Source organism: Cantharellus anzutake (genome assembly GCF_015039405.1).
Source record: "Cantharellus anzutake strain C23 chromosome Unknown EI90scaffold_180, whole genome shotgun sequence".
NCBI classification, from domain to species: Eukaryota; Fungi; Basidiomycota; class Agaricomycetes; order Cantharellales; family Hydnaceae; genus Cantharellus; species Cantharellus anzutake.
The window spans coordinates 1-68543 of NW_024067130.1; the positions used below are offsets into that span (position 1 = coordinate 1).

General features: G+C 49.0%; 14 protein-coding genes across 14 annotated transcripts; 5 read left to right on the forward strand and 9 right to left on the reverse strand.

Annotated features, from left to right (window-relative positions):
- Positions 1-532: 532 nt before the first annotated feature.
- EI90DRAFT_3092891 (uncharacterized protein) lies at positions 533-1274 on the reverse strand. The gene is made up of 3 exons (XM_039062452.1): positions 1000-1274; positions 730-878; positions 533-668 (listed from the first exon to the last, which is right to left on the reverse strand). Exons 1-3 carry the CDS (start codon positions 1119-1121, stop codon positions 604-606), a joined length of 336 nt encoding a protein of 111 aa, XP_038908131.1. The 5' UTR covers positions 1122-1274; the 3' UTR covers positions 533-603.
- Positions 1275-4551: 3277 nt separating this feature from the next.
- Positions 4552-6556, reverse strand: EI90DRAFT_3159864 (uncharacterized protein). Its single transcript, XM_039066251.1, has 3 exons — positions 6444-6556; positions 5885-6370; positions 4552-5827 (listed from the first exon to the last, which is right to left on the reverse strand). Exons 2-3 carry the CDS (start codon positions 6216-6218, stop codon positions 5031-5033), a joined length of 1131 nt encoding a protein of 376 aa, XP_038908132.1. The 5' UTR covers positions 6219-6370; positions 6444-6556; the 3' UTR covers positions 4552-5030.
- Positions 6557-7859: 1303 nt separating this feature from the next.
- On the reverse strand, positions 7860-9226 carry EI90DRAFT_3092902 (uncharacterized protein). Its single transcript, XM_039062453.1, has 2 exons — positions 8752-9226; positions 7860-8694 (listed from the first exon to the last, which is right to left on the reverse strand). The coding sequence occupies exons 1-2, from the start codon at positions 9059-9061 to the stop codon at positions 7910-7912; spliced, it is 1095 nt and encodes a 364-aa protein (XP_038908133.1). The 5' UTR covers positions 9062-9226; the 3' UTR covers positions 7860-7909.
- Positions 9227-9899: 673 nt separating this feature from the next.
- EI90DRAFT_3022875 (uncharacterized protein) lies at positions 9900-12812 on the reverse strand (the record flags this gene model as incomplete). The annotated part of the gene is made up of 12 exons (XM_039057823.1): positions 9900-9976; positions 10041-10152; positions 10332-10410; positions 10440-10518; positions 10578-10796; positions 11000-11119; positions 11189-11239; positions 11536-11560; positions 11750-11855; positions 11995-12037; positions 12172-12272; positions 12700-12812. The coding sequence occupies 12 exons, from the start codon at positions 12810-12812 to the stop codon at positions 9900-9902; spliced, it is 1125 nt and encodes a 374-aa protein (XP_038908134.1).
- Positions 12813-13020: 208 nt separating this feature from the next.
- Positions 13021-13490, forward strand: EI90DRAFT_3137108 (uncharacterized protein; the record flags this gene model as incomplete). The annotated part of the gene is made up of 3 exons (XM_039064828.1): positions 13021-13170; positions 13227-13344; positions 13408-13490. 3 exons carry the CDS (start codon positions 13021-13023, stop codon positions 13488-13490), a joined length of 351 nt encoding a protein of 116 aa, XP_038908135.1.
- Positions 13491-18352: 4862 nt separating this feature from the next.
- Positions 18353-20541, reverse strand: EI90DRAFT_2862878 (uncharacterized protein; the record flags this gene model as incomplete). The annotated part of the gene is made up of 3 exons (XM_039053814.1): positions 18353-18404; positions 20009-20237; positions 20310-20541. Coding segments are annotated over 3 exons (513 nt in total), but the record flags the coding sequence as incomplete, so codon positions are not given.
- A 2271-nt stretch (positions 20542-22812) lies between these two features.
- Positions 22813-23596, reverse strand: EI90DRAFT_3092909 (uncharacterized protein). The gene is made up of 2 exons (XM_039062454.1): positions 23270-23596; positions 22813-23206 (listed from the first exon to the last, which is right to left on the reverse strand). Exons 1-2 carry the CDS (start codon positions 23532-23534, stop codon positions 22854-22856), a joined length of 618 nt encoding a protein of 205 aa, XP_038908137.1. The 5' UTR covers positions 23535-23596; the 3' UTR covers positions 22813-22853.
- Positions 23597-24612: 1016 nt separating this feature from the next.
- Positions 24613-25053, reverse strand: EI90DRAFT_2866182 (uncharacterized protein; the record flags this gene model as incomplete). Its single annotated transcript, XM_039053830.1, has 1 exon — positions 24613-25053. A coding segment is annotated over one exon (441 nt), but the record flags the coding sequence as incomplete, so codon positions are not given.
- Positions 25054-25252: 199 nt separating this feature from the next.
- EI90DRAFT_2857439 (uncharacterized protein) lies at positions 25253-25604 on the reverse strand (the record flags this gene model as incomplete). The annotated part of the gene is made up of 2 exons (XM_039053779.1): positions 25253-25444; positions 25500-25604. Coding segments are annotated over 2 exons (297 nt in total), but the record flags the coding sequence as incomplete, so codon positions are not given.
- An 866-nt stretch (positions 25605-26470) lies between these two features.
- EI90DRAFT_3137110 (uncharacterized protein) lies at positions 26471-28585 on the forward strand (the record flags this gene model as incomplete). Its single annotated transcript, XM_039064829.1, has 8 exons — positions 26471-26654; positions 26714-26944; positions 27000-27297; positions 27356-27776; positions 27837-27998; positions 28049-28207; positions 28261-28421; positions 28480-28585. 8 exons carry the CDS (start codon positions 26471-26473, stop codon positions 28583-28585), a joined length of 1722 nt encoding a protein of 573 aa, XP_038908140.1.
- Positions 28586-31935: 3350 nt separating this feature from the next.
- EI90DRAFT_3294657 (uncharacterized protein) lies at positions 31936-33186 on the reverse strand (the record flags this gene model as incomplete). The annotated part of the gene is made up of 5 exons (XM_039067441.1): positions 31936-32326; positions 32360-32594; positions 32800-32869; positions 32926-33025; positions 33171-33186. The coding sequence occupies 5 exons, from the start codon at positions 33184-33186 to the stop codon at positions 32289-32291; spliced, it is 459 nt and encodes a 152-aa protein (XP_038908141.1). The 3' UTR covers positions 31936-32288.
- Positions 33187-33507: 321 nt separating this feature from the next.
- On the forward strand, positions 33508-33753 carry EI90DRAFT_2950861 (uncharacterized protein; the record flags this gene model as incomplete). Its single annotated transcript, XM_039055399.1, has 1 exon — positions 33508-33753. The coding sequence occupies one exon, from the start codon at positions 33508-33510 to the stop codon at positions 33751-33753; it is 246 nt and encodes an 81-aa protein (XP_038908142.1).
- A 6851-nt stretch (positions 33754-40604) lies between these two features.
- EI90DRAFT_3022881 (uncharacterized protein) lies at positions 40605-42095 on the forward strand (the record flags this gene model as incomplete). Its single annotated transcript, XM_039057824.1, has 6 exons — positions 40605-40618; positions 40657-40819; positions 40881-41025; positions 41068-41536; positions 41663-41878; positions 42065-42095. The coding sequence occupies 6 exons, from the start codon at positions 40605-40607 to the stop codon at positions 42093-42095; spliced, it is 1038 nt and encodes a 345-aa protein (XP_038908143.1).
- A 13333-nt stretch (positions 42096-55428) lies between these two features.
- Positions 55429-58610, forward strand: EI90DRAFT_3137116 (uncharacterized protein; the record flags this gene model as incomplete). The annotated part of the gene is made up of 13 exons (XM_039064830.1): positions 55429-55667; positions 55752-55909; positions 55961-56169; positions 56258-56299; positions 56356-56373; positions 56423-56605; positions 56650-56828; positions 56881-57017; positions 57083-57247; positions 57296-57521; positions 57573-57856; positions 57883-57904; positions 57959-58610. The coding sequence occupies 13 exons, from the start codon at positions 55429-55431 to the stop codon at positions 58608-58610; spliced, it is 2514 nt and encodes an 837-aa protein (XP_038908144.1).
- Positions 58611-68543: the final 9933 nt, after the last annotated feature.

Here is a 68543-nt window from a genome sequence, read left to right on the forward strand (position 1 = left end):
TGTGGAAGATAACGCCATCATAGTAACCTTGAAGATGTAGCGGCAGGCGACATGAGACATGAATAAACATCATGCAGCAAATCGTCATTCATGCCTTCCATAGCTAATGCAACAAAGTTCCTGCACGCCTTAGGAGTCTCCTGATACATTGCCCAAAGTTTCAGTGCGGCGCGCACCAGAACTTGATGAACAGACCTTTGACCATAATTCGATCTGTCCAAAGAAAAGCTGTATCAACTGACCACTTCTGTATCTGTAACTCCCCTCTCTACTCGCCTCTATCTCTCCAACAGATGTCTCAAGAATGACGCGGCCTTTGGTAGGAAGAGCCATCGGTGATTGAACAGTTGGCTAGTACAAAAGGTGTCGAAGTCCTTTTACTTGAGGGCTTTCAAATCGAAAGGGCGGAAGGTGGACAGAAACTATACGATACTCAATGCACCTTCTGAATCCGTCGAGAACAAGTTAAAATCCCGGCGCCTAATAGTTCAATGAATTCGCACGTGCGATACCGGATCCACTGAATTGAGTGCTTGAACAGCATTCATCTAGCAAAGCAGCGATCTTCGTTAACATTGGGTTGTCCTGTAATAAAACACAACTTTAACCAGAAGCTCGGTACATACACAACGGGGGATGAATGACGACGACGACCAAGAAGGGGTCTGGTATGGACGAATATTACACCCACACCAATTGTCTCACCGATTTGATCGGCGACCCATCCAGAAAACATTACAACGACAGGAGCCACTATTGCTGAAACCCGCCATAGAATCATCTCTGTGTGTGTCGGAAAGGGAAACGACCATACAAAGCAATGGATTCCCCCGAAGGCCATCCCAGCGGCTGCAAACATGAGTAGGACTTCCGTCTCCATCACGAAAATCGGACTGGCGCTCCCACATGGTCCAGATGCTCCCAGGTGCTCTGGAGCCTCCGGAGTGCTCTGGACCAGGGGACCTTGCTCTAGTTGCCTGTCCGATTTTCGTGATGTCCTTGGGCTCAGACAGCTGCACGAGAGACATCGGGTCTGCGTCAAGCTCCGTTTTAGGTGTTGGTTGATCGACATTTGTCTCGGAAGTCGGAGGAACGGAACGGGACTCTTTCGTTACTTGCATTGCGCATTGAACGTTAACGGGTTTGTTCCACCACAGCACATAAACAAAGACACTTAATGCTGCATACGCGAGCGTCAGTTGAAGGAATGTCCTTGTTGTTATGATGAGCCTGATTCGGATATAGCGCCCAGCAGTTACGCTTGAGTGGCGTTAGCACAGCACTATGACTTGAGTCCTGCTAGTGACACTAGTGCTGCGAACACGTTGTTGCTATTCGACTGATAATTGATGTCTGGAACCTCTGCCACAATGCGACATGTGCAGGAAGGACCCAGGCGTTGAGAGCTCGGCAGATCTGACAGATCTCAGTTGCCAATGCTTTCGGCACGCACAAGATACGGGAGGGACCTTCCGATCTATATAACAGAAACTCACCAAGGAGTTATCGCACCAGCCTCTATGCGAGGCGATGGTATTCCTGGATCTCCTTCGAACAGCCCACGCTACTGTCATGCAGCAATCTGGCCCCCCGTCACTTTCTCGAGAAGCAGCGCGGCCCATAATGACACCGACATAAGGCCTTCCACAAACGATAGCTCCACGAACCGGGTCCTTCCGCCCGTCAAATTCGTTGATATCGAAAGAGTTCCAGCACACACTCCCCCATTCGTGTACGGGTGCAAAGCATGAAACATAATCGAAGAAAGTTCACGTTCGAGTAACAGGCTCCGAAGCGGAGGTCTGGTCCCAATTTCAGCGGACATTGCCAGAATTGGATCAACGGTGAACGAGTTGTTTCCAGTTTTGGTATACGTGCCCAAAGGGATGGGGATATTTTGCATGCGTCTGACTGGGGCAGCTCCCTGCTCCAGCCTGCTGGCCATGTCTATGCACTTCGCAAGCAAGAGCGGACGGTACGGCTGGAGGAGTAGCTTCAGGTAGCCGTATCAATAGGGCTAAGTGACCTTGGAACCTTTTCACAGGCTTTTTTGCCAAAGGGGGGCAAGACGAAGTGATGGCTCAGTACGAGTCAGGCCTCTTCACAAATCCCCCGTGTGCGTCGCCTGCGGGACGCGGGAAGCAAACCCTCAAGCAGTCGCCCCCTGTCATCACGGACCTGTTTCTGAAAGATAATACGAAGAGAACATCGGGGGTTACAGTGTTCAATTTTCCAGGCGCCGCCCCCTTGTACTCTTTGCATTCTGTCAGAAGAGGCTCGGAAGTATCACACGCTGAGGCAGGGAGGATGAAGGGATGTGCAGGTTGCAGACTACAACGGCGGCAAGTTGAGCACTGAGGAACCCCGTCTTAGTCTTCAAGTATCCTTACGGCGACGTTCTGACGTGGTGGTGGAAACCCTTGGTTATCGGACTGGTACCGCTTGTACGGGCGGTATATTATGGAATGTTTCTTTTGTGTAGTTGAAGCTCTTGCGGCCCGGGCCACGCGTGTCTCGCCTCTAGCATGGGTTCTGGTTCAAGAGAGGACCGTAGGACAGCACAATATAACGATATCTGCTGGTTTCATGGCCATGCCTTGAAATGGCTCGGCTTGGCGTATGTCATTTCGGAAGCACTTGTGCTTTTGTTGAGTCGCACTCTTGGGATCCTGCAAAGCTAAGGAAAGCCAGTGCATGTAACACGTTCCAGAATACTTAAGAGATACCTGCTGATTTTTGCACATTGATCTGGTGTGGGGAAAAACTTTGACGAATCACATTTGACAAAGTTAGTTCCACCCGACTCACACTGGCAGTTCGCAGATACTGGTCATTGCAATCGCGGCCCAGCCTGCAAGTAAAAGTCTCCTCTGCCACATCCGGCCAGCAAAGACTCTAGCATTAGGACTGAAGCGTATAAGAAGGGGAATCATAAGCAAGCAATTAGATTGTTTACACGTGCACCGGTTGGAACGGGTGTCGAGCGCATCTCCCTGCATAGCAATCGGGCACATGCTTATCGCAAAGTATGCTGTCAATTTTTGTCTGGTAGAACGTCATTCAATCTTCGACCCCCACGTAGCTTTATGAAACGGAACGCAACAAGAAATACCTCGGCATCATCCAGCGGGATTGCGTTAAAGGCAATCGAACTTTCGGGGATGACAGGACATTTCAAATGGTGGGCTCGAATGCGTACCTTTGCTTACAGGGACTCGTCGACCGCAATAACACGCAGTCTGACTCTTATCGTCATACCCGCCGACACTGATCAGTAATTGAGAGCGTAGTAGAGGAGTCCGCACAAGAGTCAAACAAGTTGTAAGTAGAAGAAATGTCAATCCCCTTGTTCATTCCACCACCCGAGCCCTTGCTTGGGACCTACACTGAATGTGCCCCGACAGTCTGCCGTAACCATCAAAGACCGCACCATGGGAGCAGAAATTTCGCCCTTTGATCCACTGCTGGTCAATGTTACTCGTAAGATGCTACATCCGTACTCCGATACTCTTGCAGAAGCCCGTCTACGTCTCCTTGGCCGAAAGTTTTCAGATCCAAGGACGCACTGTAGTGCTCGTTCGGTCTCCCGCGTTTCGTGATCCAGGCGCCAAGTTGCTGGACAATGATAACAACGATAAACCCTCTGCCACGGAGCCTCGCACGACCCACTCGGCTGTTGCGCACGGGGCATTGCTCCTAGTGCTTCATCATGTTTAGGTGGGGGAGTTTGTTCGGGCCGGTCCGGTGAAATATGATCAGTCACCCGCAAAGAACCGCCCCAGCGAAGGGCTCAAGAAGTTCATTCAATCACCGGATGCCTGTGAGAACCTGAGGGATCAGCCGCGGATGGCGCATCTTTCGAGCGGGCGAGGGCGAAGCTTTGGGGTGCCAGGCACGAAAGTTCGTGTCCTACTATGCTACCCTTCTGATGAACCCTTAGGAGTTGTTCTGTTCCATTTCAAGTCCCCACCCCTACGGCCGGCATGACCCTATGTTCAGCGCTTTATGAGCCGCGCAGGTCCTTGTTCTTGGAAATTAAAGAACGTGCGTATCTTCATTCACTTGAAACAAATTTGACTTTACGTAGACTCGGTTTGGTCCAATTTGCAGTCCTGGCACATTCTTCATATCATCTTTTATCCACTGACGTACAGAACGCCGGCCACTCTAGGCTGTACTGGGAGTCTCGCACCGCGCCAACGATCATCTTCTAGTTGTTCTAAATAGCTTCGTATACTATTGGCACTTTGGCCGTGCTTCTATATATCTTTACATCGGCAACACTATCGACAACCTTCCTTCGACACTGGCCATCTGTCGCTCCTTCAATCCTCGCCGTCTACTTCTGCCACCACAATGATTACCGGGTCGAGCTCGCGGACTGTCGTGTCCGGGACGCACAGTTCCCTCTCACTCATCTCAACTAGGACGGTGACAGAATACGTTCCCGGGCTCGTACTAGCTTCGGTTCACGACTGGCACCAGATGCTAAAGATATTTGACCATAATTCCATCTGTCCCAAGTTGCATTAATTGACCACTCTTGTGTCTGGAACACCCCTCTCTATCTCTCCGACAGAGGTTTCAAGAATGACGCGGCCTTTTCATCGGTGATGGAACTAATTGGCCAGTACCAGGGCGTCGAAGTAGTCGAAGCAGACGAACTTGCTCCCGTAAAGACCTCGAAAACGAAAGGGCGGAAAGGCGGACAGCGAGTCCAAATCCGTTTAAGATCCGGGTACTCTGACCAGCTGGGGCATCCAAAAATGCTCCCGACAACTAGCGCAAGCGCAACACCCAGTTTGATAACGATGTGACATAATCTTCCAGGAGGTCCTAGCCCGAGTTCCTAGTTCACATGCAGTACGAGGAGGCAAAGAATATGGGGTGAGGTGGGGAAAGGAATGATGTATTCAGAGATGTAAAGAGCAGACGGAATGCAAGAGGCGTTTGTTCACGCATAACTTGTGCTGTCTCCTGGATCATGTAAAACACGATTTTAACCGGGAGCGCGGCTGGTACATACACAGCTATCCAAGATGCGGGAGAAAAGACGACCAAGACGGGGTCTGGTACAGATCAGGTGGAGGCGAACGCAAAGAACTGAAGGTGAGAACAAAGAGGATGACCCGTGCACAGGCGTAAACAACTGAAATAGGTACCAATATCACACCTGCACCGATTGCCTCACCGACTTGATCGGCGACCCATCCGACAAACATCCCAACGACAGGAGCCACTGTAATATATATCGCTGAAACCCGCCATAGAATCATCTCTGTGTGTGTCGGAAAGGGAAACGACCATGCAAAGCAATGGATCCCCCCAAAGATCATCCCAGTGACTGCAAATATGAATAGGACTTCCGTCTCCTGGGGCCCAGACAGCTGCACGAGATCTGCGTCAACTTGAAGCTCCGTTTTAGGTGTTGGTTGATCGAGATTCGTGTCGGACGTCTCTTTTGTTACATGGATTGCGCATTGAATGTTAACGGGTTTATTCCACCACAGCACATAAACAAAGACACTCAATGCTGCATACGCGAGCGTCATCGTCTCGAGTTGCGATCTGTTCAAGTGGGTTCCCCATCGTCCGACGTATTGAACGATAAACCATAGTAATTGGAGGACGACGAGACATTTGGAAATCGCATCGCCTTTGCTTCTGTCGAGAATTTCCTTCCTTGTGATTGCGGCCTTTCTAGTATTCCCCGTCTTCTCAATTATGCCAGGATATTTCTGCAACTTCTCCGGGACCACCACCTTTCCTTTTGATGGGTCGAAGAAACCATCCATGACGACAAAGTATGAATGGGTCAAGGTCCATCCTTGTGACAATTGCGAGTCAGTGCCTCGCCCCTTACTGTTACAAATTCAGGACACACCTTCAACCATCTTGTATTTTTTTGACACTCTGCGAGACAACATGAATTGGCGCCATGCAGTCCCCAGAATCCACTCCGGCGAAACCAGTGAAGCCATCATCAAACCAACATGCGATGAAAACGACCAGATATCACCGTCGTGCTGTGGTACGTTTGGGTGTACCGCCGTCCAAACGCAAGCAAAGACGGTAAGGAGACAGCCATAGACGAGGCCCCACATCGTTCGGCAATTCCGGAGATCGTTGCAACCATCAGATACATTTTGCGGGATGGGCGCTGAGTAAACACTGTAGGCAAGAAGAAAAAAGGTGAAAAGAGCCAGAGCGGTTGCCATTGGGTTGATAGAGTGCGAGTGCAGACACACAGAGCATAAACGAGCATGGGCCTTATAGGCCCATGGACAGGGGTATGCATCTTTACATACAACGCTGCATGCGGAATTTCACTTTGTCGAATTTGCAGCGGCGCGGAGCACGAAGACCGGTTCTATTTATATATAGAGTCACGAGAAGTGTAGGTGAGCTTAGTCATCGCCAAGAAAGCAACGGAGTTGAGGTACCTATGACGAAATGTCATCGATCACGTGTTGTGGTGACATATACTTCTCCCCACAATCTTCTTCCCCTTTCGTGCCTGAAACTCGCCGCGGTCGGTGCAACTGGCAGGGTGGGGACTTGAATGACATCGAGATTGAACGGAACAACTCCTATTCGGTTCCGGGTGTCAAGTCAGTCGTGGGAACAATCTGATTCTGAATCTACTGCCTCCCCATGCCTCAAATGATAACTTTCGCCTTGCAGCCTCCTCCTGCTCCTTTTGCGCCTCTCTGGCTAGGTGATGCGCTCGCTTCTTCGCTGCCGTTACAATATTATCGAATGGATTATCAACAATCCGAATAAATTTTATCTTGGCTGGATACCCGCTTGCCCAAACGCCGGCTTAGAAAGTATCGTTGGATGGATTGTGAGTTTGAACACCCACCGTACTCCCAATTTTGAGAGAGCGTCTTGATGAGATAAATTTTCAATCGGCAGTGCTGCTTCGAAGGAAACACCTTCCACCTACTGAAGACTGTGTTTCTGACAACTCTTCCGAATAATGTGTGTTGCTCCTGGAGTTCATCCACACGATCATAACCAAAGCCAGGGTGTTAGCACGGTCTTCTTTGTCTTTCGGCATCATCCTCACCCACGGTGGGCATAGCGCAGTCTAGGGTGTATTTCGTCCTCGAACCAATGGCCATAGAATGATTCTCCCTCGCCTATCTCCAGTCTGGACAAGGAATCTAGGGACTACTCTGTGGAAGATAACGCCATTGTAGTAACCTTGAAGATGTAGCGGGAGACATCATGCAGCAAATCGTCATCCACGCCTTCCATAGCTATTCTTGCACGCCTTGGGAGTCTCCTAGTACATTGCCCAAGGTTTCAGTCCGGGCGCCTGCCAAAACGTGATGGAAAACCTCTGACCATAATTCGATCTGTCCCATAGAAAAGCTGCATCAACTGACCGCCTCTGTATCTCTGTATCTCTCCGACAGAGGTCTTGAGAATAACGCGGCCTTTGGTAGGAAGAGCCATCGGTGATAGAACTAGTTGGCTAGTACTCAAGGTGTAGAAGTGGTCGAAGTAAGTAGACGAACATTGCTCCCGAAAAGACCCCAAAAACGAAAGGGCGGAAAGGTGGACAGTAATTATATGATGCTCATCCGAATCCGTTTGAGAACAAGTTAAGATCCTGGTACCCCGACTAAATGGGGCATCCAAAAGTGCTCCCGACAACTAGCGCTAGCACAACACCCGATTTGATAACGAGGTGACACAATCTTCCGAGGAGGTCCTAGCCCGAGTTTCTAGTTCACATGCAGTACGGGGAGGCAAAGAATATAGGGTGAGGTGGGGAAAGGAACGATTGGGAGATGTAAAGAGCAGACGGAATGCTAGAGGCGTTTGTTCATGCGTAACTTGTGCTGTCTCCTGTATCATGTAAAACAAAATTTTAGCCGGAAGCGCGGTACATGCACAGCTATCCAAAATGCGGGAGAAACGACAACCAAGACGGGATCTGGAATAGATCAGGCGGAGGTGAACGCAAAGAACTGAAAGTGAGAACAAGCAAGATAACCCGCGCAGCGCAATAAACAAGTAATGTGCGTAATATGATTAGTGACCCAAAGCTACCAAGATTCCTCGGAGCCCATACAGACAACATAATTGGAAAGACAGGAGCCACTGTAATATATATTGCTGAAACCAGCCATAAAATCATCTCTGTGTGGGTCGGAAAGGGAAATGAACATCCAAGGCAATGAATTCCACCAAAGATCATCCCAGTGGCTATAAATATGATGGTGAGTTCCATATCCTTGGGCCGCACCTGCACGAGGGGCATCGGATCTGCATCAGTCTCTGTTTTAGGTGTCGGTTGATCGACATTTGTTACGTGGATTGGGAATTGAATGTTAACGGGTTTATGCCACCAAAACACGTAAACAAAGAGACTTAATGCCGCATACGCGAGCGTCATTGTCTCGAGTTGCGATCTGTGCAAATGGCTTGCCCATCGTCCGACGTATTGAGTGATAAACCACAGTAGTTGAAGGGCAATCATAAATTTCGAAAACGAATTGCCTTTGCTGCTATTAAGAATTTCCTTCTTTGTTATTGCGACCTTTCTAGTATTCCCGGTCTTCTTGATTATCCCGGGGTATCGCTGCAAGTCGTCTGGGTCCACCGCTTTTCCTTGTCCTCCTTTCGATGGGTCGAAGAAACCATCCATGGCGACAAAGTATGAATGCGTCAAGGTCCACCCTGGTGACAACTACAAGTCAGTGCCTCGTCCCTTTACTGTAAAAATTCAGGGCACACCTTCGACCATCTTATATTTTTTTGATATTCTCCAAGACAACAAGAATTGGTAACATGCAGTTGCCAGAATGGCCTCCGGTGAAACCAGTGAAATCCCCATCAAGCCAATGCGTGATTTGCGCGGCGGCCAGATACTATTAGAGGGCTCTGGTATATCTGGATGCGCCGCCGTCCAAACGCAAGCAAAGACGGTAAGGAGACAGCCATAGACAATGCTCCACATCGTTCGGCAATTCTGGAGATCGTTACAACCATCGGGCGCTGAATAACCATTGGCAAGAAGGACGTTGAGAACTAGAGCGGTTGCCATCGGATCCGGTCGAGCGCAGGCAAACAAAGGTCGAGTATAAGCTTTATACTCTCAGCTGGATTGCGGCACAGCCCTATGTTCAGCGCTTCCACTACACGCAGCCGCACAGGTTCTTGGAAATTAAGGAACTTCATTCACTTGAATCACTTTAGATTCAGTTTGGTCCGATTTGCAGCGGCGTGCGAAAAATGGCGTTGATCTGAATGTACATATCGGAAGCGCAGATTGTTCACATCCTTCATGTCATCTTTTTGTCCACTAACTTGCAGAGCGCCCGCCACTCTAGGCTGTACTGGGAGTTCCACACCTCGCTAATGATCATCTCCTAGATGTCCTAAATAGCTTCGTATACTATCACCTTGGCCGTGTTTCTATATAGTATCTTTACATCGGCAATGCCATCGACAACCTTTCCTTCGACACTGACCATCTATTGCATGCTCCTTCATACATCATGGCTCAACTTCAATTCTCGCCGTCTACCTCTGCCACCACTCAACGACTACCGGGTCGAGCTCGCGGACTGCCAGGCACAGTTCCCTCTCACTCATCTCAACTAGGACAGTCGTGCTCGTACTAGTTTCGATTCACGACAATTGTTCTGGCACCGGATGATATAGATTGACTATTTCATGGTTGACTATTGTCGTAAGCGCGGCTTCGGAGATTCTGTGCAAGCGCTTGTACAACGAAATGGGAATCCTTCCCGAAGAGGCCACTCCCTATTAATGCACCTCAGGGATCATTCTCTGAGGTGTGCGAATTCACCTAATCCCAGCTGATATGTGCTTTTTTCAGACGGTGGACAGTGTTCTGGGACAACATGCTCCATGACATTCTACTTATCACAAACACCCGGCGTTGAGACAACTCGTTGATGAGTACGGGTCAAAGCCAAATTCTCCTCGACGAATCCTGCAGGAACAATTTCGTCTGCTTCGACTCTAGGAGTGAGCGCCAACGTATCCCCTCAGCACACCCACAAAAGTCAACCTCCAAACCTCCAAACCAGCAAAACCCCTCCCAGTCCCAACAATGCTATCCACAGGCACTTCCCCGACCTCCCCAGCAGCAACAATCGGGACCCAATGCTAGCGAATGACCCAAATCGTTAAGCACCTCAAGGGCTTGACACTGATCCCCCTACGCTAGCTGCAATGCTGGGAAGCCCATTGACCGGGGAGCTGAGGGTTGGCAAGCCGGTTGGCAGTGGTGGGTTCCGTCCGTCAACTCCTGCTATAGAAGATAATGACGCTGCCTCCTCACATACAAGGGACTCCGGAGGCTCCATCGGGCGTGTCGAAGGACAAAAGGAAGGGAGAAGACGGGCTAATGGTGCTTCATCGTCGCTTTCATTGAGCCGACCATTCTTACTCACCCTGGGTGATTTTTTAAGCCTTCCATCCCTCTAGAAGCACCGAGCACAGCCATTGCACCTTCACCCACGATCAAAGAATCTGGACGGACAAAAGCCTTCAACGCCACCCCCATTGACCACTTTATCTTTATCGCATACTTCCATCCCTCCCCGTGGCGATAGGCATGTCAAATGCACCCGCTCCGACAGTTAACACGACCATCGACACAGCAGGCCCGAGTGCTTCGCGCGGCCACAGAGTAATCACTTTACTCGAACCCGATTTCCCAACCATATGCTTATTGTTTACGGATGACCTCTCGATCTCGCTTCGCTGATTACACATACCGATATTGAGCGATCTATCTAATATAGAGGCTGAATTGGGTGAAAATTTCGGTGTGGGGTTCTAGGATTATCTGCACGAGGTGACATGGACGATTTAATATTTAATCTGGACACTGGTACCCTCTGCCATGTCTCCGTACTATCCCAATGCCAGGGCCACCCTGCCCCCCCCTTGGGGAAAGAGGTTTAAAAAGGGGTAAGCATGTCAATGAGAATTAAAAACGACGCATCACCTTTCGGACGTTGTTCTGTGACGCGCTTCTCATATCTTGATCGGTCTTCTTTGGCTCCTTTGAGCTTGTTAGATGACTTTTCATGAGATGACGACGCTTCGATGTCCTGAGGGCCTGGACCTTGAGTGGGAACGCGTGCAGATCCGAGAGACTAATTATAATGACGCATGATCGGGGCGGCTGATATACTTGTTCTGGATTCTTCCTCTGCAGCTGCATCTCCGACCGAAAGTAGCTTTACTACAAGACACAATTGCAAGAACGATGATCAAATGAGCTCATTCGGAGTACAGCAGAATAGATCAACTTGCCTTTTTGCGCTCTTTCCACCTCGCAGCCTCCTCCCGCTCTTTTTGTGCATCCTCTCTAGCCAGCCGCTAGCTGCGTTCACTTCTCCACTGCCGCTATGCAGGGTACAATGTCACCAAATCCATATCTTGGGTGGACATATTGATCACTTGTTCTTGTCAAGCTCTTCGCTTGCCCAAATGCCGGGTTAGAAGGTCGTTGGATCCATTGTGAATGTGAACACTCACCACGCTCCCCAATTTTGATAACGTCCTGATGAGATAGATTTCAATCAGCAGTGGAAACGCTTTCCACATACTGAAGATCGCATTTCCGACAACTCAATTCAAAATAAATCGCAACCAGAATCAAAATGGTCTTCTTTGTCTGTCGACATCTTCACCTAGGGTAATGAAGAACTGGCTATATTTGAATTCTTCTGGCCGTTGTTGTTGGCCATACCAAGAAGTCCATGGTGGGCAAAACGCAATCTAGGATATACTTCGTCCTCGAACCAATGGCCATAGAATGATTCTCCTCCGCCTCCCATCCCTGTTCTGTCTCCAGTCTGGACAAGAAACCCAGGGAACAAGTAATCTCAAATGTAACTGCACTCGTGGGTCATGTTCAATTGTAAATATGTAGCAATCATCAGGCTGTCGGATCCTGTAATAAAACGCAATTTTAACCAGAAGCGGGGTACATACACAGCTATCCAAAACGCGGGAGAAATGACAACCAGGACGGGGTCTGGTATAGATCAGGTGGAGGTGAACACAAAGAACTGAAGGTGAGAACAAGGAGGATGACCCGCACAGCGGAATAAACAAGAAATATGAGAAATATGAGTATTGACCCAATACTACCGAGGTCCCTGATCTTACCCACGACCAACATTACAAAGACAGGAACCACGGTACAGCCATTTGCAGAAAAATCTGCCGTTTTGAATTTATCGGGTATGTGATCCTGGTCATTCGCCTTCCTAAAAAAGTTGGAAGGATCAGGTTCAACGAAATAGGATTTCCTTATGCGGATAGTCGGCTTAGCGCCGGGGTCCAACCTCAGTTTGGGCACCACAATATATACAAAATCACGTGGCCATCACGCAATGACTTGCGAAGTGAGGCTTGCTGTCAAAACCAATGTACTTACTCCATACTCTGCTGAGTGGCACTATTGCTCCTCCACTGCTCACGGCCTATCCTTGGAACATACTGTACTAACACAACCAACAACCGGTCACGCGTCACATGAAGGTCTTGGATTGAATTAAAAATCAACACAACTGAATTGATTGGGTGCCTCCGGCAATTCCCGGAGGCCGTGGGAACCGGTTGTTGGTCGTGTGAGTACAGTACACCTGCCAGCATAGCATAGTCAAAGTCTGCGGATCTATTGTACCCACTCACCGGATGCACAGAACATGCTGCTGACGCAATTCTGACCCAACTGTAACCAAATCGTGACTCAACAAGCCATCTGACAGGTCATGGGCAAGGTACGCCAACTTCAGGGATGGCATTCTTGTTGGGTCAAGTGCTCATTGTTTGTTTGTTGGCATACCAAATGAGCGCCTGTGATTTGGCTGCATGGTACAGCGATGACAGCAGCAGGGGTTGCCTGTTGATTGGTCATTCTTTATATTGGGCACCTAGCGCCATATATAGGACACCTGGAACAGGGGGAAGGACTGAAACGTTGCGCACTTTACTCAAACTATCTGGCTTGATATGTCGTTCAACCCCGGTGAGAATTTATATGTCAACAATGATGATAAGCATGATGGGCAACCTCCCTATTCCTCTCAACCCCAACCCACTCTGAACCCATTGCCTCTGCCTCTGCCTGTGCAAATGCTGTCGACCCAAAGTGATCTTCCTGTCTATCCTGGTCAATTGGGCCCTATCGCGGTGTTCAACCCTGTGCCACCATATAGGAACCATATCCCCATGTCGGCCCCCCAGCAGTGTCATCCCAGGTGCCACGAGTTGCCACTGAGCATAGCAAGCTAAATGGGAAGGAGAAGGAAAAGCCAAATGAGAAGGGAACAAAAGGTATGTTTCAGCATCTTACTATGTCTTTCTTAATCTTACTTTGGGCAACTTTATACTGCATAGATTTTGAGTACCAGTTCACTCTGAACACAATGGATCCCAAGAAGGAGGATGAGACTGTATTCTTTGTTGATTCAAAATCTTGACCACCCGAAGAAGTTCTTCACCAGATTTTAAGTAGGATGGAGGTGGACCTTGCTGCCCATTGCATTGGTTATTGTCTCTCTGATGAAAAGGAACTGATCTGGACATGTATTAACAATATAGAGGATTTTACCTGCGCGATTGAGGCTCAATGTGAAATTCAGTCCCAAGCATACAAGACCAAAAAATTACGCATTATCAATAAGGTTTGTGTTTCATTGCACTATGATAACAATAACAACAACTTTGTGAATCCAGGATGCAGTCAGGAAGGAAGTTCGAGTTGTTGCAATCAAAAAACGGAGCACAGCCACAGCTGCCACAACTGCTTCTGCACGTCATGTAATATATGAGGAACTTTGCAAGAAGCTCTGGTGCAATGGATGCTTTAAACATTGCTATTGCCACCCTGATGTGGAATTCTGTCATTTGCATTTGGACAAGGAGGCAATTGCTGTCTGGGCAAAGGTGATGGTATGCTTGTTTAGTTCTTCACTCACGCTTCCTCTCACTTGGCCTGAATGGTGTCATAGACTGATGGTGTCAAGGGAGTCTCATTCACCCAACCACCCAATAGTCATTTGTTTAGTGCCTTGCTTCTCAAACGCCAAAAAAATGACCATCACACCCAGAAGTGCTTGCACTCAGCCAACACTCCCCCTCTGTCCCCAATCCCAGCTAAGTGCTGGAAGCCTCTTGTCCCATGCACTCTGGAGAAGACACAACCATTTATTTTGGACCTTTCTCCGACTCCTGTCAAGCAAGTCTCAACCTCAAAAGTACCTGTAGTTCTTGTCCTGCGCACTCCAGAGAAGATACAACCTTTGTTTTTGGACTGTTCTCTGACTCCAATCAAGCATGCTTCAACCTTGGCTGCCTTGACCTCGCAGTTTAGAAGTCCTCAAACACCAAAAAACTTGTGGATCCAAAAGTGGTGACTTGCCACCTGTGTAAACTTGCCGACCTCTATTTCAGTCATCGAAATATCCTCAGATTCTGGCTCTTTGGATGTACAGGTTGATTCTGAATCTAGATTGGGATTTGATGACATACATAGTGAAGAGTGAAGTTTGAAACAGCAGTCTCTTTTTTTTGAACCCAATCACTCCGTACCATTTAAGTTTCTACTCAGACTATAGTGCTGTATATACAAAGTCCCCCTTCGTGGCAAACTTCCCTGTACATATTGATTCAACAGAAAACAAAACAAGGTTGCCCCAACACTAGAGGTAGCCAGCATGCCTGAACCATCCGTGTGCTTGGTGACTTGTTACAGAGAACACTGCTCTCAAGAGCAGGTCTGTTGCTCGGTAATGTTCACTGGAAGAAAATTCATTATCAACATATTCTTGATTCCTCTGGAGCCATTGCTTAATGGATGAAAATCCTAATTCTATTGGGTTGAAGTCAGGGGAGTATGGGGGAGAAACTCGAGTCTAATGCCTCTGCAATACCATTAGTATCAAACCTATCCAGACTGAATGGACACACCGCTCATGGCACATTTCCACTAGGACTTTGGATTTATGAATGGAGGCATTGTCCATGACAAGAACAGATAGGGGCTGGGGGTATGGGTTCATGTGAATGAGGACTGAGGCAATGAAGTTATTGAATGATTCTGCAGTATATGCATCTTTCTGAATATCTGTCAAAAACCCCGGATCGTGGGGGGAAAATGCATGAGTCTGAATGCAGGCAGGGGCTCAACTAGATGGGATCCGGGAGCTCTGGTAGTGGACTGAAGCTTCCCCAGGAAGCCCGGTTCTGCTGGATGGTACAAGAGGCTCTAAGGAGGACGCAGCCTCAGCGACTCGGAGGGAGCGCTGTGCCTCCGTTACGTCTCAGTTAGTCCTTGTATTTATGTCTGAGGTATCTTGTAGGAAGGGGTCGGGATTCACTCAGAGGGACTTGGGGTAGCATTTTAGTCAAGATTAGAACTGAGGAAAACTACAGGTTCTAATCTACAGGTATTTATAAGGGGGAATGGGAAAGGACTTAGTCAAAGTCCGAATGACAATAAAGAACACCGAAAGGTGCCGAATGATACCGAGAGGTACTGAAAGGTCCCAAACGATATTGTTACAGGAATGGGTTCTGGGGAACCCAACCTGAGCCGTTCGGCTCACTAATGGAGGTGGCTGCATAGCCATCGGAGGGAGAGCGGAATGGGATGAGTGTCTGGCAGTGTAACCTGTGGGTTGGCCAACGGTAACTTGGCGCTCCTGGGAGCGTACCAGTAGCGAGTATGACATGGGCTCCTTGAGGGAGCCACCTGGCTGTCTGCTAACGGGGACTTGGCACTCCTGGGAGCGTGCCGGTAGCGGGTGTGCTGGGAGCAGTTGGCTAGTGGTGACTTGGCACTCAATGGAGCGTACCGGTAGCGTGGGATACTGGGACTCCCAAAGGGAGTCACCCAGTTGGTGGCTATCGGTGACTTGGCGCTCATGGGAGCGTACCAGTAGCGGGAGTTGTTGGGGAAAGTGGGCTGGTGGACCAGTGCACGGTAGTGAGTGACTGTGGGAAGTGGGACCCGCGGGTGCATGGCCAGACATTCTGGAGCTGCCTGGACTATATCCCTCTCCTAAGGAGGTGGGATAGGCTACAGTTCCTGATAGGGAACTTCTGGTTGGATGGGAGTGACCGGTGGACTGGTGGGAGCAGGCAGCAGGAGGTTGGGCGTGGGAATGCCCTCCTCGCTGCGGTTTTGTCATGGAGAGGATGAATAGGGAGGTGGACATGGTTCCAAGGTTACAGGTTGAGTTTACAGTGGTGGCACAATGGTGAGGATGTTACAATTGCAGTACAAGGTTTGTGGGTTATGTATTCGATAATGAGAAAACATCTCGGCATTTGCCATACATGTCATATGACTTGTATCTATCTAATACAAAGGTTGTAATGGCCAAGGGAAGTCCCTTGGAAATCAACAAATCCCCCAGCCAGCACCAAAACCCAGTGGGAAAGCTTGGCATGGGGTTTGACAATGAAATAAAGGTGAAAGGTTTGAATGTTCAGTCATGGACCATAAGATTCTAGGTCCATTCCTATAACAGATATCTTTAATGGGAAACCAGGGTGTTGGGTCGAGGAGGGCGGAGTAAGAGACCGGAGAATGAATGGGAACAAGAAATGGGTAAGAGGGGGTTAGCTGACTGAATGGTAAGAAGAAGATAGTCGTGCTAAGAATGGAAGGTGACTAATAAGAGATGATGAGAGGGGGGTCACCGAAGGATGTGGGTAGCTCCAAAAGCGGAGTTGCATATCTGAAGGATGTTGGGTGACTCCAATAAATGAAATGGGTGGAGGAATGGTTTAGGGGTATGTCACAGGATGTCGGAGGTCTGTCGGGATATCGGAGCAATCCGGAGTCTCTGAATGTTCCGACTTGGGGCCAAGCTTCCGGGATGGGAGTAGCCAAGGTTTGGTGTGCCGCAACCAGGCCGGAGCTGAGACAGTCAGGAAGGAAGGTGACTTAGGGAGTGGGGAGGCATGGTGTAGGGGATGGTGAAGTTGTTAGGAAGGTGTGGTGTGGTGGGAGTGCGTGGGGTCAGGATTCCGGGATATGACAATATCAACGTGAACAATTCCATCCATTGACATCGCAGGAAGAACAGAATATATAAGGAATAGAAGTTTAGTACCAAAGTTGCTGAATAGATTCTGGTACAAACTTGGTGCCACGGACAAAGAAGTTGCATCACCAAGCCCTCTCTCCAGATGGTGCCCAGCCATATGCATGTGAGGATGTTTTGCAGTTAACCCCTGTCTCATCCACAAAGATCAGTTGGTTTGCATGGTAAGTTGTCTCCATATGTCTCCTGAAATCAGCTTGCAGTTGTTCGTTGCACTCAGCTGCTGGTTTCTGAAGCTGGTGAACAAGTCAGTGCCATGACTGCAAAAGATAGCAAGGAAACCCAACCTTCTTCCTAGTGAGACTGTGCCTGCATAGCTCTCTACGAATTGTATGGATACTTGTTTCAATCTCAAGTTCATTTTTGAGTGCAGCTTGTAGTTCATCCAAGTATAAGTCGGGCTTCTGCTCAACAAGGCTGTCTAGAAACTTTGGAACTATGAGTTAAAATATCCTGCACAGTGCTGGCCTTCAGATTATGTACATTTACCATGTGGACACTGAGCATCCGATGCTGCCCTCAGGTTTCTTCTCAGTGTTGGTGGTGCTGGTGTGGAGTGGCAAGTATCTGCCGAACAGTACATTTAGACACTCCTGAGAAGTAAGCAATCTTGCTTGAATTCATTTTTGAGGACATAAAGATGATGATATCCTTTGCACCAGGCTCAAGGTGTTTCCCCATAATGACTGGATGGACAATTGTTGTGAATGCACTCAGGTGCTTCTAATTCTACATACATTTAGGGGGTATCATTGGGGTTTCCCTCAAATAAGGAAATTCTATTTCGTTGAACCTGATCCTTCCAACTTTTTTAGGAAGGTGAATGACCAGGATCACATACCCAATAAATTCAAAACAGCAGATTTTTCTGCAAACAGCTGTAAATATTGTTGGAGAATGGATATCTGTTCCCATCGGTATAGAGTTTAACAGCCTATACCGGCATGGTCAAATGGGCAAGTTGTGTAATGGTAGCACACTGAGAGGTCCTGGTTTCGATGCCAGGCTTGTCCATGATTTTATGTCCTTGTCTTGTGACCTTAACTGTATCATTCAGTTGGATCTCACAGAGTAAGTCCTGCAGGGCAACGTGAAATTTCTTCAAATATGAAGCCAATTTCCATATCCTCAGGCACGAGGGATATCGGATCTGCATCAGTCTCCATTTCAGATGTGGGTTGATCGACATAAGTCAGAGGAACGGAAGGGGACTCTTTTGTCACATGGATTGGGAATTGAATGTTAACGGGTTTATGCCACCACAACACGTAAACAAAAAGACTTACAGCCAATTCTGTTAGAAAGGGGCGGATTTGGACGACTCCGGAGTGGAATCGGAGACTTAGTGTGGAAGGACCTCGGCCTCAGCGACTCAGGCGGAGCGCTGTGCCATTGCTGGTTGTCCTAGGGGTCCCTAATTTCGGATCTAGCAGAGGGAAAGTCTCTTGGGGGGAATTCATGTCGATTTCGGACTGAGGTTACAAGTTACTAGGTACATTGTATATAAGGAGGGGTCCGGAATCAAAAGGAACAAGGGTAGGACAAAAGGAGACAAAGGGAGATGGAAAGAGGAACAACACCGAGGGTCAAGTGTTTGACTCAATGGTGTTTCCCAAAGGAGGAATGAAGGGCCAAGGCCCAAGGAGGAAGGAAGGAGGTTGGGAGTCGGGAATGGCTAGCTGACTGAATAGAAAGGAAGCAGCAGCCCAAATAGGAATGAGGGAGAATAGCGGAATTGAAATGGACAATGCAATAGTTGCAAGGTCTGGAGTAAGTCCGGAAAGTCCGAACTCGGAGGTTAAACTCCGGAATATTGGCAAACGTAATTAAATGGAATGAGCTAACCAATACAATGGGTATAAGCGGAGGTGGGGTCAAAGTCCGAGGTTGGAGCTAAGACCGGAGGTTCCGGAGACGAGACGTGAACGGGATACCGGAGCGGAGGTCCGGAGTCGGGAGCATAGGTTTTGCGTACTCGTCTGGAAGGTGTCGAGGTTGGGGTCGGACCCGGAATGTTCCGGAGTCGGACCGAAGGTGGTGTCCGAGCCGGAGGTGGGATAACCTCTTGGGAGTCGGCAAGGAGAAGGTGACGGAAGGGAAGTAGGGCTCCAGAAGTCGGAGTTCGGAGTTCCAGGAGCCCGGAGCGGAGGTCGGGATTGTATGGATATGACAAATTCCAAAAAAATTGGCCATTTTGATTTCATCGAAAGAGATCTAGGGGCACTCATTCTCTGCCAGAAATGGTAACTTTTGAGTGCAAGGCGGCAAACCCAATGGTACCATGGAACTCCCTCTAAAAAACATTGTGTTTGCGTACACTTGCATCCATTTCTCCCCCTCTAATCAGTGTGGGGAAACATCTTGAGTGCACTAGACATTCTAGTCTTCATGCCCTCAAAAACAAGTCCGAATTTTGTGTATCAACGTCACCAGACTTTTTGTTCATCACACATGAGGGCTAAGCTATGCTCAGAGCATGGAAGGACTTGTATATATGTGAGAAGTCCTCAAAACAAGTCCCAATCAAGCTCATCATCAGGCTTTTCTTCCTGACTAACTTTGCGCAATCCTTCATCAAACCCTTCATCTGAGTCTGAATTGATATGCATCACTGGAAGATGCGGCATGCACATGTGTGTGGAGGGCTTGAATTGTAACTGAATGTGGGCGAGTCCGGAAACCCGAGCTTGCCATAGTGTCGCGCATGAGAGTGGGGATGCAGTGAGACCAAAGACCCCAGTGCTAAGCGGATCCATCCAAGTAAGGAAACCCCTTTCATGGGGCGTGATCCAGCCAACTTTTTTAGGAAGGAAGAACCCTCCCAGATCTCTTTCGATGAAGTCAAAATGGCCGATTTTTTTGGAATCGGCTGTAATGCCGCATACGCCAACGACATTGTCTCGAGTTGCGAGCTGTACAAATGGCTTGCCCATCGTCCGACATATTGAGTGATAAACCATAGTAGTGGAAGGACAATGATAAATTTCGAAAATGCATTGCCTTTGCTTCTATCAAGAATTTCCTTCTTTGTTATTGCGGCCTCTCTAGTATTCCCGGTCTTCCTAATTAAGAAACCACGCATGACGACAAAGTATGAATGCGTCAAGGTCCACCCTTTGTGACAAGTACAAGTCAATGCCTCATCCCTTCCTAACTTGTGCATTTCCTCTCAAATTCAGGACACACCTTTGATCATCTCATATTTTTTGAAAATTCTCCAAGACACCAAGAATTGGTACCATGCAGTCGCCAGAATGGCCTCCGGTAAAACCAGTGAAAGCATCATCAAGCCAATGCGCGATTTCGGCGGCCAGATATCATGAGAGAGCCCCCTCATATCTGGATGCACCGCCGTCCAAACGCAAGCAAAGGCGGTAAGGAGACAGCCACAGACGATGCTCCACATCGTTCGGCAATTCCGGAAATTGTTACAACCATCGGGCGCTGAATAAACATTGAGGATGTTGAGGACTAGAGCAGTTGCCATTGGATCTGGTCGAGCGCAGGCACAAGCACACCAAACACAGGTCGAGTATAAACTTTATACTCTCAGCTGGACTGCGGCACAGCCCTATATTCAGTGCTTCCACCACACGCAGCCGCACAGGTTCTTGTTCTTGGAAATTAAGGAACTTCATTCACTTGAAACAAATTTCACAGTTTGGTCCAATTTGCAATGGCGTGCAAAAACAAAGGGCACGTCTTGCTTTGATCGATTTATTGGAAGCGCAGATTGTGGTGCTTTGGTCGGCGCTAACACAGACAATACAAATTGTGAGAAACCGGAATCAGTTACATACAGAAAATAAACAATTTCTTCTCCAAACAAAAAGAAGCACGTGGTCATTCACGTGCTCTTTGTGGAACGCGCTGGGTGGGGCATTTAGGTTCAGTGTTGTACAGACCTGGTCACAAACAGTCACAAAGACCGAAGTCCATGAGTCTGACTAGATGGTCACAAGTCTCTCCCACGGTCAGTGTAAGTTGGACTTTTCATTGGGGGATCCCGATATTCAGACCCATCCGCAACCTTTCTTCATAGGATATGTTTTGTTTGTTATGGATTAGATGCTGTAATGACTATTTGCTAGCACACAAGAGATACTGAGCATGATTCTACTACAGCTTGAGTTACACAACTGTGACTTTGCCGCCTGATTTGCCATGTTTCATGTTAGGATTTTCGAAAACTTCACACAATCCCACACAATCCCACCCCCCATCCTCCTCTAGTTCACCATGGGCATTTCTAGTCCTATGTGGGAATACTTCCACCAACTTGAAAGGTTTTATGGAAATAATAAAAGTCACCGCATTGCCAAGTGCAAGGGATGCGTGGCTTGGCATACAAGGACACTGGAGGCAAAGGATTCCAAGGGCATCTCAACTGGAAGCATTACACAACAATGCTCAGCGGATGAACTACATGAAGCTGGTATGCATATATCTCATTAATTTGGTTTGAGAAATATTCATCAAATGGCAAACATAAGCTCTTGCACTTGCATCTGATATTCAAGGAACAGTAGAAAAGCTGGCTCGTCATCTTGTGAAATGCACACACACTTCCGTAGAGGGGTGTGCTGAAGGACAAGCATGGTTAGACCAGCGTTCAACAAGTCCAATGCCTCATGTCCATATAACACCTGTCAACAACCCATCATCAACTCATAGCCAAGCATCTTCCTCTGCAATGCTGCTTGTCCCTCCAGCTCATATTCCCTGCCGTCGAAGCACCTCACCCACAACTCCCACACTGTTAAATGAAGAACAAGTAGCACTTGAAGAACAATTACTTCATGCTATTGTGTCTGCAGGATGGTCCTTCCTTTGTGTTGAGGATCTGGAGGTTGTCAAATTATTTTCAATGTTGAACTCAGCCTTCAGAATTCCAAATCGGAACAAACTTTCGGGACGGATTCTAACCACAGAATTTGATCGATGACAAGAGGAGTTGACTCGGTTGATGAAGGGTGCATATGCTACTGGGCAATGTGATGGGTGGAAGGATACTTCACGGAACCACCTAGTTGCATTTATGATCTCATCAAGAGGGATGGTAGGTTACTAGCGGAACTAGACTTCGCTGTCATATTCATCAATCAATCATTCAAAGGTGCGGGTGACAAATGTGTATGATAACACAGGGGAACGCAAGACAGCTGAGAACCTACTTACACGCATCAAGAAAGAAAAGGATTATATCGAAGACACTTTAGGTCTGAGGCTCATTGGATGGGTATCAGATGCATCGGGAGAATCCAGGGCCACACGTCTCAGATTATTGGATCTTTTTCCACAGCTCATAGTAACAGATTGCTATGCCCATCAGGTATGTTCCTCTGATTGAAATCGCTCCCCACAGTAATCCATTTCTCATAGATGCAGCTAATTCTGGGTGATTATATTAAGCATAACGGTGAAATGTCATTGCGATTGGCACAGGCTAATGAGATAATCAATTGGTTCAATAACCATTGTCTGGTGCTTCATTTGCTATATAGAGAGCAGCGCACTATCCGTGATACTGCACATCAAGCAAAAGCCCTCATTCGGCCTGTAATCACGCGATGGACATCACATGCATCAGGAAACTCGGTTTGACTCCGGAGACTCCAAGAATTCGCTTGCGCTCTTGGTGCTCCCTGCACTCTCATGAGCTGCTCCAGCGTCTCCCGGTGCTCTCCATCATTACCATTGTATATAGCTATTGCATATGGAATCAAGAAGTTACGCATACAGTTCATAATCAATGTGACTCGCAAAAGGATTAATATAGAACTCCAACTCTGTCTCCATGCAGGTCGCGGAGCGTATGCTACCTTTCTGGAGACGCCCAGGAAGAACTGGCGCTAAAGGGCATGGTACCACAATGTTGGAGAGGGGAACAATCCCACCATCTGGTATGTCACGATATACCTCCTTTTTTACCGTGCGGAAGCGGCTACTTACACTGGGTTTAGAGATCGGACTGAACCAGTGGACGTAAGCGAACAAAGGGCCTAAATTGAAACGCTCACAGCCATTGCAGTCTTGAGACTCAAAGAGGGCGAACACAAATCGGATTTCCCCAACTCGGTAACCTAGTATGGAGCCGGGGTCAGTGGAAAATGAGCTCTAAATTAACCCGTTGGCATTGTACTTACGTCGTATATCTGAGACCAGCAATTCTTGATCCATGTCGATGAGGACGGTTGAATAGATACCACCTTGCTGTGCTGTTGGGGGGGTGCATTGGATCCGAGTTTGTGCAGGAGGATAGAAAGCATTGGGCTGGGGGAGTTGTATCTTGAATGCGTGCCAAATATCGATGCTTTGGAGATGGCGTGGTAAAGCAGCTGAGGAGTAATAATCTCGATTTGGGTGATTTCGAAGGCCCAAGTTCCCATTATAAACAAAGTACCGTATCATCGCTGATATAAGATCCGGTGAGGAGAATTTTATAGCAGCAGAGGAGACCAGCAACCTGATGGACTGAGGCCGCTTAGAGACAGTAGGCATGTGACCAGCAAGTGACCTCGGGGTCATGCTGCCGGTTGAAGGGACATCTCTGCCACTGGATGTCGCCACTTGGCCATCGCAACAATCTTCTGTGCTGTCGAAGTCATCTTGCTCAGGAGCACTGCATCCCATTGCTTCAAGAATGGAAGAAGCTTGGATAAAGAGTGAATCCACGTGTTGAAGCTGATCGAGAATTTGTATCGTGTGAGCCTTCTTATTTGTTGATCGATAGGTCACTTTGCATGTTGGGATATGCAACGATTCTGTGATTTCTGACGATCCATTATCCATAGTGCCATGATCACGAATATCTTGAGCGAAATGGCGAAGATTATGGTGTTTTGGTATGCGGAAGTGAGGAATTAGTACACCCTTTATATTGCAACGAGCGCCGTTGTCCAGGAAAACCTTCGAAGCGGAATAGTATGTTTTCAGATCTTGAATCATTGACCCCAAAAGTAACATCGGAATGTGCAGGGAATTGGGCTTTGTAAGAGAAATCAAGCAGCGCGCGCATCGCTTTCACAATTCTTGGATTTACACTTTCCTTCCCCTTCTCATATGCTCCTGCGATGATGACGCCTAGATGGCGCTGAAGATCCTGATTTTCACGGCCTGACCACTGGGATATCTTTGATATCCCCTGGTGAAATGTACGTTGTCCCTTCCGGTACGGTTGTGCAATGAATCGAGCATCAAGTGAGTCTTTTCCAATCGAATTTTCGATCCATGTCTTTGGATGGTCACTTATGTATTTGTGAAGGCCATGCAGCAGGTCAAGGCAGACAACGCGGCAAATATCCACTGGAAGACCCTCCCAGCAAAGGTTTTCGACACCTATCAGTCCCATGTCTCGTGCCTTGTTCGCAAATTGCCACGTTGTCGCTTCAGGGAACCTTTTTCGCAGCTCTTGGAGGGCACATATGATTGAATCCCCAGTTCGACATTCGCATGTCCAGTTTCCACCAAGGTCTTTGTACTGAGCAGTGCACTTTGGACAGCTGTTTCGACAAAGACCAAGGAGATCAAGGACTTCTTCAAGATCCGCAATCCAAGCCATTAGAATTAGGATGCAAGTGCGGGTCATTCCATGCGCATCAAGCAGGGGCACTGGTCTGATTATGCAGCCTGTCCGATAATGCTCATGAAGTGGCTTCAGGACAATGCGAAGACATTCATGATACAATATCTTCTGAAGGAGACCAGGCATTCCCTTCATCTTGTCAGCTAAGTGGCTATCGTCGAAATGTGTTGCCGCAAATTTGCTAATTGGGAGATTGGCCAAGAGAATCCATGCACGCTTGTTAGGTTTGTTCCGGACCGATTTCTGAATATTTCCCAGAGAAAGGTACACAGGATGCATCTTCTTGTCGCCAGAGAAGTTGGTTAGGTGAGTCTTGTCAGAGCCAAGCATTATCGCAAGGATTGTGGAATCGCTGAGCCCCTGCTCAGAGAGTTTGAACTGTTACGAAATGAGGAATCTTTTCCAGACTATACTTGATCTTCCTACTAACCTGCTCCTCATTCCAGATCCTACCGGAGCTTAGCTCAGCATAGACTCGATTTCTTGTGGGTGTCCCATTTCTGTCAGTCACAAAAATCTCCTCCAGCTCATAATCAATAACCTCCTTATAGTCAGGATTACTGAACAGAAATGCTGAGCATGCAATGATGTCGCGGAAATAGAGCTCATGCTGCTCATCTGGGGCATCCTTTAGCACAACCGTTGCATGCTGGAAAGGTGGCCCCTGAGGTAGCGACACTCGGATTATCGTGTACATCTCCCTTGCTGAGGAGAAGGACAGATCAAGGTGGTGAATCTGGGATTTCAATGTTAGTTTCTCAATTACCTTCCTCGATAATTGGTGAACTCACAAATTCCAACCGGAGAAATTTGTTTATTTCAGCTTGAGACAGCTCGCACTTGCAGAGCCATTGAACTAAGTCCCATTCTGCTTTTGATTTCCATGGGCTGTATGGTTTTTCGGTGTCCCCTGTCTGCTCCCAAATAGACCATACTGACGTTGCTCTCTGCTCTGCTCTCACTGGCACTGCCCTTGGCCCTTCACATCTCCGGAACACACTGAACGACAATGCTGTGCCTTGCCATGCACTAAGCCCATGGAATTGCAGCTGGTGTTCCAGCTCAGTGTCTGAACTCATGTCTAGGTTGGATGAGTCTGACATCTCACTGTGAGTATTGTGGGAATCATCACTGGCATGGGAGTCTTGCCCGTCATCTTGTCTTTCATCAACATCGTTTAGGAAATTGTCATCGGTGCGATTGTCAAGATTGCTAGCAAGGTATACAGTGGGGCCGACCTCATTCTGTTTGTGAGAGTCAAATGATGGTCGGAAGCTGGATGAGGGTGTTTGTGAAGTGGCCAGTGGGGTATCTCGGGAGGAAGGAGTAGGGGCTATGTGATTGTAAGTCAATCTATTCAGTCTTTGTTTTAGGCACTCCGGAGAGGCTGAAATGTGAGCTTGAAGTGCTTTATGTGACCGGAAAGCTCGACTGTTACCACAAAATTCACACACCCACTCCGATTTTGATTGGGTGGCGTCGGAGCTGGAGCATGGCATCACTTGCCCCTTGTGGGACCTGTGGAACCGAGACTAAGGTATGGAGCAGTCTGGAAGGTGTGGCAGTTGGCTCAGACGTCAGGCCTGGGAGGCAAAGGCCAGATGAGCACTTTTTTTTTTCGGGGATAAGCGGATACTAATTTCAGTGGTGAGGCAGATTCAGTAACGCCCCCGTTTTTTTTTTCACTTCGCCACACCCCATTTTTTCCCTTCCACCATCTTCTACTCTTCCACTACTAGTTCAACACCCCTCCTGCTTGACAATGCTCTCACGACACCGCAATCCCAATTGTAACACACCTACTCACACATCCTCGGCAGAGTTGGTTCCTCCTGTTCTTGGAAAGCATGCTCGTCGCCCAACAGTGGCTATTGCCACCCATCTGGCTGAAGTTGAACTCTCCAAAAAGCGACGCCTTTCTCAAGGCAGCCGGAAAAGCAAGAAAGGTGGGCCTTGTTCGTTGCCACTCACCATGAAAAATTTTTAACACATGAAATCTTGCCAGTTCCGGCATCAGTTACAAACCCAATGAGGGACAAGATGAAGTCTGTCAACATGACCTACACCACAGCTGACCGACCTGAATACGAGAATGACAGCAGTGACAACGGCAGTGACAGTAACGACAATGCTGGTAGGAGGAATGTTGAGAAGGGCTCTCACTCCTCAGTCTTGCATTTCTCCGATGGCAGTGAGTTGAATGATAGTGGAGAAATGACTGAACCAAATGATGATGGTAAGTGTTGCTGGTTACTTTCCTACTTAGTTTGGTTGCACTCAAGCGGCTTTAGAAGCAAACAAGTTGCAGGCTGAAATTACAGCCTTAGCCGAACAGATGGAGGTGAAACGTAAGGCACTCAAGCTCAACAAAACCCGGATCTCCAGTGGACGGACCAGCCACCACACCAGTCGGGTCTGTCATCTCCCCACTTCTTGGGATGAAGCTAGTCTTAGCAGAGGGCCCTCCTTGGGTCTTGTTCCGCTGAAGGGAACACGTTCCTCTCAGCCCTTATCCTCTCCCCATCCAATATCGCGACAGTCACCTGGCTTAGATGATGACGCTTCAAAACAGGCTAGCCACTCTTGCGGGTTCACTTGCTTCTTGATACTTATTATCGTCTCACTAATAGTACGATTTTTCATCAAGCCCCATGCCTCCCCAAACTCAAACACCAAATCCGTCATCAAGGACGCGTAGCTCATCTCCTGTGGCCTCCAGCACAGCATCTGTCACGCTTCATGGTGCTGTTAATCTTGCACCCAAGGCAAGCTCCAAGAAGGCAAAGCAGAAGGCCAATGGTGAGCCAAGTGCAAGAGATGCCACACTTGAATTCTGGTGCCAGCATGATAACCCTCAAGTTTTTTCCGTCCTCAATTATTCACGCCCAGTTTTCCTTCAGCTTGTTGCGTCAAATCCCTGGTCTCTTGGGGAGAATAGCCTGAATGGAGCACGTAGTGAAGATGCATCAATTCACCAACGCTTTGCACAAGAAGCTCTTGCAAGATCTGCCCAAAATCTGAACCTGCGAAGTGACCAGTTCATGGTTGAGCCCCTGATGATTACTACGGTATGTTGAATTAGTTGTATATAAAGTCGTAAATATCCTCTGTCTCAACCCCTCATACAGCTTATGAAAATTGTGTCCAACTTCCGAAATAGATTCCGGAATGCTGCTGTTCAAGCTGTTAATGAATACTATAACTTTTCAGCGATGGATGACTCAGAGCGCATCGAAAGTGTCACAGACCTAATGGAGAAGTCCAGGTACATCTGGCGAAATCACCGCTTAGTATGATTTTGCACCAATGTCAATATGGCTAACTGACATTTTACATACAGAAAGATGGTCCATTCGAAAACCCGATCATTTTGACTGTGCTGAAGGTGTTCTTCACCTTCAAACAGCAGTTTATTTCTCGTCGGTTGGGGGAGACTTGTCTTGATGATTTCAAGAACCTCGATGAACATCACGAGCTTATTGCCCTTGCCCTATCAGCGGTACTTCATCCATTTACTCATAACACCAGTTTGCTAATATGCACTTTGTTTAGATTCACTGTGCGCTTGAGAGTGTTATTAATCCCAAGGTTGAATTTTCTGCCGAACGCTTTGCAGAAATACATGAACATCATCTATTCGACATTGCCGAGTTTTCATCAAAAAAGACAAGACGATGGAAGCGTATTTGCTGTGCCATGTTTTGGTCTGTAGCGTACGTTGCCAACACTCACTAACCTAACTACCGACTCATATTCCATCAACCTCTATAGGCAAGAACTCAAAAGGGATCATATGTATGAGGAGAGGGATGGATCTATTATAGACATGGAAGAACAACCACGCGGCAACACTAGTCCATGGAGCGAGTCTGAGTAGCTGCCAGTTATATACATAAAAATCGATTTTTCTTCCTTTAATTACATGAGTTCGCGAGAGTCAAGAACACTGAGAATCCTGGAGTCTGAGAGCCAGTGCTGCACCGTTAGAAGGAGAGGAGCCGCAGAGCTCAAGAGGCCCAAGAGAGCATGCCTCCTGGTTCTTTGAGAGGGGGTAAGGACCTTTTGGGCTCCCCAAGCTCCGTGGGATATCTCGGCTCCAGGAGGTCCCTCTGAGTTTCCTGATGTGTATTGGCCATACAACGTCTTCTTCATCAGCAAAAAATTGTTATGCTCCTGAGTGCTCCGGAGTATCGAGAGCACTGGGAGAATCAGGAGGAGATTGGCCGGTCCAGGAACAGCCCATTTCCTCTGGAGTTGGCTAGGTACTCCAGGGCACTCCCAGGAGGGCCTGGAGCATTGCTTTGTGCACAAACATATTCAGTAAATACAATTTAAATGCTTCAAAGTGTATAGGGGTGAGAAGCTTCTGGGAGCTCCTGGAGCATTTGAAAATGAAAAGGAAAAAAAGAGGGAAGATCCCCCATGAATACCTCCTACCACAAGACTAACACAACAAGGCACTGCTTAACATTTAGATCAAACACTATACTATATATCAAGGACACTGAGACTCACCAATACACAATCAAAATTTATGGCCTGATATATGATTAATCTGGCAACTTAATCACTTTTGGGCTGGCAGAATATGAGGGAGGGGGAAATGGGGGAGAATGAGGGGGAGAATGAGGGGGGGGAATGAGGGGGGGAATGAGGGGGGGATATAGAGGGAAATGAGGAAAATTTGAAAAATAGGGACTTCTAAAAAGTTGAAAAAAATAATTAGGGAAAAAAATCAAAAAAATTCAGGAACTGTAGTGCCTTTGAAGTGCTTTCAGGATATATAATTATTTGCAAAATCGAGGAAGAAATGATGGAGAAAAATGGAAAATACTTTCGGAGACCCGAGAAATAATGAGAACTGAATTGATGGGAAAGTCTGAAAATTGAATAGGGAAGTGAGGGGAAGCCTTGTAGCATTGTTATTTTCTGCTGTTCTAATTTTTCCTGATTGTTCTTGGTCTCACTCCCAGCTGCTACTGGATACTCCTGGATACTCCTGGAAGCTCCTGGGAGGGTCCAGGAGTAGCTAATGGAAAATACTTTTGGAGACCCAAGAACTGAATTGATGGGAAAGTCTGAAAATTGAATAGGAAAGTGAGGGGAAGTCTTGTAGCATTGTTATTTTCTGCTGTTCTGATTTTTCCCGATTCTTCTTGGTCTCATTCCCAGCTGCTCCTCAATACTCCTGGAAGCTCCTGAAAGCTCCTGGGAGGGTCCAGGAGCAGCTGGGAGTGAGACCAAGAACAATCAGGAAAAATCAGAACAGCAGAAAATAACAATGCTTACAAGGCTTCCCCTCACTTTCCTATTCAATTTTCAGACTTTCCCATCAATTCAGTTCTCATTATTTCTCGGGTCTCCGAAAGTATTTTCCATTTTTCTCCATCATTTCTTCCTCAATTTTGCAAATAATTATATGTCCTGAAAGCACTTTAAAGACACTATAGTTCCTGAATTTTTTTTGATTTTTCCCTAAATTTTTTTTTTCAACTTTTTAGAGACCAAAATTTTCCTCCCACTGCTCCTGGCACATTACATACTCCTCACCACTCCCAGCTGCTCCTGAACCCCCTCCCAGGAGAACACTATTGGCTCCAGGAGTGCCCAATCTGCTGTTTTGTCTCCCACATGCTCCAGCCACTCTTGATGCTCCGGAGCATAACGGACTTTTGCTGATGTTCTCCTAGAGGCTTCCTTTCGAACTATAGTGTTGAAAAGCCGGAGTGAACTTGAGTCTTCTGCTGGTACTAGGCGTGATGCAGTGAATAAAGCCTGCCAAATCATCTCCATTATTGAAGATAATTGTTTTTGGAATGACTTAAAACAGTGAGCGCGCTAATACAATATTGCCAGCAATAATTCCACTTAGAATCTTAATTTCTAGGATAAAGAGCCATTTAGAGCCCCTTGCCGTTGCCGTGAATGTTTGCCAAGGTTCCAATACTAGGGCAGACCAAGTTGCACTCATCTTTGGTCAACTCTACAAGCACTACACCGATATGTCCTTTGCCGACATATTATCTCTTAATGGACACTCTCCTGTTGACGCTATTCTCTCCAGCCTTGAGGCCCGCTGGAGTAAAGTGGATCATGATTTTTTTATAGTTGCAGTCACCCTTAACCCGTTCATCAAAACTTCCCTCTTCACCCCGCTAGTTTCTACAGGGATCCTGGTGACAATGATTGAGCGTCTATATTGTCGTGTGTTTGAAACCACCACTCCTCCAAATACATTGGGTCAGCGCGCTATTGCCTACCTGACAGATAGCTATGACGCATTTGGGTACCAGGGTGGGGATTGGAGTCTGACTAATCTTCGCGTCCGCATACCGGTATGTCAAATCCTCTTTCACATCCTACCCAAGCTGATCAATGTTATTGTTCTGCATGTGTTTGCTAGGATTCCAATCCAATCATGGCATGGAAATGTGCCTACAATGACGACCCACTGGCACGACTCGCTATTCTCATCTTCTCATTTGTTTGTAATTCAGCTGATTCGGAGCGCTTCTTCTCTATCACTGGGGACACAAAGAACCCCGCACGCAATCGACTATCTGTTGAGAAGATGGTGAAAATCTCATCTATCAAACTAGACCTCAACCGCCAACATGCAGTCGATGGTTCACATAGGAAGAGAATCCGTCGTTCATTCGGACTTGCTCCTTCCGCTAGCGACCGTGACCCCTCTGGGGGCCGTTTGGAGCCCGAGCATGGACATCCCTCCTGCATTCCTGATGACATAAACCATGGCTACCATCCTTTCCGTGCCAATCTTCTTCAAGACCTCACCAGTGACTACAATGCAGAACAATCTGAAATGGATTTTGCGCGGAGTCTACCATCAAGATCCCCCCAAGTAAGTTATATTTTCCATTCCTCCCAAAGTATCTATTTACAGCCTGCCGTTAGGGTGTAAGTTTGCAGGGGAAAAGGGTACGAGATATTTTCAACTTGACGCGAGATTCAATGTGGGACCTTTACTGGATCCAGGGTGAGCGGAACTTAGTGCTAGAAACAGAGATGGAAGACCTCTTAACACGAGAGAGGAACTTAGACCTAGATGGGAGCTTAGAGACGGTGGCAGGGTGGAATGTTTGCGGTGACACGTTAAGCGCTTGTAGCTAAATCCGTTAGTCCGTTATAAGTCCGTTAGTTCAGACCTGACGGACCGAGACACCCAGTCCGGACTCAATCTGACTCAGAGTCCCCGTGACCACGAGTCTGACTTGGTCTTGTGCAACACTTAGCTCATCTTTTTGTCCAGAACGCCGGCCACTCTATGGGAGTTCCACACTGCGCTAATGATCATCCCCTGGTTGTCCTAAATAGCTCCGTATACTATTACCTTGGCCGTACTTCTATATAGTATCTTTACATCGGCAACGCCATCGACAACCTTTCCTTCGACTATTGCTTCTTCATACAACATGGCTCAGCTTCAATTCTCGCCGTCTACTTCTGCCACCATAACGACTACCGGGTCGAGCTCATGGACATGCCGGGTCCGGGACGCACAGTTCCCTCTCACTCATCTCAACTAGAACAGTGACAGAGAGTACGTCCCCGTACTCGTACTAGTTTCGGTTCACGACAATTACTCTGGCACCGGATGCTATAGATTACATATTTACATGATTGGACGAACAAAAGCCTTCAAAGCCTGCACCCCCCATCGACCACTCTTTCTCGCATCCTTCCATCTCCCCCGTGGCGACAGGCACGTCAAATGCACCCGCTCCAACAATCAACACGACCTTCGACACCAGCAGACCCGAGTGGTTCGGCCACAGAGTAATCACTTTACTCGAACCCGATTTCCCAACCATTTGGACCGGCACCTTGTCGTTTACGGATGACCTCTCGATCTCGATCATACGGACCTTACCGGCATTGGGTGAATATTTCGGTGTGTGTCATGAGATGACGACGCTTCGATGTGTTGAAGGCCTGGACCTTGATCCTTCTTTCGGTGTGGAACCTCAGGTATTGTTAGTTGAGCAGTTGCTGCTCTAAGCTCTGGGCCAACGATTACTGTACGGTAAACAAAAATATAAGAGCGGTAGATCCGAGAGACTAATAACGCACGGAATTTTTCTTTATTGGCGTGGATTCTTCCTCTTCAACTGCGTCTCCGAATGAAAGCAGCTTTGCGCCTCTATATTGCAAGACATAGTTGCAAGAATGATGATCAAATGAGCTCATTCGGAGTACAGAATAGATCGACTTTTTGCGCTCTTCCGCCTTGCAGCCTCCTCCCGCTCCTTTTGCGCCTCCTCTCTGGCTAGCTGCTGCGCTCGCTTCTCCGCTGCCTCTATGCGGGGCACAATGTCATCAAATGGATTATCAACAATCCGAATGGATTTTATCTTGGGTGGATATATTATTACTGGTCGCTCGGTCTTGTCAAGCTCTTCGCTTGCCCAAACACCAGGTTAGAAGGTCGTTGGATCATTCACCTTTGCGCCCTTTCATTTTTGAGGTCTTTTCGGGTACAAGTAAAAGCACTTCGACTACTTCGACACCCTTGGTACTAGCCAAGTTCTATCACCGATGACCAAAGGTCGCGTCATTCTTGAGACCTCTGTCGGAGAGATAGAGGTAGAGACGGGAAGTGGTCAGTTGATCCAACTTTTCTTTGGATAGATCGAATTATATTATGGTCAAAGGTTTGCCCATCACGTTCTGGTGCACACCCCCACTGAAACTTTGGGCAATGTATTAGGAGACTCCTAAGGCGTGCGGGGGCTTTTATTACATTAGCCATGGAAGGCACGAATGATGATTCGCTGCATGATGTTTATTCATGTCTCATGTCGCCTCCCGCTACATCTTCAAGGTTACAACGATGGCGTTAACTTCCACAGAGTAGTCCCTGGATTTCTTGTCCAGACTGGAGACAGAATAAACGGAGGCGGAGGAGAATCATTTTATGGTGATGGGTTCGAGGACGAAATACATCCCAGATTGCACTTTGCCCACCGTGGACCACTTGGTATGGCCAATAACGGCCAGAAGAAAGCCAGTTTTTCATTACCTTAGGTGAGGATGTCGGAAGACAAAACACATCATTCGGAGGAGTTGTCGGAAACATGGTCTTCAGTAGGTGGAAGGCGTTTCCTTCGAAGTATTATCTCGTCAGGGCATTCTCAAAATTGGGGAGTGCGATGAGTGTTCACATTTACGGTGGATGTTCAATGCACCTTCCGAATCCGTCGAGAACAAGGCGGTTGCATACCCGGTTTGATAATGTGACACAAAATTCAGAGGACCTCCTACTACTCGCCGAGTTTCTAGTGCGGTGAGGCAAAGAATGGTGTTTGTTTGTGCGTAACTTGTGATAATGGAACTGCGTCATGTTCAATTGTAGATCTTCGTCAACATCAGACTGTCCTGTAACTTTAAAACACAAATTTTAAACCTGAAGCACAGTACATACACGGCTGGCTATCCAAAATGCGGGAGGAATGACGACCAAGATGGGGTCTGGTATAGATCAGGCGGAGGTGAACGCAAAGAACTGAAGGTGAGAACAAGGAGGATGACCCGCGCAGTGGAATAAACAAGTAATATGAGTAATATGAGTAGTGACCCAACGCTAGCAAGGTCCCTCTTACTCATGACCAACATTACAGAGACAGGAGTCAGTACTGTAATATATTGCTGAAACCTGCCATAGGATCATCTCTATGCGTGTCGGAAAGGGAAATAACCATCCAAGGCAATGAATTCCCCCAAAGATCATCACAGTGGCTAGAAGTTCCCGCTACTCTGTAGGGGGTCTTGTAAATTTCTCGGTGCCAAACTGAATGCAAAATACGACGGGGTCCTCTATTATTGCCAATGGCTTCATAACTTAGGGTCCTCCCATTCTGCTTTGATTCTATTTCAATCCTCTCTGTGTATGCATGCAATCCAATGTCTGTCCATTATGGACTCCTATGCGGTCGAATGCGGTGGGTGTCCATCACCACTTTCTTTCTATTCTCTTATCACTTTATCCTCAGCTCTTTGGTCTCAAACGTTTTTAACTTCCGCCATATTGGTGTATTCTCATCCACTAATTGTGGATGCCCAAAATCATGGCTTTTCTGTGAACGGTTTGACTGAGAATTGTCTTCGTGATCGCCTACTTCGTCACCTCTTTTGGGGTGATTGTTATCAATCCAGCTTTCCAGCCTGTGTCACTCTCCATACCCAATTTCCCTCTTATGATCAGTACTATCGCACTGTATTCAATGTGGTCTTGTCTCCATCATGTCCGGTTCAACAGTGGAAATTGATTTGCCTGGCTTTATGTCTTTGCAACTCGGCTGACTCCAAACGCTTAAACAACGAGAGTGTTCTTCGCATACTCTCCTGTTTTCGACACATTGGCTCCTATTATCCTCATTGTAAGAACATCTGTGAATCATTGGAAATGTTGACTTATTCAGATCTTTGTGCTCTGTGTTTCTTTCACCACATTCCTTATCTCCAGCCCCTGCCTCTCAATCGCGAGCAAATGCATTCCAAGTTGTTTGCTCACATCGCATTGGTCACTCCCTGTGATTTTGGTCTCCCCCCCTGCTGCTTCTGAACCTAACATACACTGTCAGCCACTCATGCTCACCAATGGTAATGATCACTATCAACTCTCTCGGTTTCTGTCCGACATTTCTCAATCCGTTGTACATCTAAAATTTCTTCAGAGAGTAATGTCTCACTTCCACATCCCCTGCCCTCCACATTCCTCCATGGCATTGTTATGACATTCATTGCTCCACCTTTACTCCAACCTCCACAGCTCCTCTCGTGCCGCTTATACTCCCCCTCTTCCTGCTGCCAACCAGTTAGATGATCTTTATCACAATTGGTGCTTGCAATTGTCAGAATCGGGATTATTGTCAGAGACTGAAATATTGTCAGAGTCAGACATACTGTCCGAAGATGGATGGAAGACAGATGGGTCTCTGTCTGAGTCAGGGTCAGAGATTGTGGCGGAAGCCTGTTGGAGTGTGCATGCATGGATATGTGGGCGGAAATATGCGGCGCATCTGGAAGCGCTGTTCAAGGTTAGCAGAGTGGGATCGCAGCCTCAGCGACTCAGGTGGAGCGCTGTGCCCTGAGCTTGACGTTTGGGGGAGATCCCATATTTACAGATTGACACTTACAGCGGACTTCAAACAAGACTTGCAAGCGGAGTGGACCTATAGGAGGAGCGTGGACTCTGCAAGCACAGACTCAGAGGGGGGAAGCCCCCTTTGCAGAAGGAGGGACTCAGACCAGAACAGGGGGGGTACTCTAGTTGATTTCAGACTGAGGTCCCCGAAAGTATTTACAAGGTATAAGTAGGTAAGAGAAATCAAAAGAGGGACCGGTCAGTCCAGTGCGGAAATAAGCGGAAATGAGTGGGGACTTGTCAAACTAAACCAAGGACGAGAACCTGGGAAATGGGAGGCAAGGAATGAATAAAGTCAAAGTGGATCAATGTCAGGGCCCGGCCTTGGACTCGGAGGCTCCCTGACCTCAACCCCCCATCTAACCTGTCCTCACACTATGTGGGGCATGAGATGTATAGTAAAGGAAATAGAATATGTACACTTGCCTATGTGGGGCATGAGATGAGAAGAAGGGTAAAGGTCTCATCTCCCCGCATGGTTGCTATATAAAGGAATGGGTCACATGCCCACAACTATACAGCTCCTAGAGTTGTGTAGTGTGACCCGGAGGGAACATCCAGGTGGCAGTGCCCAGTAAGTGTGGGAACGTTGTAATGGGTCTATCAATCTAGACTCGTGGCTCAGGTCTAGGGGGGGTAGGTCCCTCTCTATCACTCAGGTAGATGTGGGTCCTGCGAGTACGGTGCTGATACTCTGTCCAACCTCTAACTAACTGTCTGTACAGTTGTCATGGAAGAGTCCGATACAAATATAAAAGGAAAGTCACATGCGTGAATGAATGAAAATAGTAAGGAAAATAAAGAAAAGGTCATATCTCCTCAACCACTCCACCAAATCCGACAATCTTGGACTCGTCAGAACCACCTCTACAGTATCTACAACTCCTACTATTACCACGACTCACCAATCCTAGTCCCTGATGCAGTAGGGGGTGAAATGCGTGATAAGGGTTGGTTTGACCTGCACGGACTTGTCCCCACAACAACGTTCTGGGTGAGTTGCTTGCCCAGAACTGTGGCTGTGACCCATGGGAACATTCTGGGCAAGCTGCTCGCTCAGAAAGTTCCCACGCTATCCCGTGCGTGCAGATACACAACACAGAAAGGCAACAACAAGGCAACAATGAAGGAATGGAAGGAAGGGATTGGTTGGGGAGTCTGGGGCACCCTAGGGCAGGGTGCTGAACCCTGACAATCAAGTACCAATATTGACAGACTAAATGAATGAATAGGAAAGTGCAATAGCACACGGATCAAGTGCCAATATTGGCAAGTTAAGCGAATGAAATGGGTGAACATAATAGGCACTCGGCAAGGAATGAATGGTACCGAGTGACAAAAATGGCCAGAGGACAAAAGTGGAGGTCAGCACACGGCGCCGATACAAGTCCACAAATAAGCGGGGTCGGTGCGGTGCCAACACAAGTCCGTGAACAGAGGTTGATCTGTCAGTACTGTCACACAAGGACAGCATGAAGGCCAACAGAGGCACAGAGGGGAGTGGGAGTGTTGACCTGACCAGAGGTGTCAAGGGCAACCAGAAGTGGGCAGAGGGCACAGAAGTGGGCAGAGGGTGCGGAATGCATGGAAGCGGTGCATGGCTGTGACCACACAGTGGGAAGCAATGAGTGTGGTTCAGATGGAGACAAGGCTGGCATAGGAACTGGAGGGACTGAATGCCGGGAGTGCCAAGGGCTCGGGAACTGCATCAGCAAACCTGGATGTGGAGGCCTGAGAGCTCATAGAGCTCATAGAGCTCTCAGAGCTCTCAGAGTTTCAGTACTTTGAAATTGCAGGTCCCCTTCTCTCAGAGCTCCCCAAAGTAGTCAAAGCTCCGAAAAGTAGTCAAAGCTCATAGAGCTATATTTGCACACAGGGGACTATTATCTATATGAGCTCCCTGAGTGTTTAATTTATCCGATATCAAAATTAAAATTTAAGAGCATTGACTCTGGCATCATGTGATGAGTCACAGCCAAGTCCCTACCATGCAGGAAACTGAACAAACTGAGCTTAACTTTCAGCCCCCAATGCGGCACTACACACCAAGGGTATATAGCCAAATTAATATATAGATCAAATTTAGGGATATACATATACAGTTAATCTGAAATTACTTAAGGAAAATGTGTGGAGAAATGGGGGGGGAAAATGAGGGGAAATTTGAGGGGGGGAATGGGGGGAAATTGAGGAGGGAATTGGGGGGGGGGGGGGGGGAATGAGGGGGGAATGAGGGGAAATTTGGAGGGGGTGTCATATCCATCCCCAGCCATCGACTTCTGGCCCCTCCGATTCCTCCAGTCTAACTCCGCTCCTTCCTCACTAACCTCGGAGCTCCTGTATTCCGCAATCCTCTCGGTACCCCTCAATGGTCACCACCCCCTCATTTCAATTTATTACCTACACCTCCCTAAGTACGGAGCCCCGAAGACTTCCGGACAGCTCCGACGTCCGCTAGCGCACTCCCGCCTCCGCTGGGCAATACACTCGCCTGCCCTGCAGAGCCCACCTTCGGGCCTATCCCTCCTTTCCGTTTCTGGGTTATCGCCTGCCTTTCCGCTAACCCTGCAACCCGACTCATCGGTAATATTCAGTCGGCTAATGTTTAACCCCATTAGCCCCGCTCCGTTCGGCTCCACCAATTGCGGACCCATCTTTGCTGTAACCATATATATATCCAACTTGTACATAGGTTACACTCCAGTAATAAAATCAACTAGAGTTACCCCCCTTCGGTTCTGATTGCCAGTCAGTAAGTTAGGGCACGGACGTGTCACTAGGCACAGCGCTCTTGGCATAAGTCGCTGAGGCCAAAGCCCTCTGCTACAGAGACTCTCCCTCGTCTCGAATCTGGTCTCTGACAGGGGGGAATGGGGGAGAAATGGGGGGGAAATTGAGGTGGGAATTGGGGGGGGGGGGGAATGAGGTGGGGAATGAGGGAAAAATTGAGGGGGGAAATGGGGGGGGAATGAGGGGAAATTTGAAGGGGGAAATTGGGAGGGGGAATTGGGGGGGAATGAGGGGAAAATCGAAGGGGGGGATGGGGGGGAAATTGAGGGGGGGGATGAAGGGGAACTGGGGGGTTTCTAAAAAGTCAGGGAAAATTAAGGAAATTTCAGAAAATGGGGGACTTTCTAAAAATGGAGAATGTCCAAAAAATCAGGGGAAATTAGGGGGAAAATCAGAAAATTTGGGATAAGTTAGGGAGAGATATTTCAGGAAATTAGGAATAATTGGAAAAGAAATTAAATCACTTTTTTGATAATTCAATGTGTATTGGAAAGTGCCAAAGTGGGGCAATGTAGCAATGTATGTTTCAGTGTTAGAAAAGTCTCCCACCATGTTTTGGTGAGCCAAATAACCATGGCTTTTTGACCATGGGAAATTTGGTGTCAAAGGCTTGGATGATATCTGAAGAATACATCAGCTTTTTGTTTGCTTTATTGGGTGGTATTTTTAATTTACTTCATTTGGAACACTTTTTTAAAACTGATTTATACCCTACATAACATGCATGGTTACATTGCCACACTTTGGTGCTTTCCAATTCACATAGAATCATCAAAATTGGTTGAGTTTTGAGCAAGAAATGAGATGAAAGATAAAGTGCAAATTTTTGAATTTCAGAGTTTTCCTCATATTTTGTAAATAGCAATAAACAAATAAGGTGCTGATTTTAGTAAACACAAAAGGTATATGAGCTTTCAGAGCCATGACAATGGCCATTTTACACACACATATATCCATATTATCTTTGCACTACTGGTGCCAAAATAACTAAGCAGATTTCATGGAGATATGAAGGCCATCCATTATTTAAAAACAAAAAGCTCTATGAGCTCATAGAGCTTTTCAAGTAATGATGCTGGCCATTTAATATGCATTTCCAAAAATGTATATACATATTATCTTTGCACTTCTGCATCCTTAGGAGAACAAAATCATTCAAACATTTAATTTTCTCCACCCAATGTGTAGAGGGTGCACAGCAAAAAGACTCAATTTGCTCACAGAGCTCACAGAGCTCCCTACCAAGTTTGCTGATGCACCATATCATCTGTCTTTTGCTGTAACCTCCAACTGCATTTCCCCTGGGTGTCTCATGATTCAGATCCCTCCAGCGACCTCACTTGGGTTCCCAGCTCTACACTCCACTGTATCATCCATCTCCCACATAAAAGTGCCCACTCCAGCCCTGGCCCAGATGATTCCGCATCCTATCCTGCCTCTCCCTCCCTTCTTTGTTTTCAATGGATCTGTCAGGGTTCAGCACCCTGCCTTAGAGTGCCCCGGACTCCCCACCTACTTTACCCCCTTTTATTCTTTGACTGTTGCCTTGTTGTTGCCTTTGTGTGTTGTGTACACGCACGCGCACGGGATAGCGTGGGAACTTTCTGAGCGAGCAGCTCGCCCAGAATGTTCCCACGGGTCACAGCCACAGTTCTGGGCGAGCAACTCGCCCAGAACGTTCCCACGCTTACTGGGCACTGCCACCTGGATGTTCCCTCCGGGTCACACTACACAACTCTAGGAGCTGTATAGTTGTGGGCATGTGACCCATTCCTTTATATAGCAACCATGCGGGGAGATGAGACCTTTACCCTTCTTCTCATCTCATGCCCCGCATAGTGTGAGGACAGGCCAGATGGGGGTTGAGGTCAGGGAGCCTCCGAGTCTGAGGCCGGGCCCTGACAGGATCCTAGTATCGAGCAACATCTTCTCGACCACTGTGATGACCCTAACTGGGTAGGTAATGTTACTCCTGACAACGTTTCTTACTGTAGCCAAGCCTCTGCCAACAGTCAATCTATTTGCGGCTCCTGGACGAGCATAAGCGATCACTCCACAGTCACCAACGTCGCTTTGTTTGGTATCATCACGAAAGCTGAGCTGTCCGAGTATGGAAACCAGTACATGGTGCCGTTCAATAGTTGGAAGGAGCAAGGCGTAAGTGCTTCTGTCATTACTCATTCCTTGCTGGCTTATGACACCCACGGTGACGTTGTAGCATATCAAAGTGAATTCGACCAAGTTTCAGATTCATCTCGGTCTTCCTCTCAGTGCTCCAGCAAGTTTGAAGAAGAGGTTTGTGGACCAACTCATTGCCCTCAACCGTCTCAAAAATGTGTCCACACTCGGCCACCTTGTCGAAGGTATGTATTCTCTCAGTCATCTGGGTTGCCAACACCACTCAGAGCCCGGTCCAGACACCACCATTGAGATTCATGACCATGGGTGTGGTTTCGTGTACTTGGACAACCGTAACTTGCCGTTTCTACACCTCACCCATGTGATGTTCAAAGAGGTTCGATCTCAGTCAGCAAAAGAGTGCCCCAAAATTAATCTGATGGATATGTTTCAAAGTACACCACCAGAGTCTCCTAAAGTGTTGTGGTCTGTAAGGCTGACTGGCACAGATCCACCTGCTATGGCTGAAGGTTCTTTGGATCAGAGTGACCCAACTCCCACTATCTTCAACCATCCTGAGTGGGACCCGGAAGGGCATTTTCATTGTGCCATCCTGTCCCTCACAAGCCAAAAAGAATTCCAACATGTGGTCAACCTCAGCGCATATGACTCTCAGGGTGTGCCGATAGAACACGAGGGTCTGCAAATGTCGTTGGTTGAGGGGATGGCAATCATGGGAAGTGCGACCTTACATTTGTAAGCTGCATTTGTTTTCTTTGCAACTCTGAGTGCCATCGTGGACTGCTCTCTGGCTTATGTGTTTAGTTCTCGTGCTTGAAATACTGGTCGTGGGGATATACATTCTTTCCAGTTACATTGGAGTGCGATTCAGATTGTAGGGCCTATGCAACTTGTACCGAAGGTTGAGTCTCTCAGGGCTAGCGTGAGTCTTAAATGCACAGCAGAGGAAGAGCTTCAGGCTCCCCATGCGAAGAGGGGACCATTCTTTGGCCCAGCAAAAGATGTGGAGAAGGAGGCATCCACACCAAAGGAAGATGTGAAAGGGAAAGGAAAAGAATGGGAGGAAGAGTCAGGGTGGTAAGTGTGTCTCCATGGTCAGGTTCGCTCAATTCTGATTCAGACTCGCTAGTACTATCCTCTAGGGTTCATCATTGAGTCTGTGCTGTTTGGATTGCCATTGGCATTTGGATTGCTTGTCCGGTGGGCACTTGGCTTGTACTGGTATTTCTTCTCTGCCCACCTGTATCTGTTTGTGTTGCACAGTTGGTTTGAATGGTCAATGTTTGTGCTCTAGGTGTGTTGCCACTTTGTCTGTTTGTGTTTTGCAGTTGGTTTGAATGGCTGTGGCATTTGATGTTTGTGCTCTAAGTCTGTTGCCACAGTTCACTTCCTTTCCTGTACTGTTATTCATGCATCAGGTTCTCTCACACACATGGCAATCAGTAAAATCATGACCATTCTCCACTGTGTCGAAAAGTCACAGTGATCAAATATACAAAGGTCTACAGCATCACAAGGTGTTTAGGTTGCTCATGAGAGTCCATGCAAGAAGTCAGTCATCTGCAGGTAATCCTAGGTTTTGAGTGGGGGGGAACAGGCTGGTGCAAAGGCACACAAAGGAGTCGTCATCCATACCATGGCTTCTATCATTGAACCCCTGATGCCCTTATGTGGCTGGCCATATGGGATTTCATCGGTGTCTCTGATATGAAGTATCCCCTTACATTGCTTGCCTAATTAAGAGGGTCTGGAGCTCCGTCATTGGAACCCAGGGAGACATGGATGGCTTATATACTTCAAGCTGTTGGAGGAACTGTGTGCTATGAGGGTACTCCAATGGAGCTAACCTTAACAGCCACATTCCTGCATTAGCGTGGGAACATTCTGGGAGAGCAACTTGCCCAGAATCCACCATGTGGCTACTTAGTCACAAGACCTCTTTTATATTATTTCGGACTAACCTGTGCCAGGCCACGGATAGATTCATTCATTTGAATTCATTTCCTTTTCCCTCAGTTCTTCATGCATATTAGCTGAGACTGAGGTTAGTTATAACATTCCTTTATTACTATTCCCTTTACTATTGTAACTTACAATATGTATATTACCTTTAGCTTCACGCTTCTAGGTAATACAATTCAGTTCTTCACGCATATTAGCTGAGACTGAGCTTCCCACTTCTAGTCCAGCTCTGAGATCATAAGTCGCTCATCAACACAAGCCAGGGGCGCGTTCCTCCATGCGTCTCCACTCTTGCGTGATGGTCAACAGTCTGATATGTTTGTTCAAATGGAGCCACAAAATCATGGTCCTTGTCATTGCCACATCGTTTTGGTGAGATTGAGTGGGTAATACATTGGTCTGACTGACTAGGGTGTCTGCATAGAATCTGTCAGAGATTGTCATCCATGGAGAAAAAGAAGGGATCACAGAGGTAGTATTGGTGTGCATTCTCTGGTGAGAATGTGTGAGGAAGGGATGGGTCTCAGGGTGGTGATGCATGCTGTGCACACTTTCTTTATTCTTTGTTTATTCCTCTTTATTCTTGTTGTATACAATGTAAAACAACTGTATTTACATATGTATGGCTCGGGCTCAGGTAAAGGGTTCTTCACTCTTTACCCTCACCCCGATGTTGAATCATAAGCTCCATACAGCCTAGATCTCGACTACTGAGGACTGAGGAGTCAACCCAGGCCAGCACCCCAACTGGCCTTACAGAATGACTCATTCCTGAGGTGTTGTACCTTAGTGATCATGCACAATAGGTAGTGCGAGAAAGTCACTCTCATTGATAAGTGAGGCTGTGCTTGGATTGTGCTGTTATTGGGTTATGTCACCTCTCTGTTGTACCCATCCAAAGACATATCTTAGTGAGTGAAAAGAGTGGCAGTGTCAGGGCACACACCCTGACTAGCCCGGACCCGGACCCGCATCCAGACCCGCTCCTGGACCCACATGCATGCTCCACCCCGCATGCTCCATGCGCCGCATGCTCCGGGCCCGGTTCCCACTTCTCATGTGACTTCCGGGTATCCCCGGAAGTTTTCGCCATATTGGGCCACTGTGGGAAAGTGAGAAGTTAACCTTCTTCTCACTTTCTTACCCACAGTAGGCAAGTGTATTCTACGCTGCTTCTTTACCTTATACACTTTCTTACTGTCATATCCATACAATCCCGACCTCCGCTCCGGGCTCCCGGAACTCCGAACTCCGACTTCTGGAGCCCTACTTCCCTTCCGTCACCTTCTCCTTGCCGACTCCCAAGAGGTTATCCCACCTCCGGCTCGGACACCACCTTCGGTCCGACTCCGGAACATTCCGGGTCCGACCCCAACCTCGACACCTTCCAGACGAGTACACAAAACCTATGCTCCCGACTCCGGACCTCCGCTCCGGTATCCCATTCACGTCTCGTCTCCGGAACCTCCGGTCTTAGCTCCGACCTCGGACTTTGACCCCACCTCTGCTTATACCCATTGTATTGGTTAGCTCATTCCATTTAATTACGTTTGCCAATATTCCGGAGTTTAACCTCCGAGTTCGGACTTTCCGGACTTACTCCGGACCTTGCAACTATTGCATTGTCCATTTCAATTCTGCTATTCTCCCTCATTCCTATTTGGGCTGCTGCTTCCTTTCTATTCAGTCAGCTAGCCATTCCCCACTCCCAACCTCCTTCCTTCCTCCTTGGGCCTTGGCCCTTCATTCCTCCTTTGGGAAACACCATTGAGTCAAACACTTGACCCTCGGTGTTGTTCCTCTTTCCATCTCCCTTTGTCTCCTTTTGTCCTACCCTTGTTCCTTTTGATTCCGGACCCCTCCTTATATACAATGTACCTAGTAACTTGTAACCTCAGTCCGAAATCGACATGAATTCCCCCCAAGAGACTTTCCCTCTGCTAGATCCGAAATTAGGGACCCCTAGGACAACCAGCAATGGCACAGCGCTCCACCTGAGTCGCTGAGGCCGAGGTCCTTCCACACTAAGTCTCCGATTCCATTCCGGAGTCGTCCGAATCCGCCCCTTTCTAACACTTACCCACAGTAGTGTTATGCCCTGAGATGGGCTGCTGTTACAGGTTAGCCTGTGGGCCATAGAGAGGGGTCATGGGGACCCGGGGTCCGTCCCCTGACAGGCAGGTTATGCCGTGTCAGGCAGCGATCACCAGTTATATGATGGTGATTTCTATATCCTTGATATCCTCAGGCTGAGACACCTGCACAAGGGACATTGGATCTGCATCAGTCTCCAGTTTAGGTGTTGGTTGATCGACATTTGTCTCGGAAGTCGGAGGAATGGAAGGGGACTCTTGTGTCACATGGATTGGGAATTGAATGATAATGGGTTTATGCCACCACTGTCATATCCATCCCCGGCCATCGACTTCCAGTCCCTCCGATCCCTCCGGTCTACCTCCACTCCTTCTTCACTAACCTCGGAGCTCCCGTATTCCGCAATCCCCTCGGTACCCCTCGATGGTCATCACCCCCTCCTTTCAATTTATTACCTACACCTCCCTAAGTACGGAGCCCCGAAGACTTCCGGACAGCTCCAACGTCCGCTAGCGCACTCCCGCCTCCGCTGGGCAATACACTCGCCTGCCCTGCAGAGCCCACCTTTGGGCCTATCCCTCCTTTCCGTTTCTGGGTTATCGCCTGCCTTTCCATTAACCCTGCGACCCGACTCGTCGGTAATATTCAGTCGGCTAATGTTTAACCCCGTTAGCTCCGCTCCATTCAGCTCCGCCATTTGTGGACCCGTCTTCGCTGTAACCATATATATATCCAACTTGTACATAGGTTACACTTCAGTAATAAAATCGACTAGAGTTAACCCCCTTCAGTTCTGGTTGCCAGTTAGTAAGTTAGGGCACGGACGTGTTACTAGGCACAGCGCTCTTGGCATAAGTCGCTGAGGCCGAAGCCCTCCACCACGGAGACTTTCCTTTGTCTCAAACCTGGTCTCTGACAGTATTTTATTACTCCCTGACTAGTACACGTCTTGTATGGCACCAAAAGTCCTTCGCACTCGTTCGCAACTACGCACATTAGTTCCCAACTCTGCCTCACCTTCCCCAGAACCCTCTCAGCCTGGTCCTAGTCGATTGGCGAGAAACCCAGTTGAGTTTCAAAGCTTTTCTAACCTTGAAACCCCTCTCCCATCGACTCCGATCATGCACCCCGTTAGGAATCAATCACCAGTTGCAGATTCCGACTTCGGAGACACCACGGAACAACCCATAGACCCCGTCCACTTCTTTGGACTTGGTTCCGAGGTCCCCGACTTCGTCGATCCTCCTCCTGCTGATCCTCCCATCCCCACTGTCCCAACCACCGACGATGCCGAACCCACCTCCAACGTGGCTATCGCACAATTAGCCCAAGCCATTGCCAGCCTGGCTCGTCACACCGGACGCCCACCACCACCACCATCCTCTGCTCTCCGGACCAAGGTCCGTGAGCCCGAACAGTTCGATGGAAAGGATCCCCGAGAACTCCGAGTATTCTTGGTCCAATGCGAGCTCAATTTCCAGGACCGTCCCCTCGCTTTTGCTAGCGACCATGCTAAGGTCATCTTTGCGCAGTCCTACCTCAAGGGAATGGCCCTCGATTGGTTTGAGCCGGATCTACTATTCAATCAAAATTCTACGCTTCGTCCGCAATGGATGAATGATTATCAAGAGTTCGTTAATGAACTTCAAACTAACTTTGGCCCTCACGATCCTGTGGGCGACGCTGAGGTTCAACTGATGACCCTGGACATGAAGGACGGGCACCACATCAATAAATACGTCGTCGAGTTCAACCGCCACGCCTCTCAACTTCATGGTTACGGAGAAGCTGCACTTCGTCGTTTTTTCTACAACAGATTGCCGGAACGTATCAAGGACGATATTGCCAGAGTAGGCAAACCCTCTACTCTCTCTGAACTTTGCACCCTGTCCCAAACTCTCGATGCGCGCTATTGGGAGCGTAAATCGGAAGTTACACATCACGCGAAACCTTCTTCCTCTAACGCTTTCGACAAGTCCACCGCTGCTTCTCATTCTGACCCCGTCCCTTCCTCCTCCTCTTTCAACTCCGCTTCCGGTAGTAGGCCTCCAAAGGACAATAAGAAGTCCGAGGCCAGCTCCGCTAAACCGGACCTCTCGTCTAAACTCGGAGACAACGGCAAGCTCACACCACAAGAGCGTAAGCGTCATCTCGACGAGAAACTTTGTATGTTCTGCAGTCAGTCTGGCCACATGGTCAAGGACTGTCCCAAGTCTTCTTCTCGCGCGTCTAAGGCCCGTTCGGCCCAGACCAAGGAGCAAGGATCCGCTTCTGCAGAAGCAAAAAATTAGTCCGCACCCCTGTGGACTCCGCACGGACTGGGGGTTGCGATCCTTCCTTCCGTGCGCTCAAAGAAGTGCGTTTAAACACGTCTTCCATTTCTGACTTATCCTCCCTCCATATTCCCGTTTCTTTTTCTCTTTCAAATGGTCTATTTTCTCCTCTCAATGTTGACCCTTCAGTTAATGTTCTACCCATTGTAGATAGTGTTGCTGATGTACCACTCTCTCCTCCGCCCCCTCCGACTACTTCCGTAGATTGATCCACCTCTCTCCGCTTCTCTTCTTTCTCTTCTCCTGTTTCTCCTCTGTCCAATGTTAGGACACAAAATAAACTTTTCTGCTCCTATGAGAACATACCCGCACTCATAGACTCTGGGTCTTTGGACTGCTTCATCGACGACACATTCATAAAAAAGTTGGCCTTGAAGACATACCAGATTAAACCCCTACAACTACGCCTATTCGACAGTAGCACCAACTCAATCATAACCTGTGCCGTTGATATTCCCCTCCACTTCGCTTCCGGAAACATCACCCCCATGACTTTCTTTGTCACATCGCTGGATGGATCATGTTCCCTAGTCCTAGGACACAACTGGCTTACCCGCTACAATCCGTTGATTGACTGGGTCTCAAGCAGTATTACGTTCCGAACTTCCGAACCTACCAAGACAGTTACTCCGAGCTCTCCCCCATCGTCTCCGGCACGACTGCCGTCGTCCGACATCCAACCATCTGATGTTTCGCCAGCACCTCAGTCACAGGCTACTACTCTGTTACCATCTATCGAGTTTGTCAGCTGTTCCGCATTTGCGAAGGCTTGTCGACTTGAAGGATCGGTATCCTTCAGCCTAACCATCCCTTCCGAGGAAAGCCGCTTGAGGGCTGCCTCATCCCACACCGATTCCGTCGACCTCTCGGCCGTTCCGAAGGAGTATCATGAGTTCGTGGATGTGTTCAGTAAGAGCAAAGCCTCGACACTGGCACCGCACCGTGAGCACTACCTAAAGATCGACCTTGAGGAAGGCACTTCCCCACCCTTGGGTACTATGTACTCTCTCTCTACTTCGGAACTCGAGGCCCTCCGGGCATTCTTAGATGAACACCTGGCCTCTGGGTTCATTTGCCCCGCTACTTCTGCTCACGCAGCACCGGTCCTCTTCGTCCGCAAGAAGGACAGATCCCTCTGTCTTTGCGTCAACTTCCGAGGGCTGAACAAGATCACCAAAAAGGATCGCTACCCACTTCCCCACATCTCCGACCTCCTTGACGCACCTAGCCATGCCACGGTCTACACCAGACTCGACCTCCGGCATGCTTACCACCTGGTTCGCATTGCAGCAGGCGACAAATGGAAGACCTCCTTCTGCACGTGCTATGGTTCCTATGAGTGGCTTGTCATGCCATTCAGTCTCACAAATGCACCCGCGGCTTTCCAGGGATTCGTCAACACGATCTTTGCCGACCTCTTGGACGTTTCTGTGGTAGTCTACCTAGACGACATCCTTACCTACTCGGAAGACATGGCTTCACATCAGGAGCATGTCCGAGAAGTTCTTAGGAGACTCCGCAAACACGGCCTATACGCCAATCCGAAGAAATGCGAGTTTCATATGGACACTACGGAATATCTCAGTTACTGCCTCTCTCCTTCCGGACTCACCATGTCCATCGAGAAGGTCAAAGCCATCCAAGATTGGCCCGAGCCCCGTAAAGTCAAGGATGTCCAATCCTTCCTTGGCTTCGCTAACTTCTATCGGCGTTTCATCCACCAATACTCCGACATTGTGGTCCCCTTGATGCGCCTCACGCGTAAAGGAGCCCCCTGGCTATTCTCTGATGATTGTCGCTCTGCTTTCAACACCTTGAAAGAAGCCTTCACTTCCGCTCCTATCCTCACACATTGGCTACCCGACGCCCCCCTCATTGTAGAAACCGATGCCTCTGATTATGCGATCTCCGGAATCCTTTCCATTCGCTGTGATGACAGAGAGATTCGCCCCATCGCTTTCCGCTCTAGAACACTCTCGGCGCCGGAGCTCAATTACGACACCCATGACAAGGAACTGCTCGCCATTCATGATGCATTCCGATCATGGTGTCATTACCTTGAAGGTTCAGGAACCCCAATCGACGTCGTCACTAACCACAAGAACCTCGAGTATTTCTCCACCACCAAACTCTTGACCCAGCGGCAAGCCCGCTGGTCGGAGTACCTCTCCCAATTCCACATGACTGTCCGATTCCGTCCCGGAAGACTCGGAGTTAAACCAGATGCGTTGACTAGACGCTGGGACGTCTATCCCAAAGAAGGGGATATGGACTACGCTCGCATCAATCCACAGAACTTCCGACTGGTCTTCACTTCAGAGCAGCTCACTGCGTCCTTACGAGCTACATTCCTAGCTGCCACAGTAATCCGAGCAGCTGTACTCGTCAACACAGAGGCTCTTCATCGAGACATTTTAGCCTCCCTCTCCTCCGACACCACAATCTCTTCTCATCTCGCTTCCCCCAACTCCCGCTGGTCCGTTGATGCCGTAGGCCTTTTAAGGCTGGACAACCGCATTTACGTTCCGGATTCTAACGACCTCCGTCTCCGCATTTTGCGAGACAAACACGACCACCAACTTTCCGGACACTTCGGTCAAAACCGGACTCTGGATCTAGTACGTCGTGAGTATACCTGGCCAGGCATCTGTAACTTTGTCAAGAGTTACATATCCTCCTGCACTTCTTGTGCCCATGCCAAAGTCCCCCGTCATAAGCCTTACGGCTTACTCAAACAACTCCCCATCCCCGAACGTCCTTGGAACTCCATCTCCATGGATTTCATCGAACAGCTACCCTCCTCTTCCAGATTCACTTCCATCTTGGTCATTGTGGACTGCCTGTCCAAACAGTGCATTTTCATCCCTACCCACGATACCATCACCTCTCTGGAACTGGCCAAGCTCTTCCTCCTCCATGTGTTCTCCAAGCACGGAGTTCCATCCCACATCACCTCCGACAGGGGTCCGGAGTTTGTCTCTCATTTTTTCCGTTCACTTGGTAAGGCCCTCAACATCCGCCTCCACTTCACCTCCGGTTATCATCCGGAAGGAGACGGTCAGACCGAACGGATGAACCAGACGCTCGAGCAGTACCTGTGCATCTACAGTAACTACCAGCAGGACAATTGGTCCGAACTCCTGCCTCTCGCAGAGTTCGCATACAACAACGCTCCGAATGCCACCACAGGCGTCTCCCCGTTCTTCGCCAACAAAGGCTACTGTTAGAGATGGGCGGAAACGGACGACTCCGGAGTGGAATCGGAGACTTAGCGTGGAGGGACCTTGGCCTCAGCGACTCAAGCGGAGCGCTGTGCCATTGCTGTTTGTCCATTTGGTCCTTAATTTCACAGTAGGTGAGCAGGAAGTCTCTTGGGGGCATTTCAGGTCGATTTCGGACTGAAACCAGACGAGTATGTACAAGCGCCGATATATATAAGGAAGGGGCAAAAGCACAAGGAGAAACAAAGGGTGACCGAATCGGAACGAAGACGTCCGAATGGGAACAAAGGGTTAGAGGGAGCGGAGCGGTACCGAAGGTCATAGGGCAAGACCTGTGATACATCCGAAAGGAGGTAGAGTGGGCAAGGCCCAGAGGGGCAGGAGGATGAGGGGAAGTGGGGGTGATGACTAACTGGCTAGAATAGAAGGAAGCAGTAGTCCAAATAGGGATGAGGGGGAATTGCGAGAAATACATTACAAACGGTGAGAGTGCTGGAGGCGGTCCGCGAAGCTTGGGGGTTGCGGAGCTTACGGAGGTTACGGAGGCGGGGTTGGAAGTCCGAGGAATATTGGCAATGGTGTTTACGTAGTATGAGGTCACCAATGCAATGGACTAAGACCGAGGTGGAGTCAAAGTCCGAGGTATGGACTATGACGGAGGCTCGGAGTAAGGTACGAACGGTGTCCGAGTGTGAAGTACGGAACAGCGGTGGATGGTCGTAACTTGGCGGAAGGGTGGCGGAGGAGTGACGGAGGAAGGAGAGAGGGGACAGGTAAGGAAGAGTAGTCAGGTCTGAAGGTGGATATCGGAACGGACGGAGAAAGCGTAGGGGATGACGGGAGGGTGGAGGTGTGGTGAGGGGGGAGCGGAGTTGTAGGAAGGGTGGCGAGTAGGGCGATGTTCGGTCCGAGATGAGTATCGGAACGGACGGAGAAGGGGTCGGAGAGGTAAGAGGAGGGGTGTGTTGCCAAGACCGAAGGTGAGTATCGGAAAGGCAGCGGTAGGTTATGACTCCGGAGGTGAAGAGGGTGGAGGTCCGGAAGTCGGGTCGGGGTCGGGTATGCACGGATATGACAGCTACCATCCGAACATCACCATTCACCCGGAGCGAGACCTGACATCAGTATGCACCCAAGAGTACTCTGTTGATCTCGACTCCCTCCACCACTTCCTTTGCGAGGAAATGCATCTCGCTCAGATCCGTTATCAGGGCCCGGCAGACTCCCATTGGAGTCCTGCCCCAGCTTTCGAAGTAGGAACCTCAGTCTATGTAAAGGCCAAGTATTTCTGCTCCACCCGACCTTCCAAAAAGCTCTCCGAGAAAAACCTCGGCCCATTCGAGATCATCGCCCACGTTGGAACCCACTCCCTCACTCTCCGCCTGCCGGAAAACATGCGAGCCATTCACCCAGTATTCCATGTCTCGCAGATCGAACCCTCCGTCCCGAACATCATTCCGAACCACCACCAACCACCTCCACCTCCTGTAGAAATCGAAGGCGAGATGGAGTTTGAGATCGAGGAGATACTCGACTCCAAGATCGACCGACGTAGACGCAACAAGTTGCTCTACCTGGTCAAGTGGCTAGGCTATGAAGGGACCGATGAGGAGACACAATGGCTCCTTGCCGGCGAACTCGATCACGCCTCCGACCTCGTCAAAGCGTTCCACTCTCGGTACCCAGATAAGCCTGGACCCGAAGCTCCTTAGGAACCCCGACTCCTCTTCCATTTCTCCTTTTCCCTCCACTCCTCACTTCCGTTTTCATTTTCATTTTCTCATCTTTTCTTTCTGTAAGTACAGCTCCCCTCACCTTACTAATTCTGGGCCTTCAAGGGTTCAGGCCTAAGAAGGGGATACTGTCATATCCATCCCCAGCCATCGACTTCCGGTCCCTCCGATCCCTCCGGTCTACCTCCGCTCCTTCTTCACTAACCTCGGAGCTCCCGTATTCCGCAATCCCCTCGGTACCCCTCGATGGTCATCACCCCCTCCTTTCAATTTATTACCTATGCCTCCCTAAGTACGGAGCCCCGAAGACTTCCGGACAGCTCCGACGTCCGCTAGCGCACTCCCACCTCTGCTGGGCAATTGTCAGGGACCAACCCAGGGTCGAGAGTGTCCGGGTATATCGCCCGGGGATGAGGGCCCAGTAGGGTGCGGTGCGGGCATGCATAACAACGGGCCCGAAGCAGGCGAGGGTCCGTGGCCACTTAGACTAAAGTGGGAAGTGTGTTATTATTATTAGCAGGGGAATGTAAGCTACTTGCCTAAAGTGGGAAGTGTGAGAAGAAGGTTGCTTCTCAGTTCCCACTTAGGCTGTGTTTGTGTACATGCAGTTGGAGGTCACATGGGGAGCGCCACGTCATCTACACGCACAGCCATGTCCGCCCAGGTATCTCCGTAAGAGGTCTCAGGCGCGTCCAGTGTGTAGGGCGTCACCTGGTGTGTCCGGGTCCGGGCGTGTTGCGCAGCCTGGTTAATGGTACATCGAGCAAGGAAGTCGTCCGTGTAGTAGAAAGGAAAGAAGGAGAAAGAAAGGAAAGAAGAAAGAGAAGGAAAAGGGAAAGGGAGAAGGAGAGAAAGGAGAGGGGAGGATGGGGGCAGCGGGTGAGGATAGTGGGATCGGGTGGGGTCGGACCAGGTGGAGTGGGGTCAGGCGGGTGTGCCCTGACAGCAATACACTCGCCTGCCCTGCAGAGCCCACCTTCGGGCCTATCCCTCCTTTCCGTTTCTGGGTTATCGCCTGCCTTTCCGTTAACCCCGCGACCTGACTCGTCGGTAATATTCAGTTGGCTAATGTTTAACCCTGTTAGCTCCGCTCCGTTCGGCTCTGCCATTTGCGGACCCATCTTCGCTGTAACCATATATATATCCAGCTTGTACATAGGTTACACTTCAGGAATAAAATCGACTAGAGTTAACCCCCTTCAGTTCTGGTTGCCAGTTAGTAAGTTAGGGCACGGATGTGTTACTAGGCACAGTGCTCTTGGCATAAGTCGCTGAGGCTGAAGCCCTCCGCCATGGAGACTTTCCTTCATCTCAAACCTGGTGTCTGACAACCACAGCACATAAACAAAGAGACTTAATGCCGCATATGCCAGTGTCATTGTCTCGAGTTGCAAGCTGTGCAAATGGCTTGCCCATCGTCCGACATATTGAGTGATAAACCATAGTAGTGGAAGGACAATGATAAATTTCGAAAACGCATTGCATTTGCTTCTGTCAAGAATTTCCTTCTTTGTTATTGCGGCCTTTCTAGTATTCCCGGTCTTCTTAATTATCCCGGGGTATCACTCCAAGTCATCTGGGTCCACCGCTTCTCCTTCGTTTTCATTTCTTTTTGATGGGTCAAAGAAACCATCCATGGCGACAAAGTATGAATGCATCAAGGTCCACCCTTTGTGACAAGTACAAGTCAGTGCCTCGTCCCTTCCTAACTTGTGCATTTCCTCAAATTCAGGACACACCTTCAACCATCTTATATTTTTTTGATATTCTCCAAGACAACAAGAATTGGTACCATGTAGTTGCCACAATGGTGTCAGGGGATGACTCCCAGGTCCCCATGACCCTCCCCTATGGTCCACAGCCTGTAGTGTAACCAGCCCTGTCCAGGGCACAACTCTACTGTGGGTAAGAAGATGTATAAATGAAGAGGCAAGTAGATACACTTGCCTACTGTGGGTAAGAAGATGAGAAGGAAGCTAACTTCTCATCTTCCCACAGTGGCCACAATATCAGGCAAACTTCCGGGGATACCCGGAAGTCACATGAAGGGGTAGGAACCGGGCCCGGAGCATGTGGCGTGCGGAGCGTGCATGCATGTGGGAAGTGTGGCAGGTGGAAGCGGGTCCGGATGCGGGTCCGGGTCCGGGCTAGTCAGGGTGTGTGCCCTGACAAATGGCCTCTGGTGAAACCAGTGAAATCATCATCAAGCCAAAGCGCAATTTGTGTGGGGGCCAGATACCACCAGAGGGCTCTGGTATATCTGGGTGCACCGCCGTCCAAATGCAAGCAAAGACAGTAAGGAGACAGCCATAGATGATGCTCCACATCGTTCGGCAATTCTGGAGATCATTACAACCATCGGGCACTGAATAAATATTGGGGGCAAGAAGGGCGTTGATAACTAGAGCGGTTGCCATCAGATCCAGTCGAGTGCAGGTACAAGCACACCAAACACAGGTCAAGTATAAGCTTTATACTCTCAGCTGGACTGCTGTGCACAGCCCTATGTTGAGCGCTCCACCACATGCAGCCGCACAGGTTCTTGTTCTTGGAAATTAAGGGACTTCATTCACTTGAAACAAATTTCACTTTAGATTCAGTTTGGTCCAATTTGCAGTGGTGTGCAAAAAAAATGGTGTGTCTACTTTGATCCACTGTGTATATTGGAAGCGCAGCTTGGTCGGCACTAACACAGCCTCCAATTTGCAGTGCATCTGGCACATCCTTCATACCAGGCTACTTTTATTATGAGGGTTCCCCTCAAACTGGATGGCTGAGCTTCACCTATTACTCATCATGGGATCAATGTAACTAGGTATCGTAGTCAGGGGGGGGTTCCGATACCTCCTTAGATACCAAACCACCTTTTCTGAGCATGCCCTGCATGCTCTCAGAATCCTAGCCATATATAGATACTTCATACACTCTCAATATGGAATCACCTGTGCTCCAAATGCTCTCTGAATCCCTTGTATATATAAGGTGCTTCATACATTTTCTATATGAACATTGCGTGCTCTGAATGCTCCCAGAATCCCAGCACACTGTATACTGTGTATATATTCAATTATACTATTTATACTAATAGACAAATAGTGCTGGCGTCTAAACCCTTTCATCATGTGTCTCTTCTCAGGCATCGTCATCATCGTTGCCAATGCCAACTGTGCCCATGATGCCAAAGTGGAAAACTAGGCTTGTTAACACAAATTTCGTGACTGGTACACTGAATACAACCAAATCTGGGCTCATCGTGCACAAGACAGCTTGGAAGAGGTTTCAAGATGCACAGTCCTCAATTCTCGAAGGTGATGTGGCCTGTGGATAATGCGTGTAAGGTCATAATCGTCATCTTAGGTGTCTCCCCAGCCATTTCTTCACTGGTAGATGATATTAGGAATGAAATTGACCTTACTGGAAGCGATGATTGGAGTGTCAGCCTCAATGAGCCCACGATCGACTATTCCCTAGACATGACTTGTGAAGAGCTTGCTGATGTAGTGACACTACTCCAGCCAAAGCAGTAAGTATTATGTTGTTTCTGTTTTAACTGTTACTCCATCTTGCATCTGTTTAGATGAACCAAAGGACTCTCATGGCGAAATAGAATCCAGGCGTCACAAGCACACTGGGCGGCATTGATACCCAGTCTCTCTGACATTTACTTGAGGTACAAGACAAGCAATCCTTGTTGTATGCTGCTTCATTACCCAGAACCACCTGAAAATTCGAACTTTGTTCATATTTACGTCATTGATGTCTTTGGTAAGGCCTTATTCTGTTTGGAAACACTCACAAGATGCTAGTTTTCTGAAGATGGATGGTCATACGAACACATTCCTCAAGACCCAGATGAAACCTCACCGACATCTGCCATTCTCCATTCAGGCTATATCCCACCAACTCCCATCAATCCAACTGTAGCAATCTCAATATGTTCACTCGAGCTCCTTCATTGTCTAATGTGTGCCTCATCTGGCTTCAGTGTCCAGTCATTTGCCCGATTGCTGGCCGATTTGCACCACGTGAGTGTGTATATGATGGATATAACGGCTTTGTTGTCTGGCAGCACCCTTTTGTCAGGTTGTATATCAACCATACTTTTGTACACAGGTCTCATTAGCCTTTGATGCATACTATGCTATCATTACAAGAGTGAATGCCTTCATAAAGCGCCTCATGGGATGTGATACACCAGATTATTGGCTCAGGGACTCATGTCTTACAAGGTATGTCCTGCACCCTTTCCTGACCACTTACTAATATCTCCTATTCTAGCTTCACGATGAGCCTGAGCACCCCATTAATTTGATTGTCACAGGCGATGGAAACACTTCCTTATCACGCCTCCCCCACAGGTCTGAGTCCGACCCTCGGACTTTCCTTAGTGACTACTATCTACCTCGATCAGAGGTAGACATGTTTCAAAATACGAAAAAACAATCCCAGCTTCCCTCAATGGTATGGCTGACATTTATTGCAGGTGAGCATGAAGCTTCATTCAGCTGGCTGGACCCGATGACCCACCCCCGGAATCGTGTGTTGGATGGAAGAACTCTCGGCCAATGCCCCAAATGATGAAAGCTGGATCCCTCAGTGTCATGGATGAAACCGGCATCTTTCTAGTTATTTGCCACCATGGAATCGTGCAGTTTATCATGGACATGGTCAAGAGTGGTGAATTGTAAGTTTCCTTTCTTGCTTCAATTTACCTGCTTATCTACTCTGGTTGCAAGGGCAAAGTACCCAGTGGCAGCAGCAAATAAACTGCTGAGTACATTTGGCAGCAATATCCTTTTTGCATACGATGTTGGATGCACCTTTTCGATCACACTTTCCCGCTCTGCTATGCTGCACCTCGGGCCAATTTCACGTGCTGTACTGGCTCCTTCCATGGTGTTGCACACAGTAGGTTGTGTCAACTTAATCATCTCACAGGTTTCAAAGAAGGGGCGGGTATCGAAGATGGGGAAGGTAATGAACGAGCTTTCTCCTCAAGTAATGGCATCGCAGCAGTAACCCATCATGCTTCTGCATATTACCACCACTTCCAGATCCACCTTCACTTCGAGAAATGGGACCAGGATAAGTATGAGCGCTTAGGTGAGGGTTAGTGCTATTTATGCTATCTAGTTCTAACCCATCAGCCAGGCAACTTCCTGTTGGGAAATCACACCTCTGCATGGACACAGATCCATGAATCCATGGCTATCCTAGACACGACGAAACACATGCACCCAACCTTCGATTCTGACTGGGACTGTCCACTGTTCTTACAACAAGAAAAGGAGTACATCATGTCTCTGAAGTCAGAGCCAAAGGCCAAACAAGCCAAAATCGAATACCTCGATGCACTGGAACAATTGGAAAGTACTGAGTGAGTTACTGCCCACACAACATGTGCTCTGACCTATGATAATTTGGATAGGATGGAGCTTTGGCCACTGCTGTTAACACTGTCCATATCACCAACTTCGGAACTTGCATACCAAGCCTTGTGTGTTCAGCGCAAGGTGGAAGAAGCACGCTGCATTGTCTCTGCACTGGAAGCAACATCATCTCTTGCATTACCATGGCATGTGGATTCTCCTCAGTGCCATGAAGCCATCCAGCTGCACAGTGAGAGGAGGTATCATCGCCTGCTTGATGACTTGGAACACCGCGCTATTTCCCATCAGTTTGAGTTGGAAAAGATGGGCCTTCTGAAGACTGGTGAGCATTTCCATTGCAGTTTTCAGAAATCATCTTGATTTTCTCAATGTTAGACTACAAAACCCGTCAACGCATATCACAGCTGATTGGAAAGTGAAGCAGGGCGCTCCATTCCACCCTCGAGAAGTATAACAGTGCCGCAGCAGCGCTGATCCCTCCAAAACCTTCCCTCACTTGGGATGATATCACCCACCCCAACTTTCCAAGTATAGTTGAGCTATTGCAGGGTTGTGATGACATTCAGTCATGCGAATGGGCCCAGGAGCATTTCCGTGAGGCAACCTGTGCCTGGATAAAGCTCCAATGTGCAAAAGAGGAGCTTGTCATAATTGGAATTGATGCTCGTAGAATACTGACTGCCATAAGGGATGAGGAATTACAGGTTAAGGAAACTATCGAGGCAGTAACTGCCAGCAACCCTGTCATTGCCTCATACATCTCAATGACTTTCAAGTGGCGCATACAGGCAAACGCCCACCTCCACAAGAAATTGTCCTCTCTGGAGCATCGTCCAAACTACCTTTCCCCCTGTGGACCCGGCACCTCCATTTGCTTCGAGACAAGTGACTCCGACACTGGCCAAGAGCCCAATGTTGAACCAGATGCACCTCCTGAGATTGAGATGGCAGATGTGCAGCAGCCAGATGATGGTGACCCCATGAATGATGGGCTACTTGAGGAAGAAGATGAAGCACAGTCACAGCTTGCCATTGATAAACTCGTTGATTTATTCAATAATTCTGTAATTATGTAGTTTATCAATAATCCTTCCCTTCCTTTTCCCTGTCACTCATCTGCCCCACTGTGTTCCATTGAAGCAAAATGCCACAATCAAGTGATGGTGGCAAATGTCAGGATCATGCCCGATGAAGGGCAATTTGTCCCTGCATACCACAAGCCAGAGCCTTCCACAGCAAATTACATCTGAATTACTGGAAGACAAGATCACATAAGCTTGTACTGTACACTGTGTCAACGAGCCTGAATCCATTAGAGATTATTCTGCTAACATGCTGTGTCACCAGTCGCAATTTGTGGCAGTGGGTCAAGGTTGCAACTTAATTATATTTGTTCAACCCAATTATGTGGTTGCTTGGCTGTTGATTCACAGAACTGGCATGGATAACAGTAAGTAGCCTCTTAGTTTCTCGTTTGCTTGTTTTTTTATCAAAACTCACCAGAGTACATAGCTGAGATAAACCCACCATGGTATGCCATGAGGCTGAGTGCCGAAACTGCATTCAAGCGATATCTCCACTTGCTGGCACTGGAAAATGGCTGGGATACCAGCGACCTGGTGATCCTTGAGAACTCTGGTGTCAGTGACACCTTTTTAGAGTCATTTTGGCATGCCCAGAAAATTGATTGTGAGTTGTTCGATATTGAGGTCTCCCATTTCTACCTAACTGATTCCAGATAGAAAACATATCAAAGGAGAGAATCTAAAAGACAATGTACCCACTGATGTTCTAGAGGCCAAGGTCAAAGGACTTGCTCGCAAACACATCTATCAGCACCTCGAAAAAATTGACAAATTGCTTGAGAACATGATCCCTGCCGTGAGTGTAACGATTTTTGGTCATGTAAGCTGCTCAGTGCCACATCATAGATGAGAGTACTCGACTCCTTTGGTCTGTCAAGCCTGTTCTTAATTGACCTCAAACAGGAAGTCCCTGGTGTGCATATCCTTGCGTCCCAATCCATCCAGGAGCAATGTGAATGGGATGAGTTTAGGAAGGATATACTGTGGCAACTTGAATCACACTGGCATATGCTGGAGGTCCAACAGTCCTGCAGCCCACGGTCTACCATAACTCATAGGAGCCATAACCCTTTCCATACTCTTGATCCCTGTCAGGGCAATAGCCCCGAACCCCGAGTCATATGTAAATTAGATACATATAGTCACATGGGTAAGCGGAAACCTCCGGGTAACTGCTTACACACCACCGTAAAATACACATACTTGTATCACTTACGGCTTTGTGTGCTGAGCTACCCAAAGACCTCACACTTTTTTAAGTGTATGAGGTGTGTTTTACAACACAACCCACAACAACTACATAATCTTAACATCTGACTTGGAAGCGCCTATGGCGCCTAAACACGCCCACAAGGGCAAAGTTGCATCTGCAGCGACACTAAAAAGAAACGAGCGGTTCATTAAGAAACCGCAATCTCCCATCATGGGAGATTCAAACCAAAAGCCATTGTTGTAACGGGTCTATCACCACTAGACTCGAGACAGAAGAGAGGGGGAGGGTTGGAGTGGTCGCATGTTGTAAGGGATTAACCTTACTTCACTATAATTCCGATTATAGTGATATTTATATTATGTTGCATCGCTATAATTCCCATTATGGTGATGTGGTTATTTCTTTATTTATTTGTGCCGAGATATGTAATTTACATATATATACCTCGGAGTAGTTGTAAAGGCCCGGTAGCCTTTTACCTCTACCCCGTTGAATATACAGCTCATTAAAGCTTATGTTTAGACGGACCTACTGAGGCCTGAGGCGAATGGGGGAACGGAACGTTACCGTCCCCAAAATAGTAAGCAACCTTTCACATGTACAGGTTCGTTGACTGGGAGTGGATTTCACTACTCCTCACTGTCTAGCTAACTATACAGCTGGTCACGGTATCATGGAAGAGTCCGGTAATGACAAATAAGGAAAGAACAATGAGAAGGGGAAACATCAGGTGGAAATGGAGTCAGAAAAATCAGGAAAAATAAGAAATGTGTAGGAGGGAACATTGGCTAAGGGTGGTAGAATCGCAGGATTTGGCTTGTTTATGGTACACCAGCAAATCCCCGTTACATTGTCAGACGACGACGAGGATCAACATGATCCGGCATTAGCAACCACCTCAGGGCTGGTCCCTGAAGGTTTTAGAAACTTACGTGGAGTAAGTGCGGGGCCAAATACCCCCAGAACTCCACGACATACCGATCTAACCCAAGCTGGGGAAGATCCCTCACCTCCTCACGAGGTGATTGACTTGCGCGAAAAACGTGTAAGCGCCGAACGATCAGCCCAAAAAGCTGATCGGATAGAGTTGCAGGAAACTCCAGGGCCCCACTATCCCCTGGAGTCCCCCCTCATGTCCCCAAGTCAAGCCCCAAAGGCAGACAAAGGGAAACAAAGGGAAGAGCCCCCGTGTCAGCTATCCGAAAAACTACTGGACTTGTTCCAGGTTCCGTCTGAATGGAGGATGGAAAGTGAAGACCAACTTCTTCTCAGGCTAAAAGCCCGAGAAGGCACGAAGATACGCCCTGAGAGCAGGATCTCCCAGGGCATGGAAGCTCCAAAAGAACTTCCGCTGTTTACACTCCCACACACCATGCCAGACAAGGCAAGGTCGCCAACCTCGGAGGAGGTCTCCGAGATAATGAAGAGGAGGCGAACTGAAATGAGGGAGTTCGCTGAGGAAGCCTTACGCAAAAGTAAGGAAAAACCAACGAACAGACCCCTCTATGAAAGGGAAGCACCCTCCGCAACGGCCTCGCCTAAACAAAGCGAGCGTGGAGTGTTCACTCCAAGAACCCATTCTGGAACCCCCAGAAGCAGAAATGTCAACTGGGGAGAGTCTCTGCTCGCCCAACCAAACTTCCTCCTGGAAAACCAGGAATCGCACATAATAAACGTGATAAACTCGATCCAAAAAAAGATCGAGGAAATGAACCATAATAGTACGGCTCGTCTAGAGATAACTCTAGAAAGAATGGCCAACGCAATCGATGCATTGACTGAAAAAATCAGCGAACAAACAAACTTGCTGAAGGAAATAAATTTCTCACAGAAGAGTGAGGAAACAAATAAACACCCCTGGACCACGGTCCAGGACATAAATAGAACTCGTGAAAAATTCACGAAAAGAACCACCAGTGAAAGCACACTGGAATATCATCAGTGACTCGACAGAGATGCTAAGGAGATCCTTCTCCCAAGGATAGGAGAAGACGATGCCGAAAGAAGGCATCGTTCAGAGATTAGGAGGAGAATTGGCATGTACCAAAGGTTCAGCCAAACATCCACTTATGACGGACCTCTTGAACAGAGAGGTAACTCAATCACACCCTCTCAAAACAATGAGAGAATACAAATACAACTTCAGGCGAATTCGCCTGAAACCAAAGAAATGCTGCAAGGAAGATTTCCCCCAGCAAAAACCCCCCAAAGGAGAGATCTCCATTGGATAGCGACCCCACGAAGGCAGGGGAGCAAGAAGAGTACCTGGAGAAATGGTACGAAAAGGCCATAAGAATGGCTGAAGTGAGAATACTCACTCCCTACCCAGAAGGAGTGAAGCCTGAAGCTCTAAAGAATGGGCTGGCATTCCCTGACAAGAAATGGTCAGGGGAGAACGACATGGAATCGTTCTGGCAGTGGTTCACAGAACTACTGGGATTCCTCGCCTCGCAAGGATGCAAAGGTCCCCAATTCGATGAAGTCCACCTGGACTGCTTGATTCATGGATTAGGGGGGCCCATGTTCGACCTCGGAATTAGACTCCGAGACAAAACTCTCCTCAGAGGAGACGAGGGCATGTTCCTCAAAGTTCTCAACATATTGATGAGAACTTTCATTAAAGCCTCTGCTGCGCTGAACGCGACAAAGAAGTACCGCAACGTCAAATACGAAGCAGAAAAAGGCCTAAAACAGTTCTACCTAGAACTGTCCAAAGCAGCGTCCCAGATGGTGATGCCGCCAGACCAGGCGTCCTTCAATGCCAGGTTCCTAAACTACATTCCCCTCAAATGGAAGAGGGAAATGATTGCTCACGATAGAATCAGAGCAGACTTCTCCTCAAACAAGGAGATGTTAAAAGCAATATCTCGTGTAGACGAGATAATCGATGGGCTGAAGATGTCTTCAGCCTACAAATCAGGTTACTATACCCGAACAACTACCACAGCAACCACAAGCCACGGTAGAGCCCTCCCATCAGGAAAGAAGGCTGAAGAGCTGAAACCCAGATGGAAAGAGGATACATCCTCGAAAAACTTGAGGAAAACTGACCAAAAGTCAATTCCAATTTGCGGCAAATGCGGCAAAATAGGGCAAACGAAAGATTGCCCAAGACACAATGTAACAAGCGATGAAAAACCAAGGCGCATAGCTGCCATGGAGATCACGACCTCAACGGATGAAGAGTTGAAAAGCTCATCAGATGAGAAACCAGAGAACAACCCTGGTAACTCCGAAGCATCAAGCTTTGAAGTAGAGGACCCATACGAAGGACCTCAATACTCACCTGACTCAGAGGGTGAGGAAGTCAACGTTGGGACCATAAGGATGGGCCCAATGTCAGTCGTCGACCACGATGACATAAATTACAAAATCAAACTGGCTGTAGCTGTCAGGGCACACCCGCCTGACCCGGGTCCACCCGGACCCACCCGGCCACACCACACCCGCTCCCCACTGTCTATCCCCCTCCCCCCTCCTTCCTCCCTCTCCCCCTGTCATGACCCGACATATCCGTCACCTCCCTCTATGCGCCCCAGTGCCACTTGGTCCGTCCCTCCCGCTATCATCATCATCCGTCCACCCATCCGTCCACCCGTCACCCTCATCCGCACTTCCTCCCTCGCGCGCGTACCCTCCAACCTAGGTTGCCCGCTTCATTGTTGTCCGCTCGCCAGCCGGACGGCTTGCTAGACGGCCGGATGGTTCTTTTTCTTTTGTCCGCTTGCGGACTATTGTTCTTCCTTTTGTTTCTTGCTTTCCTTTTGTTGACCAAGTTTGCCGATATTGATTATTTGTTCCTTTCTTCATTCATTAATATCGCGCTTGATCCGCCACTCCTTCCGGGCCGCTCTCATTTAGTTACTTGTGTTTATAACGCGTGTAGGTTACACCGGATGTACCTCAGTTCGTATATCGACTTGGATTCCCCCTCTAACTCTTATCCTCATCGTAAGGCTTCTGTCTGAAATTGGGACACCAACGTAAGAACGAAGCGCAGCGCTCCACCCGAGTCGCTGAAGCTAAAGTCCTGCCCCTCCGACCTTACGAGCCCGGACGACCTCGCGCGCCTCGCGGGTCACCCGGATACGCTTCTGACACGCTCCTGACACCTCCCCTTTCTTTTCCCTCTTCTTCCCCCTTTCTTTATTTCATTCTTCTCATCTTCCTCTTCCTGTTTATTTCTTTCTATCTACACGGACCACCTTCCTTTGTATCAATGTGTCATGGCCATGCATTCCGGCCCATTAGCCGCCCATCCTGATGCCGCCCGAGCCCATTCCCGCTATGCAAGCGTGAGCGCGAGCCCCGACCTCAGCCCTATCCTCCATGAGGACTCCCTGCTCACTCCCCTGCTTGCCCCTAGGCTCCCCTGCACCTGGCCGACTCCCCCACAGCCACACCGACCTTCCCACCCCAAGTCCGCCTCCGGCACCGTGACCAGTGCGACTCCTCTACCCCGCCACTTGGCCCCTACAGGGCCGCTACCATTCCCGCGCCCGACTCCGGCCCAACTCCGAGTCCAGCACCGCTACGATACCATCGCTGCTATCGCGGCCCTACACTCTTTCCTTTATTTATCTGTTATTGTTTGTTTTGACCCTCGGTCATTGCCAGCCGCTACGCAGCCAACCCCGCTCCTTATTCTTGTTTGCTTCCGGACCCTTCGGCCTCCGGCCCGGGTCCGCTTCCATTCATTTCTTCCTCCTATATATATCCTGTATGATACTTTATTGTACCTTAGCTCTAATATCGATGTGACCACGACCCCTAAGTCCTGACCCCAACAAGGCAACCTGTCAGGGACCGACCCGGGGTCGAGAGCGCCCGGGTGTATCGCCCGAGGCTGAGGGTCCGGTAGGTATGACGCGAGCGCGCGTAGCAGCGGGCCCGAAGCAGACAAGGGTCCCTGGCCACTAAGACTAAAGTGGGAAATGTGTTATTGTCATTATCAAGGGAAGTGTAAGCTACTTGCCTAAAGTGGGAAATGTGAGAAGAAGGTTGCTTCTCAGTTCCCACTTAGGCTGTGTTTATATACATGTGGTTGAAGGGCACGTGGGAAGCGCCACGTCATCCGAGCACACAGCCACCTCCGTCTGGGTACCTCCGTAAGAGGTCCTAGGAGCGTCCGGTGTGCGGGGGGTCGTCCGGTGTGTCCGGGTTCGGGCGCGTTACGCTGCAGCCGGGTCAATGGTACATTGATACAAAGGAAGTCGTCCATGTGATAAGAAAGGAATAAAGAGGAGAGAGAATAGAAAAGAAGGAGAGGAAGGAAGGGAAGGGAGAAAAGGGGAAGAGGGGGAGGTCAAGAGGAGTGGATGGTGGGGCACCGGGTTAGGTGGGGCCGGGTCAGGCGGGCGTGCCCTGACACAACCCCAGTGAGTCCGAAATGAGGGCCAAGAGACAGCTAGGGGGCACAGCACTCCCTTTAGAGTTGCTGAGGCCAAATGCCCTACCCTCGGGCCTTGTCTACGGCATCATGGCCATCGCGGCCAATAGCGGCCCGCATCGGCGACCTTCGGTGCCGACTCCGGATCAGTGTCTAACACGATGTACTATTGACCCGTCCAGCCCACACACCCCAGACGGCTTCCCGCTGTGCCCAGTACGTGCGCATGCAGCGGACACTCTTGGGATCCCCCACGGGGACACCCGGATGCCTGCGGCTGCCTCCGAGGATGATGTGGCACCCGTCATGTGACTCAAGCCGCATGTACATAAATGTACCTGAAGTGGGAACCGAAGAAGTAACCTTCTTCTCACATTCTCCACTTCAGTCTGAGTGGCCAGGGACCACTGTCCCGGATCGGGCCCGCCAGTATGCACACCTGCTCCACACCCCACGATGGCCTCAGCGCCGGACATTACCCCCGGGCCCTCTCGACCCTGGACGCGTCCCTGACAGCAGAAGAAGGTTTTAACCTTATCTCCCCCGCCTCCCCCATCTCCCCAGCCATGGTGTCAGAAGAACAGTATGACGACCTGCTGGCCCGCTTCCAGGAGCTCCAAGCCATTGTGGAGAGCCAAACCCGCAACCACCCCCCACCCGCACCTGCACCCGCACCCGCCCCTGCACCCGCGCCCGTACCCACACTCGCACCCAGACCCAAACCACCGAAGGTCGCTGCCCCCACTCCCTTCTCGGGAGCCAGTGAAGACCTCAATCGTTTCAAAGCCGAGTGCGGGATCTACTTCCATGTCTGCGCAGCCGAGTTCCCTACCGAACTATCCCAGATCCTCTTCGTCCTCTCCTACATGAAGGGAGGACCTGCAGGGGCGTGGGCGACACAACGGACGATCACCCTGTTGACAGCCAGCTCCCCCACCATAACCATGGACAAGTTCAACACGGAACTCGATGCCATGTTTCAAGACCCGAACCAGGAGGCCACAGCTCGGCAGAAGTTGGCAGTCATCCGCCAAGGGACTGACTCCGTGGATAAGGTCATCCAGGAGTTCGAGATATTGGGACCCGCCTCGAGGCTAGGCGATGTCGGGCTGGTCAACCGGTTTGAGCAAGCGATTAACTCGCGGCTCAGGGAGAGTATATACCGCCTCCGCCTCATGCCCACCACTTGGACTGAGTGGAAGCGCGAAGCCACGCTTCTGGACAACCAGTGGCGACGTTTCCAAGCCACCCAACCACGCGCACCCCCACCTAGACGCCCATTCCCGCCAGCTCGACCTCCGCTGACTGCGACCCCATCCCAGACCCGACCCGCACAGACCACCCCACAACCTGCTCCTGCACCTCCGCCCCCCACCCCAGCAGCCCGTCCTACACCAGGGATGGGCCCCCAGCCGATGGATCTCGACAGGTCGAGGACTGACCAGAGACGGTGCTACAATTGTAACACCCCGGGTCATCTTGCGCAAGAATGCCCACACCCCAGGGTCAGCCGAGTACGACGTCTCCACCCGGAAGACCTGAGAACACTGATGGAAGGGCTGAAGAGGCAGTTGACCGAAGGGACAGAGACGGTGGAGGGGGAACCAGAGGAAGAACCTCAGAGGGATTTTCAGGCAGGCGACCAGTAAGGGATGCGTCCCGGCCACCCGTAGAAGATAGCTCGTGTAAATACCGCAGCGCGCATAAGCCAACGCCAATGCCAAAGTTGCACCGAGTCATCGCGAAGAAAAAGAGGAGAAACGCATCCTCCACCCGTGAGAACGAGAAGACCTCAAGGGCAGCAACGCCCGAGGTAGCAGTCTCCCCCCAGCCATTTACGTCCTTTCCAAGCAGTCCCCCAGATCCCTTAACCTCACAGTGAAACTGACCGCCCTAACCTCCCTTGCATCGGTATCTGTATCAGCCCTCCTGGACTCAGGAGCCACCGGGAACTTCGTAAGCCCCGAGTTCGTCCGAAAGCACAACCTAGAGACAACCCCCCTTCCCCAGCCCATTCCCGTCCGTAATGTCGATGGAACCCCGAACGAAAATGGAGCTATAACAGAAGAGCTAGAAGCCCTCCTGACCTTCGGGCGACACACAGAGCGGGCACGCTTCATGGTTGCAAATCTCGGGTGCCAGTCCCTCATCATAGGACACTCGTGGTTGCTGCACCACAACCCAGAAGTGGACTGGGTACGACAGAGAGTCGTCATGTCCCGCTGCCCGTCCTCCTGCAGACAACTGCGAATACAAGATGATCAGGACCCGGTACTGGAGCCTGGGGATGGGATCTACGCTGCTATCATTCCCCCAAGCTGGGGCCATGACCTGAGAGCCACCACGACCCCCTTGCAGCGGATGGCCCAAGAGGCCCGCGACCCGGAGGCTGAGCCTGCATCGTTTGAGACACTAGTACCAGAGCACTACCAGGACTTCCGGGATGTGTTCTCCAAAGAAGCCTTTGACCAACTGCCCCCCGGAAGCCCTGGGACCACGCTATAGACCTGGTACCAGATGCCAAACTGCCCAGGTGTCAGGGACGCGTCCGGGGTTGAGAGGGCCCGGGGGTAATGCCCGGCACTGAGGCCGTCGCGGGGTGTGGAGCGGGCGTGCGTACTGGTGGGCCCGGTCCGGGACAGTGGTCCCTGGCCACTCAGACTGAAGTGGAGAATGTGTTATTATTATTAAAGAGGAAAACTATACTACTTACCTGAAGTGGAGAATGTGAGAAGAAGGTTACTTCTTCGGTTCCCACTTCAGGTACATTTATGTACATGCGGCTTGAGTCACATGACAGGTGCCACGTCATCCTCGGAGGCAGCCGCAGGCATCCAGGTGTCCCCGTGGGGGATCCCGAGAGCGTCCGCTACATGCGCGCGTGCTGGGCACAGCGGGAAGCCGTCCGGGGTGTGTGGGCCGGATGGGTCAATAGTACATCGATACAAGGGAAGGTGGTCCGTGTAGATAGAAAGAAATAAACAGGAAGAAGAAGATGAGAAGAATGAAATAAAGAAAGGGGAAAGAAAAGGGAAAAGAAGGGGGAGGAGAGGGAGGAAGGAGGGGGGAGGGGGATAGACAGCGGGGAGCGGGTGTGGTGTGGCCGGGTGGGCCCGGGTCAGGCGGGTGTGCCCTGACACCAGGGGGAAGACCTTCCCACTCTCGCGCCCGGAACAGAAAGAGCTGGACGAGTTCCTACGCGAGAACCTACAGAACGGGCGCATACAGCCGTCCAAATCCCCCATGGGAGCACCAGCCTTCTTCGTCAAGAAGAAGGACGGGTCCCTACGCCTGGTCCAGGACTACAGGAAGCTGAACGAGA

Bases quoted from the DNA above. Each gene is read 5' to 3' on its own strand.
- EI90DRAFT_3159864 (XM_039066251.1), bottom strand. From the start codon at position 6,218: ATGGCAACCGCTCTGGCTCTTTTCACCTTTTTTCTTCTTGCCTACAGT. The intron at 5,828-5,884 runs GTGTGTCCTGAA...AATTGTCACAAG, and splicing joins AAAATACAAGATGGTTGAAG to GATGGACCTTGACCCATTCA.
- EI90DRAFT_3092902 (XM_039062453.1), bottom strand. From the start codon at position 9,061: ATGGCAACCGCTCTAGTTCTCAACGTCCTTCTTGCCAATGGTTATTCA. The intron at 8,695-8,751 runs GTGTGCCCTGAA...AGTTGTCACCAG, and splicing joins AAAATATAAGATGGTCGAAG to GGTGGACCTTGACGCATTCA.
- EI90DRAFT_3092909 (XM_039062454.1), bottom strand. From the start codon at position 23,534: ATGATACGGTACTTTGTTTATAATGGGAACTTGGGCCTTCGAAATCAC. The intron at 23,207-23,269 runs GTAAGTACAATG...GCTCCATACTAG, and splicing joins GCTGGTCTCAGATATACGAC to GTTACCGAGTTGGGGAAATC.
- EI90DRAFT_3092891 (XM_039062452.1), bottom strand. From the start codon at position 1,121: ATGCAAGTAACGAAAGAGTCCCGTTCCGTTCCTCCGACTTCCGAGACA. The intron at 879-999 runs GGACATCACGAA...GATTTTCGTGAT, and splicing joins GTGCAGCTGTCTGAGCCCAA to GGAGACGGAAGTCCTACTCA. The intron at 669-729 runs CTGGATGGGTCG...ATTCGTCCATAC, and splicing joins TCCTGTCGTTGTAATGTTTT to CAGACCCCTTCTTGGTCGTC.